At 32.5% G+C, this 55,862-nt stretch overlaps 2 protein-coding genes across 7 annotated transcripts; both read right to left on the bottom strand.

Annotated features, from left to right (window-relative positions):
• Positions 1-5,342: 5,342 nt before the first annotated feature.
• On the bottom strand, positions 5,343-28,352 carry LOC100250601 (homeobox-DDT domain protein RLT2). 6 transcript variants are annotated; one of them, XM_010658706.3, is made up of 19 exons: positions 27,376-28,352; positions 26,802-27,278; positions 22,681-22,763; positions 17,256-17,423; positions 17,001-17,195; positions 16,833-16,922; positions 16,590-16,754; positions 16,275-16,497; positions 14,881-14,981; positions 14,209-14,295; positions 13,922-14,074; positions 13,648-13,803; positions 11,835-12,044; positions 11,062-11,763; positions 10,408-10,968; positions 9,118-9,747; positions 8,881-8,985; positions 7,586-7,849; positions 5,343-6,318 (listed from the first exon to the last, which is right to left on the bottom strand). In XM_010658706.3, the coding sequence occupies exons 1-19, from the start codon at positions 27,485-27,487 to the stop codon at positions 5,539-5,541; spliced, it is 5,262 nt and encodes a 1,753-aa protein (XP_010657008.1). In that variant the 5' UTR covers positions 27,488-28,352; the 3' UTR covers positions 5,343-5,538. The 6 variants fall into 6 exon arrangements, with proteins under 6 accessions (XP_010657008.1, XP_010657009.1, XP_059597297.1 ...); XM_010658707.3 differs by having other exon boundaries at positions 17,349-17,423; XM_059741314.1 differs by having other exon boundaries at positions 22,681-22,760.
• A 2,585-nt stretch (positions 28,353-30,937) lies between these two features.
• LOC100245474 (protein DMP7) lies at positions 30,938-31,582 on the bottom strand. Its single transcript, XM_002275263.3, has one exon. The coding sequence runs from the start codon at positions 31,580-31,582 to the stop codon at positions 30,938-30,940; it is 645 nt and encodes a 214-aa protein (XP_002275299.1).
• Positions 31,583-55,862: the final 24,280 nt, after the last annotated feature.

Raw genomic sequence — 55,862 nt, 5'->3', positions numbered from 1 at the left:
TAGGGAGAAAGGGTTGACGTCAACTGAAGAAGGGGAAACGGAGTGGCCGACAGCAACGTCGCCAGCGATGGATGGGTCCATGGTGATGGGTGTGCGAGTGGAAGAGAAGAAAGAAATGCATTTTTAATTTAAGAAAAAAAAGAAGAAGAAGGCTAGTTTGAACAATTGTTTCAACATAGGCCTAAAGTTGATTTTTTGTTTCATTCAAAAGCTACTTTGACCCAAAATTCCTTTTTTTTTTAGGGTGCTAACAAAGAAATGAAATGATTGTAGCACTGTTTTATACATATATTTTTATTCAAGTTTATATTAACTTTTTATTTATGCCAAGAAGAAAACAATTTTATGTTTTTAAAAAAAAATAACAAAATATATTTAATACTAAAAAAAAGGAAAATAGATTTTTATTTTTAAAACTAGGAAACATAAGACTTATTTGATAACTGTTTTCGAAAATAATTTCGAAAAATAAGTTTTAAGAATAATTTTTGAATATTATTATCTGATTTTTATGAAATAAAAGTTTGTTTGGAAACTTAAAATATTTTTATTATTTTATAATACATTTTAAAAATAATTTTTATATTTAGTATTTTATTTTTAATTTTTCTACATATTTCTTAAAACAACCTCTAGAAAACACTGAAAAATTATAAATAAATAAATAAAAATATTTTCTAAACATACCTTACTTTCTATTATTAAGAATAGAAAATAGAAAATAGTTTTTAGTTGTCAAACAGTTCCATAGTGATTTTAAAGAATATTTTTTTAGTTATTTCAACTATTTTCTAAAAATTGTTTTAAAAAATAATTATATAAATATGAAAATTGATTAAAAATAAAACGCTATAAAATTTGTTTTTAAAATATATTTAAAGAAATAAAAAATAGGTTTAAAATATTTTAAATTTTTAATCAGATATTTATTCTACAAAATATTAAAAAATTATTTTCAAAAAATCATTTTCCAAAACTGTTTTGGAAAAATAAGTACCATACAAGATTGACGGCAATTGAAGTGATGCCAACCTTGAAAACCACAAAACCTAGATATGGGACCAAGCGACAAAACAAAAATATACGTTATATCTGCCTGAAGTTGAAGCCCAAGCTAGAAATCCTTTCAAAGGCCACACTGTACGTTCAACTGTTCCTGCCACTCTCAACATCCTGTGTTACAGTCATCATCTTCTCAAATTCACAGCACTTCTCTCTTTTATCATTAATGTCCATAATTCAACTTAATTGGTAGAGAAGCATGCCACGCACTGAGGCTGGCCAGATCCAGTAATGAAGGAAGCTGTCTCTAACTTTCAGGCATGGAATCAAAGAATTGAGAGCAAGTGTAGCTTTCATGGGTTTCTTAAGGGTAAGGTAATTAAAGACTATAAATTTCCATGTAAAAAGGTGGAGTCTAGGGCATACTGGTCTGTAAATGGACCTGCACATAGGCATAATAGCGACTGAAATTAAGCAATGCGTTTGTTAGTGCCTTCAAAAAGGACATAGATGTGGTCATGGAGGATAGGGACAGAGACATAATTAAGGGCTGGGGTCCTCAAATTATCAATAATGGTTGCTGCTGGTGCTTAAACCATGAACAGGAATCTATCTTTCTCTGTCACTTGGGTCTCTTCACAAGAGGTCCCCCCACTCCTTCCCAAAAACAATCCAAAATCCAAAACCCAAAACCCTACACGCTCCCTCTTCCCTTGTCCACCCCAATAATTCAAACCAAATAGGGTAAATTTTCAAAGGACCATGTCTTACCTTTTTTACACCCTGACCTTTTTTTCTTCTTCTGTCATGATGATGAAACAAATAATGGAGGTGTACTGTCCAGCAGGACTGATTATGCCATTGATCATTACGGATCTCATTGGAATCCATCTGTCCGACATGGGGAGCTTGTTTGAACCCACATATCTACATGGTTAATTATTCAAGAAAGAAAAAAGTTTAGGGTTTTTCAGTTGATAATGTTCTTGGTATAGATATGTGGGTCTGCAATGTATCGTTATGAAGGGGTAGGTGGTGTGCAAATTTGCAGAACTGACTTATCCATTGACTTGCATTGCATGCAATGATAAACCCCATAATTAATCTTAAATCATTTTATTTCCCATTGAACATCGGCTTTGATACCAATTCTGGGATCGGACTTTAAACATCTCATCTAAAAACCAATTTTGATTAGAGAGGGCAAGTCAAACCTTTTATAACATTCATAATCACACCCCCGGGCCTATTCTAAGAGCCATCGTTTGGATGACCCATCCCAAGACTAACAGCGGCATTGTATATATATAAAAGTTATCTACCATAACAAAGCCCTAAGACTCCATTAACATTGACTGCATCAGATACTGTTCCATTGGCATATTTATATATATATATATATATACTGCTTTCCGACAATATGGTCCCCAGGCTGATTCCAAAACCATGTGCCAGACCTTCAATCCCATGGCCACAAGGCATATATGTTTAGAGATTGATACATCAAAGAACCCTAAGGAGATGACCCAATATTCAACCACCAGTCTCCTTAGCAACTACAAAGACAGATGATTATTAACCCTCATATGCAATTCCTATCTTGGACAGCGACACATGTACAAAGGGGCCTGTCCATATGGGAAAGGGAAATGATATTTTAAAGAATATGACAAACTACTGTGACTCGAAGCAAATTGTGTGGAGAATAGAATTTTGTCTTTCCAAACAAGTATGACAATTAGAAAGCTTGTGGTGAGGAGTTCTTTGAAGGTGTGTATGATAAGGATGTATGGGGATGACAGAAGAGGATTAATGGATGAATAAAGTATTGTAGGGCATGTGTCCTAAGTCATGTACTGAGCAATGAATTAATTGAAGCAGTAGCGAAGATATAGGGGAAAAGAAAGGGAAAGAAGAGATGATAAGCTCACAATCGTTGACTTGGAGCTGGTCCTGAATCATCATTGTTCTCAGCACCCATGCAGTGATATATTGCCTGTATCAGCTTCAAGGAATGGCCTAGCAATCTAGGAGCCTTGGGTACTTGCAAAGCTTGAGAGCTACAAGTACTAAAAAGAGTAATGGGTCCTCAGAACCTACTTCATCATTGAAAGTAGTGGTTTTGATCATTGATTGGGTCCTCACAGCGTTTACTAATATATGCATACATAGAGTGACATCCAAGATTTTCAAGTTGTTTCTAGATTGACACTTATCTATGGTACTTAAATATATTCCTGTGAATACTGAAAAAATAGACCATATATCTTTGGTATATTTTAGCATTAAGTAATTAAAACTTTTTTTTTCTTAATTTGTATTGCTAGATTAATATATATGTGAATGTAACACATATATTATGATATCTTATATCAGTTAAGAGAAAGATATTTCCAACACTATATTTATATAGTGATTTTCTCTTTAAGTAATGAATTTTAAGATCTTGATGACTTATTGATCCTAAAATAGTCAATATTTACATAGTAGAAAGTAGAGAGAATGATATTAGAGCCGATCCTTAATCTCGATTGGGACTCTCTCTCTCTCTCTCTCTCTCTCTATATATATATATATATATATATATATATATATATATGTAATGATTTTTTCTTAAAATAGTCAATATTTACATAGTAGAAAGTAGAGAGAGTGATATTAGAGCCAATCCTTAATCTCGATTGGGACTCTCTCTCTCTTTATATATATATATAATGATTTTTTCTTAACTAATGCATTTTAATTAAAATCATGATGACTTATTGATCCTAAAATAGATAATATCTATATAAGAGGGAGTAGAGAGAATGATATCACAAACAATCCTTAACCTCGATGTGACACTCTATTTTTCCACCCCTTATATTGTCTTGTGTTTGCATATGGGGTGAATGTGAAAAAGTTTTCGATACTATCTATATCTACTCGGTTTCTTTTAACTATGTAGATGTATTTCAAAATCATGAAAACCCATTGACACATTGGTTAATAGACCCCTTCTAATTATATTTTCATGTATTAATGTTATGAGGGTATATTGGGCCCAAAGGCGGATATGAAAGGGTGCATACATTGGACTTAAAATGGATAATATATCTATACTAGGGAAAGTGACTCTTTACATATATTGCTTCAAATTAATACTCTTAAATATTTGTCTAAACAATCAGTTGCTTTTTTCTTCTAAAATTGCAAGCGGGATATTTGCTCGCTACTAATCCCTATTAGTATTTCGAATGTGTGCTGATTTGTAAACAAGTAAAGTTATGCTAACAATATGTTTCAACTTTGATGTCTATTAAAAGGTCATTATTGTATATAGGGATAACCGATTAAAAGGGATGAAATCTTTTCCACTTTGGAAAACTAACCCTTCACCTTTTTTTTCAACCTAAAAAATACTCATTTTTGATAAAAATGCCATCATTTTTTTCTTGTAAAACTAACCATTTCTTTTAAAACACATGTAAATAATGAAAATGTTGAAGGGTATTTATGTAAAAAATGGGTTACTCTTCAAGTTCAAAAATGGGGAAGGTTAGTTTTACAAATTTAGGATGTTTTCATCCTTTTTAATCAATTAATCCTTATATATATTTTTCCAGGGGTAGGATGAGGAATTCTAAATAAATGGGCTGGACTGATGTTTGGATTTTTTTTTTCTGAGATGGGAGGATTGAAGTTGGGCTTTCAAAGGCCACTGGCTACAATAACCATTTATATACTCGGAATCCATTGGGTTTGAGAAGCCTTTAGGAAAAAAAAAAAGTAAAAAAAGAAAAAAGAAAAATGAAAAATAAGTATACTTATGTCATATTTATATTTTCAAAAAGATGAAAATATAATAAAAGAGATTATAATTAGAGAAAAAATAAATTTAAATTAATCATTTTTTATTTTACCATTTTTTTTTCTTATTTTCTTTTGTCACAACTTTTTTTTTCTTAATTATTGGATCTTAAAAGTCCATCACCTCTAATTTATTTTTCAAATTTACATTCTTTTTCAATTTTAGATTGAGTTTTGGTCTTTTTACTTTGCACAAAAAGAAAAAAAAATGGAAAGTGAAAAATCAAATGGTTTACCTTTTAAAAGAAAAGAAAAATATAGCTACTAATTAGTAATTTGTTTGGATATTTTAAAAGAAAAAGAATCCATCTTTTGAAGACATTCTTCTCTTTGTCATGTTTGGATCCACTCTCCAACATACTCTTCTTGACTTAGAGAGCTATGTTGTTTTACAAGCTTAAAACAAACAGGCCTCAAGACAAGTTAAAAGCAATTTTAGGAAGACGTTCCTTTTTGGGCTTGTAAGATGCCACATATGCTTACATTGAATATCATCTGAAGAACCCATTCATTTGAATTAATTCCCAGTACAGTAAAGGCAGCCCTCGTATAAAATACACATGGTTCCCCTCGGAGAGGCAGACGCACCTTTTGAAAGTGGGGCAAAAAAAAGAAAAAGAAAAACCCTCTTCTTAACTTGAAAACAAATATTTGTTACACTAAGTGATTGTGAACATATCTTTTTTACTACTCACTGTAATCTGAAGATGCATATCCTCCACCTTCATCTCCTACCCCAGTATGCCCTCCATCTTCATAACCGTTTCTCTCTTCATCCGAATCCCCAATTATATATCCTCCCACATCTACGTCTCCCTCATCATCTTCCTCCTCCTCTCCCTCCTCCTCTTCATCTTCATCACCATCTCCTATCTCATCACTCTCCTCTATTACATCTTCTGACTTGCCATTAAAAGGCCCCGAATACTCATCTACGCCTAAATCATCACATTCATCACCTGTTCCCTGACCGTTATCATCGTCATACTCCTCTGAACTTTCCGAACTGCTAACATTTTCAGCTTCCTCCACTGGCTCCCTCGTGGGGGTTTCTACATTCCACTCCCTATCCAAGTTTCTTGGGGGTGGCTTGAATATGATCTCTTCAGGGATGTCTTCAACCACCTGTTTCACAGGTTTCTGCCTACTTCTGACAGTGCGCCGACCCCTCCTACGCCCTCCTCGTCCCCGTGTTCGGCCTTTCCATCCCAGTAGCCCTAGTTTTTCATTGTTTGCTGCACTACTTCTTTTGCTCGATTCAGATCTGGAACCAATGACCCTTCTCTGAGATCTCCCCCCACGAGTGCGACCACGACCTCGTCGACCCCCTCGCCCACGGCCTGAGCTGGTATGCCCGCTTCCCATTTCAACCCAATTCTCATCTCGAAGATGTACAGCTTCAATCGGAGCTTCTGCAGATTCATCATCTTGCATGTTCTTCATAACAGAAAATTTAGCCGGAACTCTCTGCAAAACAAGGAACTGAATCATGAACTATTCCTTCAAACCACCACTGTCAATCTTGGAAACATATATACAGGTTAGTATAACCTAACAACTCTTCAGGTCAAAGCAAATACAAAAGCATCAAATAGCTGATAAATTAGCAGTTTAAGCATGTCTCAACCCCTGTTTGTTCTATTTTTCTTTTGGATAGACTATCCTGTTTGTTCTAATGACCCTCCAATGCTTTTAACCAAAGGCTAAATTGTATAGCCATCCTTTCTATTAAAAATGAAAAAATTGAAACAAAAAATAATTCCACAACCTACATCTATGGATCTGTTTGGTATACTGCAAGGAACTCCACAGGCTCAAACCATCATATTTACTCACACCTCAAATATTGAGGCACTCAGTAATCAAAAGTTTCACCACTCATGCTACAGCTATAAATTTGCAATAATCGGTACAAAAGGAAAAAAAATAATTGCCCTCAAACAACACAAAAGGCCTAAAGCACCTAATTTATTTATTTATTAAAATTAATATGATAATTGGAATGGACAACATATCTAAAACATCTCTTTTGGGACTTCATTTCACATTGAGAGATTTTTTTTTAAATCAGATTTTCACATTAAGAATTGCAACCATGGTTATTTGAGGGAAGCCACTAGCCTAAAATGTATGTTAACTTCAAAAATTCTCCATTAACTTATATTGCCTTATGGACTAAATGCATCACTGATGTTCCTGATTGTAAAAGATTCTTATGGTCATACCACTAAATTAGCTATTAACATTAGGCTGGTTTATGAATCAGATAAATAGTTAGCAGTATAGATAAATTCGGTGATGAGTTCATTTGATATCTTTTGTGACGAGATGCTTGGAAATGAAGCCCTTGAGCCCTGTCTCTAGAAGGCAAGAAGGCAAGAAGTTCAGGAGGAGATGTAGGAGGTTCCAGGTTTGGTACCAAGGAGGAGGGGAGAGAGAGAGATGCTTGGAATCTTTCTCCTCTTTTCCAGTTAATTTTGAATGAATTCATAAACACCTACATCACAAGCTTCATCTCCACCTCTTGCCTTTGAAAACTATGGCTGGAATATTTAGAGTATTCCTTCATAAAATGCATCAGTTTCTAAAGGTAAAAAATAAAAAAATCTGCATATCCATTGTTTTGAGGGAGAGCTCAAAATAAAAATTTGCCTGCTGTAGCCACACCCCTTCTATTTCTCTTTATTTTCAGTATTGGCACATTTAATTTATAGAGAAGGAAAATGATACTCACTATGAAGTCATTAGCCCCTTTATCTTTGTGAGATTCCAACTTCTGATGAAGCATGTAAGAAATGGATGCATCAAGTTCAATGAGCCTTATTGCCACAGCAGCTGTTGTTTGTGGTATCCATGGAAGTACAGGAACTGATCCAGCTGCCAAAGAATCATCAACAGCACATCCTGATGCATTAGACAAACCCAACAGTTCATTGGTGGTCTCAAAGTCTGAGGATAAGTAGTCCCTCCTTATGTTACTCTCCAACAATGTCAGAATCTGAAAAAGAATAAAATAAAAACTTAATGTGCTCTCCAAGAAATGGTTAACAGTGAAGGTGGAAAAGCCTAAACAATCTAGCATAAGAAACTTTCCATAATGAGCAGACATTGAGTTAGTAGAGAGAAGAAACAGTAGTATAAGGAAAGAGACTGAAATAGATGCAATCAAACAAAAAGCAATGGGCAGGCAACTCAAAGAGGAAAAGAAGGCTTAGAAAGTGACCAGATGCATGGGAAAAGAGGTGGTGGTGGTAATAAGTGTCACGGGAATTTCTTCATAGAATTTGGCCTTCATTTTGCATAGAATAAGCTAAAAAATTAACTGACTAATGCACCCATGAGAGGGTGATGCAGCATAACAGATCATGCCAGCAAAACAAAATATAGTCATACTATTATTAGCACTAAAATGCTAGCCGGGAAAGAGAGGTAAATACCAAACATGACAAGGATATATTCATAATAGAATCACTTTCTTACCAAATATGGAGCCTTAATGCAGCTATTTGGGGCCAAAATGCAGGGAGAATTTGGGACATCACTTGCAAATGGGACTATTCTTGTTTTATTTCCTATAGTTTATAAGGCCCAGATAGCATTCCCTAGAATTGATTCATCAGTCAATATTAAATCACTGCCAAAATGACATGGCAAAAGTGGCATTCCTTACCATCCCAAGAAGAGTTTTCTATACATACAAGAAAAAGATTACTTTCAAACGCTATGGAAAACAAAATGGATCTAATGCACCAAAAACAAAAGGAAATGAGAGAGGGGAGACCTAGTGCTCCTTATGGTTATACAATTTATTTTGTTCGTTATCTACATTGTCTTCCCTAAGGTCCAGTAAGCTGTCCAAATGTAAAGATTTTCATTCTACAAGCTTAGCACAAAGGTGTAGCAAAGTTATAAAACAGTCCATCTCTTAATGAAAGAGCAGGAAAGAAGTAAAAATTTGAAGGTATTAAGTGATCAGATGCATATAGAACTTCAATGCATGTATGGAAGAGCAGGGTGAAAAATAAAAACCTGAATAAGGTCTTCAGCTGATGAAGAGGCATGCAGCTTCATACCCCAAGACTTCCTGTAGGTGTCTGTCCAGTCAGGTTGAAGAGCTTCAGGTAGAACAGAGACCTACCAGAATAAAACATAAACACAATGGCACTGAATAATAACTAACTGATACTGGAGGCAATACAAAATTTATAATAAGAATATGATATTATCTGCAAATCTAATCTAAGCAAAAAATTTGAAAGTACCAACCTCAATTAGAGCTAAATGGGCTTTGAGTAATTTGATCCTCAGGGGAGAAGAGTCTGAACTCGATGAAAAGCCCCATTCAAGGTCTACTTTGTGCTTTTCTTCACATTGAGCCACATGTTCAGAATAGTTGCTGTCCAAAGGGCTATAGGTCCTATGGCAAGAAGGACAGTGGTTGTCTTCAAAAAAGTGTAAATCATGGCAGTGATCACAAATTCCCAAAAGTTGTGTGCACCTTTTCTTCCCATACTTCAGGGCACATAGTGTTGAAGGATTAATGCATTCTTTCCACATCCACTTCTCAAAATCTTGATATCTATTCAATGCATCAAATTTCTCAGCATCATTCCTTCCAAGCTCAATTGAAAACGATGCTGAGGGCTCCGTTGCATCAGAATTTGAAACACACACAGTGCTACTAGGGCTATCTATATCAACACTGCAACCAGTGGGGCGAGCCATTTCAGAATCTTCTGTTTTTACAGCACCTCCACTTTGCCTTCCAATGCTTGAAAGCTGCAAGTTCCTCCTAACTGTTTCCTTGAAGGATATTTCAATCCTTTGCAGCATTGATTGCAAATGGGCTTCCCTAACCCCTCTTGCGTCCAAAGATGCCACAAGAGCATCAAACCCCTGCACAGAGATTGGATAAAATGAAGAAAAGAACAAACATGGCCAGACTGTAAGTGCAAATACATCATGCGAGAAGAATTTGAACCTAAAATACTGATCTAGCCAGAGTTTCAAGAAAAATAAGAACCTAGAAACTATAACACATTTCTCAAGGACCACTAGATCAAATAGCTTTTCTAGCTGCATCAGATATACAACTGCATCGAGAAGATAGGTATATGTGCCAAAAGATGTTGCAGCACAAGGGGAGGCCACTGACTCTGCCAATCTCTCCAAGCGAGAGGAAAATGGTGGCAGAAAGGCATTCATTTTCTTGTTTCCACCTTAATCAGAAAATATTGCAAAGGAACATATATAAAGTAGCTGCTGTGCAAGCAAATTGAAATTGAAAAATAGACACACATGATACATATACACACATGTGGCATCAGCACTAGCAATACAGTATAATAAGAGCACCTAGATGGATATCTAAACTATAATAAGGTTTACCAAAGAGGATGTTACCTCAGTGTCAATAAGCCTTCAACAACCATTCATATATTTAAGTTAAAATAATAGGTGCATATAACTACCCACATACACCCTAGCAACACAAGACACAAAAACTGTCTAGATGGACTGCTAAGCAATATAAAAGTTTATTAGAGAAAATGTTACCTCCTCGGAGTCAATAAGCCTCCAACAACCATTCCGTAACTCAACGAAGATCCGGCCAGAGTTAGGATCATTTCTAGAAGCAGAGGTAATAAACTGCCAATATCGATTTCGCCTACGGTCCTGACCAAGAGGCAATGACCTATATACATACATCTCTTCTGCCTTGTGGCCAATATAAGATTTTAACTGTGAGCGTGACTTTTCTGCAGCATATCCAGGTAGCTGAAGTGGGATATTTTCTGGCCCAGCAGAGAAATCTTGCATTGGCAGGTTCCTCTCAGGGGGCAAATTATTAAGAAAACTTTGGTCGTTCTGTGGATCACTAAAAGGTTCGGGATGGACTACAGGGTTCATTGACAGCTCATTATTTTTTTCATCAACAGCTACCATTGGACTTTGCCTGCCCTCTGTCGTGGACATTGTAACATTCTGTTCAGTCTTATTGCCCATAAAAGACGGGTAATGCATCTTCATGACATACTCTTCTTTCATGCGCCGTTTATCAAGTTGAGCCTCTGCCCACATTTGCTTCTTCAGAGCATTTGCCGCTTCCAAACGTTCCTGGAAAAGCCTCTTGTTTCAGATTACAGCCAAAAGAAATGCAATTTACTAAATTATTTTATAGATCAACAAGAAGAGGAAAAAAGATGCAACCTCGAGAACAATGCGAATTGAGTTTCCTTCAATTGCCACACCAATTAAAGCTACAAGGGCATTAAGGCGCTCCTCAACACTCAGATCAGAATACTCGCCTTCCATAAGTCCTTGAACCCATGGTTCCCCAGAGTTACTTTCATCAATATCAGTGTCTTCTTGATCAGGATTAGTTGGCTTATTGCTTATGCCAGCAACATCGATGGATTGATCAGCAGAAGCACCAGTACTTATTACCTCCTTGAAACCCTCAGAATGTGTTGAAGACAAACCCTCACCAGCATTCTCAAGGCCACCTTTTGTTTCCATAGCCTCAGCAAAGAGAGTCTCCTTTTCATTTTCTGAGACAGACTTGCTTTGAAATCCATCTGCTTCATAAGAATTTTGAGCCTCTTTCTTCAAATTTGGATCAGCACCTAAATCATCAACCTCAGGATCCTCAACTACATCACTTTCGGAATCTTCATCTCTTTCTACATCATCAGCCTCTTCTCCATCGGAACACCCACTTTTAAAGATCTGGATTTTTTCCCTGGCTGCAGAAAGTATTGCATCAGCATCAGCGGGGTCCTTCCTATATGCCGGGCGTACACAATATGTTGATGGTGCAGTCCTTTCAAAAAGCTTTCCATCCCTTGACAGGGCAGCAGCAATAGATGCCTCTGGTGTCTTGCTTGTTGTAAGGTCCCGAAGTCCAGATTTCTTACATAAAATATAAACCAAATGAGTTTAAGAGGCTGCATTAGATGCAAAGGTTACACAATTATCAATACCTGGATCTTGTCAGCAACTTCTAATATTGTTAGGCCCTTGCTTCCCTCAAGAGAAAGAACATGAAATGCTGCAAATTTGACCGTCCCAGGAGTCAAGCGATGCCTAGATCTACGTGGATTAGAGAAACCCCTTTCTTGCATTATCGCAACAGCATTTTCTGCTGCTGCTCCACTGCGCAAATTAGTAATAATATCTTCACAATCATTTCCCTGCACTTGCACCCAAAAATGATAGTGTAAAACAAACTATAAAGAAAATTTCAGAGCAAACATATTGCTAATGTTTTGGTGCATGTTAGTTTTAATGCATCATACAATGTGTTGATAAAAGAGTGTGCCACATTATTGTCTAACTGATAATTGACATAAGAAAACTAAGGCATGCAAATTTTGTCAGTTGCTAATGATCTCTGAGCTTTACTGCAAAACGACAGTGTTTCCCAAAGAGTATAGCAACTAAAAAGAAACACAGTTCTTAATGTTCTTCATATATCCTCGACATTAAAAAAAGTTGTAACATGAAAGTGAACAGCACATATATACTACACTTTGCATTTGACTAACCATGTCCAAACCACATTAATGCAGCATCACCGAAACCATATCTGCAGACAATGTTATTTACATAGACTGCTAGTGGTCAGACTCTGAAACATGAACAAACGGAAGAATAACAATTCATGGAGATAGAACCAACCACAGACAGAAATCATGACTGTCTATCTTCATGTTGGACAAAAAGGCACTAAAGAAAAGGCACAAATGCACCAAGAGACTGCAAATCTTAACAAATTTTGAACAGGAGATGCTTATGTGACAACACTGATAAATATCCTTATTGGTCAATACCCAAACCAACCAGAGAGCCTATTTCTGTATTCCATTCTGTGTACCACATTAAATATATGGATACAGCGAATCCAGACCAATCATAAAGCTGTTTTGGCAGTTTGGTCATGGATTAACTGATCTGACTGCTTTAATCAATCAAACCTGTGTTGTTGAATTAATGTTTCACTAGTTCAATCGGCAGGTTTAATTTTTATCTAATACCAGTATAATGATATTGCACTTGTACACAGACAAATTTAATTTTGAAATTGAAATTAATGTTATACAGATTACACATGTTTATGTAGAAATCTGATTTGAACTTTATGCTGTGGCCCATCAACAACAAACAAAATAAAAAAGTTACTTGTGCAAAAAGGATTTTTTGGCTGGCAATTAAATTTTACAACTGACCCAACCCCCACCAATGCTAACATAGGTAGCTCCCTCCATTCTATATATACTCAGTTCAGTTATAGATTGATAAGAACTGATGTTTGGTCAATTCGCTGAGTGCTCAAGGCTTGCTGGCCTAGCTCAACATAACCTGAACAACGATGCACCACTTGAATTAATGTAATGCAGGACAGCATTTAAAACCTAGAGATTAGGTCAATCCTAGAAAGAAGGCGATAGGATCTTTACAGAAACAAGGAAAATTTTAATGAGTTGAGAAATGCATACTTGAAGAACAAGAGTAATAAAGAAGAAATGGACATGAAGCAAACAAGAGAGAATGCATTCGTTTAGGCAAATCACACCTCAGAAGAAATGTTTAAGCTGCAAAACCATCCACTAAATTGAAAGAGATAATTAGGACATTCCGTAGACTAAATTTAATAGGAATCAGAACCATCAGACACTGTTGAACGAACCAATCAAATAGGCACAACACTAGGGAGCAAGCAGGTCGAAATAACATTAAGATAATACAACATAATAAGATTTTAAGGAATGGAGAAAAAAACCTTATGGTCCTTACCTCATTGTCATCTCGGAGATATGTCTCTTCCACATTCCTTTTCTTCAGCTTTGGCCCGAACCCTGCAGATAAGGCAAACTGCCGCAATATTTCAGGCCATGTCAATGGGTTTAAGTGTCGCTGCCAGCTGCGAATATCAAAGCCCCAAGCATATGCCTGATACAGGATACCAACATCAAATACAAGCAGGGATGAGAACAAGCAACCTGGGTCCTGACCAAAAACAATACCAAAATAGCAGCAGCAGCAATGACAACCAGGGAATACAACCTACCCCTTCAACAATCTGAGGATGCCCACCCCCAGGATTAGCAGCACTATTTTGATTTGCGCCCAGCCCAATGGAGGGTGTTCGGGCAACATCTTCAATATCCTTAATGATGGATCTCAGGAGAGCAACATGTATCTCGCCCAACAACCTTGGATCCTGAAATGGTCAGGAGCAGAAATGCAATATGAAAAATACATAATAATAAATTTATAATAATATCAATAGATTAAAAAAAAAAAAAGAAGAAGCAAGTCCTTGCAAAATTCAGCACAAAGGTCTAAGGGACTTACATAGTCATGAAAAGCTTGAACAAACTCATCCATAGTAAATGGCCAAAGCCCAAGAACGTCAGAAAAGGTAATTAAAAATCTCCAAACCTGAAATTTCAAACTGCAATTCAATACCAGAAAGGATGGAAAAAACTGCAAACTGTGCATATACATTCAACTAGCCAGCAGTGTTACTTATAATATTCTCATTTACATTATCTAGCAAAAGACATCACCATATGAATAAATTCAAAATGCTTTACACCCAATATGGATAAACTTTCAAAGAAGATTATATGAATACATTTGCATTACAAATCACAATTGTGACGATTTAACTATTACTGAGATTGAGTATTGATAAGTGAAACTTCATTTTACATGTTCCAATGATGACTTTTAGGTAGACAGAAAGAACTTTCATCCTTGGGGAAATTTTTATTAATGATAAAGTCAGCTTTCTTCAAGATATAAATATTATGACTTCAAAAATACATATGAAAGAAAACCTAGCCTGCAGAAGTGATATACTATGTCAGCCATGATTGTAAAATATACCATAACATAACATAACAGAACCACTTTGAGAAAACTTATGGACATTTGATATTTAGGAGATACCACTCTCCTGTAAAATGCCTGCCTCAGTACTTACATAAGGAATGCATTAAGAAAAGATTTAGCCAATCTCACCATAAGAAGATTTCCTATATTCTCCTCAGAATCAGTCCAGGGTTGAATTGTGAAAGGCCTTCTCAATTGCACAGACTTGGGTGGGAATGCAGTCAACATATCTGAAAACAAAGTTTGTTAGGTGCTATAAGATGAAATAAAATCATAAAATCAGGCTTATAAACAAAATTGAAATGATTACTATTAGAATGAGATGATAGTATGAAAGATGACTAAGAAATTTCTGAAATTGCTGAAATTGCTGAAATTGCAAAAGTAATCCACAAGATAAAACAACCAAAAGAACAACCACCAGGAAATATGAAAAAAAAAAAAATGTAATAAGATCAGTAAATATGTAAACTTAATTTGACAAACTGTTGCAAAATATCTGCAGAACTTTCACATTTTTCAAGTATGGAAACATATTTCCAACTATAATGAAATATTTACAAAATTTTCAACAAGCAAATTACAAAAAATGTTACTAGAATTTTAACCAATGCTTCAAACTGATTTTTGTAATAAATTTTGCAGCACATCCAACATAAAATCAATGTTTCCTTTTTCTTTTAAAAAATAAAATAAATCAACTCCATAATTCAATTCAAAACCTTGAGCACTTCCTAAATTACTTAAATTTACTATTTGGTGATAAAACTATGTTTGGGTTCACAACTGCCAAAAGAATAACTTATTACAGAACCAAACTTAAGTTAATTGAGGATAAGTTTATAAAATATGATGATAAAACAGTTAATTTACAAAAACTGACTTCTCTCCACAAAACCCATTTCTCAACAAGTTTCACCTCCCTTCTCCCTACTGATTTTTGCTCCAAAGATAAGATGTCCAACCCAAAACAAATAGGCAGGTGAGATGTACAAGTCCACCATACAATGCACAGCACCACTATATTTATAAATACAAATATATTTGTCAATCTTAAAATATCATATACTATTATGTTAAAACAATGGAACTTTGTTTCAGTTTCATATATATGATCAACATGAGATGACACATAAGTTGAATTTGTGGATCCCCTTCCAAAAAATAATAGCTTATCTTAAAATTTTATGGTTGAAAATATTGCAAAACAAAAATATGATAACAAAAACTATATGGTGTTAAAACATAGGTACCTTGCTCTAAATGATAGACATGATTGACTTAGGAATAATCTAAAAGATTCATATGTTTTTCTTAGATTTAAATATTTTAGCATCTGTAAATGCAACTAAAGATAATAAAGAAGAGATTCTTACTATTAAATAGATTTTCTTTTGACATAAATGAAGTTTTGTAACTATGTCCCATTCAATCAGAATTTTTTTTTTTTCAAACCACATGTATACTTGATGGATAAAACTAGAAAATAAAGACAGGAAGTATGTCAAACATAAATACCCTACCCCTAAATGACTCAAGATTTTGAAGAGTTTCACTGTCAAGAGACAGTATTGAAGGCAACCCCTTGCTTAAAGCCACCAATTCCATGAGTTCCAATCGTTCATCCTCAATTAATTCCATTGATTCTTTAGCAATTCTTCGAGCAATAGCTCGGTCATTAGCAGCTTTAACCCTTGCAGCCTCCTTTTCCCTGCGGAGTTCTTCTTTTTGTCTCATTTTCTCAGCCTGAATGTACATGTACAATCAGATAATGATCAATTGTCTGACATGACTACATATGGACAAACAGACATGCCAGTAAGGACCACCAGACTTACTCTGATAGATTCCTTTTGCAAAAACTTCTCCCTCCGTTCAAGTTCACGCCTTTGTTCCCTCTGGTATCTCTCCTCTTCTCTCTGCTTTTCACGCAAAAGCCTTTCTTCTTCCTTCCGCCTTTCACGGTCATGCCTCTCCATTTCTTTCCTCATTTGTTCTTCTCTCTTGAGATAATACATCATAATATTAGATTAAAAGTGATAAGCTTCATAAAAGAGATTATGAATGATAAGATGAAAAACCTTTCGCCTCAAAATATCTTGTTTCTCAAGCTCTTTTCGAATTCTTTTTTCATGAGCTTCAACTTCCTTTGCTATCCTTGCCTCTTCACTCTGCAAGACAAATAAAAGCACATGAAAACCCAATATTTCATTAGGAAATGCAGAATAATTTGTAGTGCATTAAGATACCTTGCGTTTCCTCTCCATCCGCAAAACATCCTCATCATTGGTAACCCTCCGATCAGATGATATAAATGGATTGTCCAGCGCAGTAATTGGATGAGAACCAAAATGAGCATCCATACCAATGCTTCCAAGGGAATTCTTTCGTGGAACAGTGTCATAATCTCCCGAAGTGGATGACAAGCCATGGTTCTGCCTACCCTGTTGGGAAAGAAGATTTAAGTTTGGCATCTGCCCTTGAAAACCATATCCAGAGGCTACCTGTTCATTCCCATGCATGAATGAGCGTCCAGTGGACAATGAAGCCCTGGCACTTGGACCATCAGCAGGTGAACCATAGTAGTGAGAACCAACCCTTTCATATGTGTCAGTTCTGACACTTGGCTGCTCCGGAAGAAATTGATATTCATGAACAGCCCTTCCAGCACCCTGCAGGTAAAGCATTCCCAAATCCACTATTACATTTCTCTCATTAAGGGAGAAAATTTCAAGAAACAGTTGTAACCTAGCGCATGTCTCATTTTCTAAGCCTATAGGAAGGGTTGACCGGTATAACCTAGGTGACTGCGTGCTGACTCAAACCCACATTACCCAACAGAATCAAAAGATTAAACTAAAAAATTTCCAAATGATATTTAATATAAATCAGTAAGAGAAACGTAAAGTTAATTTTTATAAACTGATTACATGACTGCATTTTTTCTTTAAGTAAGAAAAAATGAGCAGAAAAGAAGCTAGCACTTAAGACCCCCTAAAACTTTCTATGCTAAATTCCACATTGTAAGGTCTTTCATTTCTCTTCCTATATTATAAACTACCCATATAGATAAAAAATATTTGAGTTTCTTGATAACCCAAAGTTGTCTTCAAGTATCCTTCTAACAGGAACATGATAGAAATTTAGAGGTCCCATGCCCCTTTAAGAACCGTTTTATTTTTTTTGCAGGGGAAGCAGTTTTGGGGGAGATCCTAACTATAGATGTCCTCATGAGAAGAGGGTGGATGATGGTAAATAGATGTAGCCTTTGCAAAGACAGTGAAGAAACAAGAAGTCATATTCTAATTCACTATAACATGACTAAAAATTGTGGAAACTTACTTTAGCAATCTTTGCATTGAAATGAGTGTTTGTAGACATAGTGAAAAACCTTCTCCCAGGGTGGAAGGCCAAAGAGACGGAGAAAAGGCAAAGGAAGGTTTTGCTCATGGTTCCCTTATGTTCATTTTGGTGCATTTGAAAAGAGCGTAATCAAGGGATATTTTGTGAGGAAGAGACGCCAGATCAAAGACTGAATAAGACTTTTGCAATCCTTATTGGACTGGTCTCTGGATGAAATCAGGATGGAGATTGCCACAATGTTGAAATTTTTAGATGGCCAAAATTGTGAATAGATAGGTCATTTTGTGGGCTATCTTGTTCAGTAGTTTTTGTCTTTTTTTAGCCTTTTGTACACTACCAGTCTTCATTGGGGGTGCCTATCTTGTTAGGCACTATTCTATTTATATATTTTCTATTTGCCTATAAAAATAAAAAAAAAGGTGCAATTATCCTTTAGGGCTTCCAATAACATATAATGGCCTAAAGGATATAGAAGATGTCTAATTAGTTGCAAAACTTCAAAGTTCATATATAATTCATGTAAAGGATATTTGTCCAATAATACCCAAAATATCTTTAATGGATTGCAACATAAGAAAGGAGATAGACTTTTAAAGAGAAACATATCGAAAAATAAAATAACACATAAGAAAGAAACCTACAATTCCCAAATTCCTTCTAGTCAACCATAACCCTAAAAATTACCATTAATAAGCTTCCCCTTCTAATTTATTGTTAACGGATGAAATTAATGTTTTCCAAACTCAACCTTGCAACTGATAGTGCAAGGAATTGAGTTGTTTTCAAAAAACTGGTTTTTCATTTTTGGTTTTTTGATTTTTTTTTTCTTTGGGATTATAGGAGAAGAGAGAGAGACGGAGACAAAGACAAAGACATCGACATCGACAACAAGAGAACTTTTGTTCTAATTTTTTTTATTAAAAATTAGAATATTCAAGAAGTGGGTCTGTTTTTTCTCTAATAATTATTCAGTGAGTTATTTTATATTCTTAACCAATTGGTTCAATCACCGAAGAAAATACCAATATGAAAGAAAAGAAGAAGACAAGAAGAAGAAAAAGAAGGGATATATATATTCTAATAGAATATTCAGGTCAGCAAAGCGTGAGCAGGCGCAGAGAATCCGTTGCAATTGGACTTGGCAAGTATGCCCAAAAGGAAGAAGTCGTAGCTGCTACCTTCTTCTTCTTAGTCTGCTCGAAAGGAAAGCCAGTAACTCAAGATTTTTTTTTTTTTTTTTTTGGTTTTTTGATTTTTTTTTTTTCAGTTTCTTTTCTTTGGGATTATAGGAGAAGAGAGAGACAGACATTGACAACAAGAGAACTTTTGTTCTATTTTTTTTTTTAAAAAAAATAGAATATTCAAGAAGTGGGTCTGTTTTTTTCTCTAATAATTATTCTGTGAGCTATTTTATATTCTTAACTAATTAGTTCAATCACCGAAGAAAATACCAATATGAAAGAAAAGAAAAAGAAAAAAGAAGAAAAAAAGGGGATATATATATATATTCTAATAGAATATTTGTCCTTTTTTAAACATATTTAATGCAATTTTTCTTTTTAATGTAACCATGTTATCAAACTAGTCAAAGGGTATTTTTGTCCATGAATATTTCATGAATGTTAGTGGAAGCCTAAAGGACAATTGTCCCAAAAAGAAATGCCAAATAGAAATCATGTATTCATTTGGAACCAAAAAACCCTGGAAATTGTTTTTTTCTTTTGATTCACCACATACTATTGTCCTAAAACATGTATGAGGATAACCTCCTTATCATATGAAACTGATAATGTTTCTCATAAATTGTTACTGAAGTGAATGGAGAATGCATTATATTCCATTTAATCAGTGCATAAAGAATCAAGAATGCACAACTTGGGCAGGTTAGTCACTTTAAAAGCCAACCCAAGCTCACATCAGGTTAGAAATTTTCAGACCAAGTTCTACAAGTCTGGATCAGGCAGGTTATTTAAGTTGCATGAATTGGACAAGTAATTATGCTCATTATAACATCAATTACATAGTCAATTGAATAAGAATGACTGAAAATGAGTCTATAAATATAAATTAAAATACATTATAAACATATCCACTTGCAATATATATGAAAATCATGATTTAATGTAACAAAAAATTGATATAAATATGAATTAAGCTTTCCTATATGTTTATAATTACTATAAATGTTGATCCATTTTTCACTCATATAATATTTCATCTCTGTTATTCTTTTGATTCATATTATCTATGCAGTAAAAGTTATGATGACATAGACCTACAATTAATAAAAATATTAAATATTGTATGAAATTTATCACAACTTCAAATTTGTTTATCATACTTCAAAAAAATATATAATGTTTGACATCTAAAACAATGATCGTGCTAACTAAAATATATGTAAAATGACAATATATGTGCAAGTCGGGTTTTGAGTTGAGCTCGAGTTAGTGAAGCTTCAATCTAAAGCCCAACTTAACCTTAGGTTGTGAGGAGATTTCTCAACCAAGCTCACATTTTTTTAGGGTCAGGTTAGGCAAAACCCACCCATGTTATGGCCCTTCTTACATGGTATATGCTTCAAACACACTTGACAAATTTTCATTAAATGTTATATAATTTTACAGAAACCCAAAGAATTAAATTCCCTTACACTTCCAACACAAAGTCCACAATTCAGAATGGCTTTTCTTCTATAGAATCAAGACTCCCTTCTTTGATAATAAATTACAGAATTGGCTCCCTTCTTTCACCATTTTCTTCTATGTCATATACAATAAATTTTTTTTTTTTTTTGATAGGAAACGACAAAGGCATATATTAATATAAGGGAAAATACAAGAGAAGGATGAGGAATCCTCCCACCCAAGAAAACAAAACTACAATGAAACAAATACGAGAAAATACAAAGTAGATACAAACAACTTCTATAAGTTAGGCCAACCCAATGGAGTTGCACGCCGCTAACCAATCAAGGTGTATCACATTAAGGGGAATCCCCTTAAAAACCTTAGAACAAGAAACCCAAAGAGAAACAAGGAAATGAATCATGTCCCAAAGGTTCTTTGAATTCCTTGATTTATCCTCAAAAATCCTTGCATTTCTTTCCCGCCATACCACCCATAATAAAGCAATGCACGCAGCTTGCCATAATATAATCCCTCTCTTAGAAGATCCAAAACCATTAAAATTGGTAGAAAGCATGTCACATATGCTCCTAGGAGGGACCCAATCTATCTTTGTTAGCTGAAATAATCTGTGTCACAACCCCATTGTCAGAGAGCAATGAAGAAAAAGATGGTCTACTGTTTCTTCCTGCTCCATGCACAACATACATATGTCGGGACTAAGTGCTTTGTAGGGTCTTCTCAACTGTAACATGTCGTTAGTATTTACCTTCTTGTGCGCCACCAACCAAACAAAGGACTTGATTTTGAAAGGGACTTGAGAATTCCAGACTAACTTGGTAGGGAAAACTGAAGGCAAACCAGATATTTGGGATAAGGCAAGAAAGAAAGATTTGACTGTGAAAAGTCCTGAAGAAGATAAAGACCAAGATCTCTTATCTGGAACCGAAGGTGATAAATGTATATGATCAAGAGACTGCATGAGACTTTCTACTTCTTCTATCTCGGAATCGGAAAGGTTACGACGGAAGTTAAAGTTCCAAGAGAAGGGGCGAGTGGATCCGAGAATTGAAGAAATAGGAATGTTTTTATCCATGACTACTCTAAGTAGTCTTGGAAAACGGACCCCCAGAGATTGATCCCCCCACCACAAGTCTTCCCAGAACCGAATTCTATCCCCATCTCCAATAAATGGGCATTTGAAAAAATGCAATACTTAATGCTTAATGACTTACAATAACTTTAAGTTAAATTATACTTAAGTTGTTCACTTAGAACTTATTACTTAACTCTTACATTATGTATTTGGTATTTAAAAATTAATTATTTTTCCGTATTATTTTAAGTTGTAATATTAAGTTATTTTACTAAACATATTTAATGTATTTAATGACTTAAATTAGGTTATTACGTCATTAAGTTGATTTATCAAACATCCTCTAAACGTATGCTTCTCCATAACTGTTACAAGCACCTACACCCATTTTGCAATTATTTTCTCATGATGTCTTCATAACACACAACCCAAATATGTTTAAGACCTATTCCAGTGTCATATTACATAGATCATAAATATGTCTAAGCATATTACAAAACTGCAGGGTGCAAATATCTTATATTCCTCTGTAGCCCAACATCTTCATAGCACACATACACAACTATATTATATATTCTTATTCATTAAATAGGAAATCAATTTGGAAGTAGATGTCAAGTCATAGTACATGCATATCTAGACTTTCATTCATAAATCCCTCATCACTGACTATAAAGCTTCAAAGCCTAGAGCACCTGTATGTGATGCCAAAAAATTTCAAAGCACAAGCAAGATGCAATCATATATAGAAGTAGATGAGAAGGCATACATCAATTACATGTGGAAATTGTGATAAATAATGCATTGAAAAATTAAAAACAAGGCCAAAGAATATAGACTAACCTTGATTGGTTTAGCGTCAGGTCGCTCGTAAAGTTTGGTCTCATAAGGCCGCACACCTTGCTTCTGCTGCCCAACTGTCGCTGCTCCATGTACATAATAAGAAAGCCATCAGGGCCCATCCACTTCACAGAACTTTTCACAGATTAAGTAATAGGAAATCACAAAAGAACAATGCAACAATTCAAAAGGACTGTTTAATTTCAGCCAAAGACAAGGAAGAAAATTGAAGCTCAGCCATGGGGCAGGGTTTGGGGGACAAAGAAATTTTTAATCTTCAGTAAAAGAAAACCAATCAATCAGGTCTAATATATAGCTATTTGACCTAGAAAAAAATTAAAATTTTCTGTTTACAGAAATCAAAGCAACAGAAAATACGAACATCCATCATAATGAGTCTTATAAGACAACATTTGTCACTAAAGAATCAAGACTCCTAAAAAGTTCTAGGTAGGAACTGCAGAATCATGATTTCACAAAGTGAAGTTCACCTAATACAGGAGGCTAAAACAATTAAGCTAAAGCTATCATATTCCAAACACACTAACCATTCTCTAAAGGACCCCTTGTAAAGTGGTTCTGCTCTAAGTACTAGATTGAGGCTGTGGTTGTAGGTTGTAGGTTGTTTCTTCTTGTTTTCTCACATTTATACTTCTTGTGTATTGTGTTCACCCTCTTTTTAATTGAATATACATACATACAAACATACATACATACATAAATATATATATATAAACACAACTCATCCAGTGATAGAGATTAGTTTAAATTTATGACTTACATTTTACCAACATATGGTTTGATAATGTGATATATCATACCAATCAAGCAAGGCAGTGAGAGTCATATTTCACAGCCCAAACCTTTGCCATCCACACTCATACATGTTGAGGTTATGTCTATGTTTATTGGGATTCTTTCTTGAAAGCAACCAAATCAAATCTAGGTACAATCCTGCAGTTTTTTTTATATGCCAAAGATGAGCAGGGTAAGCGATCTACCAAAGCTGTGGGATGTAAAAAGTAAAAATGCATCGGTAGGAGAACATTCCACCTTAGAGGGAAGCACTCATGAGAGCAAGGGTGTGGACAAAGTAGAAGCAAGAATGTTGGCTTGAGTAGTCCAATGCCCCAAAAACCTAAGGGTTCCTCCGTAAGGTTTGTCCATGGAGGGTGAGTCAGGGCTGAAGATCAAGCTGAAAGACATAGTTGATGTGCAACGGGTGAATATTCTTGTACTACCCCTTGTTGGTCTCAAGGAGGAGAGGAGGCTAGGTTAGTTGAAAGACCGTTATCAGTTCATTTATCAATGAATAAGAAACTTTAATCTTTCATCTAACCTAGATCATCTATAAGGTGTGAGACACTTTTAATAAGAAAGCAAACAGGTTCTAAGAAATCATTTTTTTTCTTTTAATCCTAGATCCATTCTCTTTGATCTTTAATTTTTTTTTTAAGGCAAACATGAGGATATATTAAAAGTGCCAAAAGAATTTGCGAACAAGAGTACACAGGATGGATACAACAGATGCCTAGAGACAAAGCAAAAAAAAGGGGAAGGCAAAAAAACTACTCTCTCCCTCAATAGAAACCCGACTAATCTACAAAATCCAATAAAGGCATAGGGCCTTCATCTATGTAAACCTTGAGCAACAAATAGAGATTATCAAGGAAAATGTTTTTAAGTCTTTAATCTGACGTTCCTCATTTTCAAATGATCTTTAGTTTCTTTCCTTTCAAATAGTCAAAAAATTGCACAAGGAATCAGCTCTCCACGTCTCCTTTCGCCTTCTTCCACAATGGAGTCATGCCACCCTAAAAGAGTTTCCCTAATAAAGACAAAAATAACCTAAGAAATACCAAATAATAAGAACAACAATTGTCATAGAAACCTAGTCATACCACAATGAAGAAGAATATGATCAATGGATTCTGCTTTCTCTCTACGGAGAGCAAACCTATTGATTAATGACCAACCTCTTCTTTGAAGCTACTTTACTCCATCAAACCTCCCAAACAAAAAAGTTCACCTTAGGTGGAATCTAAAGGTTCCAAATTATCCTTAATGGAAAAGGAATGACACAATCTAACTTTAGAACGTAATAAAGAGCTCTCAGAAAAGCTACCATTGCTATCGCCCTTCCATACGACTTGATCCTCCACCTCCTTGTTCATTGACTTTCCTTGGAGTCTCAACAGAAAACACTCCAAAATATAAAACTCTCAATCATTCAAATTCTTTACTAAATGCAAATTCCAATGTCCTCCTTCCCCACTCTAAGGCAAACAGGATGAAAAGGTAATCCATAAAGGTTCCTCATCACATCACTTGTCCTTCCTAAATTTCACCTTTCTCCCATTACCCATAGAAAACGAGACTTTGCTATTGAAGAGATCCCATTGCTTTCTAATAACCTTTCATAAGCCAACCCCACAAGAGTCTCTTACCTCACAAGAACACCACTTCATTAAGCTCTAGTATTTTTTTTTTTTATAGATAAAAAGGTAGATATATTAGAAAGGGCTGCCAAAAAAGCAGCCCAAGGTATACAGCTACCACCAGCCTCCACCACAAAAACACCAAGATACAAAATAAAAGGAATACAACCAACCTGCCCTCACCAATGGCCCAACCAATCTAGAAAGCTAAAAAGAGTTAGAGGAACATCATCTAAGTACCCCTTCGCTTCCGACCAAAGATAAGAAACAAACAAACTTTTTAGCCTTTGGACAGAGAGTTCTTCCTCCTCAAAGGCAATTCTATTTTTCACCTTCCACACTATCCAAAACAAACATAAAGGTCCGGCTTTCCACACCTTCCTACGCTTCTTGTCCTCAAACGGCCCATGCCACCCTAGAAGAGTTTCTCTAACTGACACAGGTAACACCCAAGACACCCTAAAAAGGGCAAACATCAACTCCCACAAGACTCTTGTCTTTACACAATGGACAAGGAGATGGCTTATAGATTCTTCCTTAGCATGATAGAAAAAACATCTATTCGCCAAATACCACCCATTTTCTGAACTTGATCCAAAGTTAAGGTTTTTCCTCAAGTCGCCTCCCAAGAGAAAAAGCTAACTCTAGGATGCACCCACGCCTTCCATATATTGCTCCAAGAAAAAGAAATCGAAGTCCCCGTTCCAAAGCCATATAGAGCGACTTCACAGTAAGCTTCCTATTCTTAGTCTTTGTCCAACATACCTTATCTTCCTCGTCCCTGTTCACCATCATCCCATCCAATCAAGAAAGAAAACCCTCCGCACCCCACTTCCCAATCATTAAGGGGTCTAGAGAAAGACAGGCTCCAATCCTCCTCCTCAGGGATAGAAAAATCTCAAACATCCTCCACCCATGCATCCTTAGAACACGCTAAGGAAAATAAAGACGAAAAAGAGTCCCACAATGGATCAATCCCACACCGCTTGTCCTTCCAAAATTTGACCATTTGTCCATTGCCTACCTCGAAGGAGATTTTACTACTCACAAGCCCTCACTCCTTCCTTGTAGCTATCCAAACACCTACACCAAACCCCTCCCGAACCTCCCTAGAACACCGCTCCCCTTCATTAGGCACTAGTATTATCATATGGATGTCAAAATTGAGTTCCGTTTTTTAATCTCTCTTATTCATGTAAATAGCGTATTGAACATACGACTAGTTCAATCATACTAAACAACATAATCAATCTAACAAGTAATTTTCCAGCAGATTAGAATACCACCTAGACAAGAGTTAATTGTTATATATTATTCCACCACAGTTTCCTTTATCCTATGAAATTAAAGTGTCCTCAGTTCATGCGATATTCCAGTTTCTTGTTATAGCCATCCCATCAACCTTCAGTTAATTTCATTTTAAACATATATTCTCAATCATTTCTTACTCTCCCATCCTCATAAGTGCTTTATTGCTTGTTTGACACCAAATCCCACAGTGGAAGCATTGAAGAGTGCATTTTGATCTAACTAGGAGAGAATTAATCATTATACTCACCCTACGACCCAGCATTATCAATTTAACGCCATCCTCATTCTTCATGCAGAGCTAGTAAATTCAATAACAGAAAAACCAGAAAGGAAAAAAAAAGAAGAAAAAAACAGAAAAACAGAAATCAAATTTACCAATGGGAGCGCCAAATGCGTCCGGTGGCAAGGGATCAAACTCCATTCCGAGAATTGGCCCATCCTCCCTCAATGGCTCCCCTAACTGTGCCTCCACAAATGCTATGGCGCGAAGCTCTGATATGGGCTGAGGTGGCTCATAGTACCTCTTCATTGGCGGCATATCAGCTCCAATCCTTGCAACAGCAGTTCCAGGCCGAGGGACAACTCTTCGTGACTCCAATACATGACCAAATGGGCTTGACCCCGAACCCGACCCTGAGGGATGCTCATTGCCCACTTCCATTTCTTCCCGAACCGGAGTTCCGGCTGCAGAAGATGTCACCTTCACAGGAGAATCCTTTCGTGGTCTCTTCACCGGAGGTGTCTTCCTATCTTTCAACCTCCGGTGACAGAACCACATCTGTAATTGCCGATCAGAAAGACCTAATTTCGCAGAAAGCTCTGCTCTCAAGGTCTCCGATGGATACGTCTCCACTGAACCAAAACCAAATTCAACCCGAATTCAAATTAAATTAAACCAAAATCTCCTCTATACTCATTCAAAATAATCAACAAAACACGAATTACTTACCAGCATAAGTCTTCTCCAGAATCTCTAACTGCGAAGCAGTCTTCATCTTCCGCTTCGACTTGTTCTCTCCTTCTGGAGCCTTCTTCTTCTCCTCTTCCGCACCACCCTCCATTGTCGATGATCCAACACGACCCACAAAAAAACCCTAGCAAAAATCCAACTTCACCTCACTTTTCCCCCTTCAAACTCAAAAGCCATGAATCAAACCTAAATCGGAATCCAACTTTCTCTCTCGAAACACAAACCCTAGAAATCAGAACCTCAAGAGCAGAAGAACAAATCCCCAGTTTCTCTCTTTAGAATTAGGGCTTGGATCTGATAATTATTGCTTGATGTTTTGGTTTTGACGGAAAGGGCAATGAATGAATACAAATGCGAGAATTCACACTTTCTCTCTCTAAAAAAATCATCTCAACTTTCTCTCTCTTTCTCTCTCTCTCGACATCCATGTATCTATGATAAAGATGTGCGGTGAGATTTGGAGAATATAAGGACAATAAAATAAATGAATAAATAAAAAATATGAGTGTTATTATGAGAGATTGGTTTGTGTTTGTTTCGTGGGAAAAAAAGGCGAAGAAATAAAATTAAAAGGGATTGGAATTTTGGGTTTAAACAACGAAGAAACGAACGAACAGTCTTTCTCTCTCTAATTCCTCCCATTTTCTCTCTCTTTCTCACACTTTCTTTTTCTTTTTTTTTCTTTTCTTTTTTCAATGTTGAAAAAGAATTTCGCCAAAATCAATTTTTTTTTTCAAAAAGGGTTAGTATTGTCAGATGCTTTGAACACGGATTGATTCACGAATAGGGTTTGTGTGATTGTCTGCGGTGAGTTTCTCCCTCCTCTTTCTCTCTCCTCTTTTTCTCTATCTACAATTTTTTTTTTCGGAAAATCTATTCCCTCCCCTCCTCTCCCTCTTTAGGAAATGGAAAATTTATTTTCCCATGTCTCTCTCTCTCTCTACAAAATTGGGAATTTCCTCTCTCTCTTGATTTTGGGTTCTCTCCTCTTTAGGGCGTTGTGTTCATTCGGTACGAAGAACAGGACCAAGCAATTCTCCACGCGCTAGTAAAGCACGTGGGTGTCACCTTAGCTCCATCCCTGAATAGCTAATTCACGCGCTGAAATGGCGCGTGAACAGTACTGGGGCCCATTTTAATTCTATTTTATTTTTTTCTGAAGAGTTTTTGATGCATTAAAAGGATAGGTTATATATGATATTAATTCTTGACTAAGAGTCATGTTGCATGTTTGGTTTAGTTTGGGATTGAATTCTTCTCTCACCCCAAATTCTTATGGGTCAACTTTATTCCTAATCACCTAACATTAGCCCCTAATTTCTTTGGGATTTCTTCATTCATTGGACCAACTTTGCTTTCATACATATCATTTTTCATCTCTTTATTTCACCGATATTTTTTTATTCTCCAACAAACACGTACATGAATAAATAATAAAAAATAAAATTAAAGTTCAGACAAAAACCAAACACCACCTAACATCATATCGACAGAAAAACAATTTTAAACTCATAACATAGTAAATATCAAATAACATAACTGTAACCCTCGATATTTTTCAATGCAGCAAATAAAACTAAATGGATGTAACGATATTTTTGGTAGTGCCCCGATATGCTTATTTATTTATTACTATTAAAAGGAAGAAAAATAAATGTGGATAGTTGATAACTTCGACCATATATTATATAATTCATAAAATCAAAAGACCATGAAGATCTCCACAACTTCACTTATTATTTCATGACATGCCTACATTGGCCTTTTACCCTAGAATCTCATGAGTGAAGTATAGAAGAATTCCATTCAAAAAAATTTCTTTAATAGCCATGATTGAAGGAAAACATCAAAAGGTCAATTGGGCCCTTTGGAAATTGGGAATGTGACATCTATTTTTTTGTTCAATGTGAAGGGGTTGAGGTTGAAGCAAGAGAGCTAAATGTAATTTCCCACACACCATAGCTGACATGTTGTAGTTTGTCAACTACCTTCAAATAAGACAGCATTAGCCCAAATGCTCATATGATATATGGGTCTTTTTTTATTTATTTATTTATTTATTATTATTTTTCTTTTGTTGGTTGGGGCCCCTTGACGAAGACTTGCTTGAAGTAAAATTTGCATGGTGGATGTGAAATAATGGAATTCATTTTGTCCGATCAATATAACCTCATATTCAAACACAATTATAATTTTTTTAAAAATAATAACAAAATAAAGGGGGAAAATATAATAAAATAAAATAAACAATTTAAAGATAAAAACCAATGACTTTTCAAAAGGTACTTCTCTAGTGAGCTTCAACTTGATGGGCCTAGCACATAGGTTTTCTTTATCTTTTTTGAAAAATTTTGTTTCTCACACTAAATTTATAGATATTTATTAAAAAGACCTTTTTAAGATTGCATGAAAAATTGTAGCATGCCCCTAATTTTATTGGAGAGTCAGCATCAATGGTAAAAGAGAATCAATCTGCAAGTATGGTCTCTCTTTAATGGAGTGCTGCAGGTTGGTTAGGGTGGGCTGGTCCTAGGTTGGGGCCCAATCTAAAACCCAATAATAAAAGGCTAGTGGGTTGGAGCTGAAGTTGGGCTGGTTCAATGTTTGTATTCCTTTGTATAATTGTACATGATCAATGGGAAACAGAAGATTAAGGCTACAAACAAATTCTTCATCCCCAGTTGGAAGTTATGATCTTTTGTACTGCTTCCCAATCCAATTTCTTTATTAATTTGTTAATGAAATAAGTAATTTTAATTCATCAATTTCTTAAGGCTATGTTTGGTCTCATACAGTACTAAGAAAGGGAAAAAAAAATAATTTTTTTTATATTTGATTATACACGAAAAATATGAAAAAAAAAAAAACCAAATACAATTAAAATTAATAAAAAATTTACGTATTTCTAAATTCGAAAAGATAAAATACATCAAATGACTTTGACACAGCATATTAAAATCACTTATTGACTTTATTTTCATTTTACTTTTTCTTTTCTTTTGCTTTTCCTTTCTATTTTCTTATTTATCAATTAAAAACATAAAGATCTAGCGTCCGAAAACCAAAATTTATCTAAAACCAAAACTCATAGATCATGTATTTTGAAAAAATTAAGATTCTGATTGACAACTGTTTTTTTAAAATAGTTTTCTATTCTATTCTTCAAGGTTATTTACCAAGACTTGAATGCATATCTCGTGGAATAACAACGACCACAATAATGTTACAAAACAATGGACACAACTAATGGAGTCAAATTTGGCTTCCTACATTTTTCTATTCAAAGTCTTAATAGATTTAAAATGTTGTAGTATATTTGGTTATGATTTTAAATAAAATCTTATTTCAAGAAGTCAAAAGTTCCAACTTTCATCTAGAATTGAATGACACATTAGCATCCATTTCCATTCAAATGGAGCCAATGAAGTCTCGTAGTCTTCTTCATATACCATCAAAATCCAAAAAAGATTTTCCAAGATGAATGAATCTTTTGAAGTACTATTATAAACGAATGAAGTATACATGTACAGAAGAACTAGACCTAACCACGAGAAAGAGGGAAGCCAATTCCATGGCGTTTGCTTGGGAATACAACAAAGAACAGACAACATACCACACCAGTCCAGAGAGGCACTGCCACTAGGAGCTTCTTGGTTTCCTCAGATGGCATTGGGCAGAAGCATTTCACAATGTTCTGATCAAACAATGCAACCGCCGCGAAAACTACAATCGACATGAAGGCATGGACGAAATCGATGAACTTAAGCCGATAACCAGCTGCAACATCCGGTGCAAGGGTGACTGAACCATCAATCACCCACAAACCGCGAGAAGTGGCCAGTCCGTATCGAACCTTGCCCTTTGCATCGCGGAAACTGTCTGTGAAAGATAGGATAAAGCACGAGGCGCAGCATGCAGCTAGCAGGCCTAATGTGAGGGAGTGGGTGGCAGAGGTGAGACAATGGCCTTTGTTTGTGAGAATAGGTGAAAACATTTGGAACCCTAGCACTGTACCAGTGGGAAGAAGATTAGACAAATGGGCTGTCCCCTTAAAAGTCTTCCTAATGAACCTCTGCAATGGTGTTTTCATTAGTTTTTCAGGTATGGGTGAATGCTCCAAAAGGGGCTGTAGTTGCTGCTCTATCACTCTCTGAACTTCTTCATCAGTTTGGACCTTAACCTCCATGATTGTCTGTCTCTTCTTAGCTCTTCCTCTTCACAGCTTCTTTTTTCTCTAGGGTTTGAAGGGTCTATTCAAAGAGAGACAGATATATATGTTTTGGGAAGAACCCTAAAAGAGAAATTTGAAGTGGGGTTTGTGGCATGGATTGTCGGCAAGGGTTAAGAAGAAATGGTTGGCATTTTGTTTGTAAAAGCCGTCCTTTTAAATGTGCATTAAGGGTTTTGTAACAGTTGGAAGCAAGTTACTATATGGTTTTAATAGGGTGATAGGGAGTTTCATTAGGGACGGATTTGGTGAGATTGAGAGAAAATTTAGGTGGTGTTTAAATTTTGTTCTATTTTTACGGTGTCGATGCCTAGTTGTTGATAGGTTGGTAGGTTATAACATTCAAGGAGCTCAATTGGGTTGGTTTCTTTTTTTCCATTTTCTTATAGTGACTTGGCTTAATTCTCATACAAATAAGTAAAATTTATTTTCACATTGAATCACAATTAGTACATTCAGAAACTTAAAAATATAATTGTCACGTATGTTAAGAAAATTGATAGTTTCAACATGGTGTCAAGTTTTAGTTTAGTCGGAGGTTATGGGTTCGAGTCGAGTCATTGCCTCTCTGAGATTTTTCTTATAGATTAAGGCAACGACGAAAAAGAGTTTGACGTAATGAGTTTGATCATTCTAATATTCCGAATGTGGGAATAGTAATTCCTTTTAAGTACAATAAACAAAATAAACTACAATTTTTTTTTTCATTTCAATTTTTTTATTTAATTTTTTTTTCTTTTGGAATTTGGTTTAAAAGTTAATAATTTAGAGTGTGTTTGGTAGTGATTTTAAGAAACGTTTCTAGTCCTTATAACACTCCAAATATAAAAAAACTGTAAGTGTTAAAAATATTAAAAACGTTTTCTAAAATCACTACTAAAATGGACTCTTAATATTGTGGAAATTATATGAGATATTATTATAGGACGTCGGCAAGTCAATTCTGAGAGGTGAGAGGGTTGGAAATACTTCTCTTTCCATATTATTTGGATTTCAATGTATGATTTTTTCCTTTTATTATTGTCTTTGTTTTTTGCTTCATTCATGGTTCCTTTGGTGCAATGGACTCCCGGCCAAAGGCCCAAATAAGGCCTTAAAATCTCTTACTGGGCCCTTCCTGGTCTAGTGGGCTGGACTGGCCTTGCTACCATTATAGCTGAAGCCATAATTTTAAAGGTCCAATAAAATTTAATTTGAGGATGATTGTGGTAAAAAAATTTCAGCCTAAACATTTTTAGATATTAAAAAAAAATAAAAAAAATCTCCATAGTGGTTTTTTACTTGTGATATATTGCATAAAAAAGTAATATTTAGAAAACATAGCGGCTAAGTACAAAATAGTAGAAAATACTTCCTAACTTTTACTTAATCATGCTCTAAGGAATGGGTATATGAAAAAGTTAAAAAATGAATTTTATTAGAAAGTTTATTATTCTTAATTTCATATTAAGCTATGTATTAAGTCGTAAGCTCTTTTGATAATAATACAACTCCATTTGAGATATATTTTTGTTTTTGATTTAGATTTAAAAAAAAACAAAATCATAATTTTTAAAGGACGTCATTGGTGTTGTGAAAGTTTTATAAAAATACAAATAATTTTCCGCATAAGCCAATATAGAATTCCTACTAAAAAAAATGTTGTTTGGATTCACTTTTAAGAAGTCGAAAGCTCTTTTAGCTCAATAAAGCCTTATTGGGATTGGCTTTTGAAAAGCCAAATTTTTTTTTTTAAATAATAATAATAATAATAAGAGTTTCTATTTATGTTTAACTATTTGTTAAGTTTATGTGCTAATCAACTTAAGGAAATCATCCAAGAATGGGGGTAGGTGATCAAATATAAAAAAAGAGAATGGATAGAGAAATTACAAGTACAATATTTTATAGTTGTTCGACGTCATCCAACCTACGTCTACTCTTTCTAAGCTTCAAATGAGATGAAAATTCCACTATTTTGATGTTTTCAACCCAAATCTTTAAACTTTATACTTGGATCATAGTTCCAAATGATGTTTACAACAAGAAGATTTTTAAAGGCAAAGTTTTCATACCATCTCCCTTAGATTATGATTTCAATGAACTTCCAAAGATACCCCACTCCTAAGCTTCCTCGTGCGATTTCACACTTGGTAATAACTCACAAAAATTACAATTGATGAGAACAAGATACTCGTAGAAGTTTAGGTTTCAATGGATATAAGATAATACAAGGATTAAGGTGCACTAAGATGACATGTAAGTTTTAAAGTAAGGTGCACTCAAACACACTCCTTAATACTAAAATAATATTCAATAATGATTTTGAACTATTTTCTTATGACATCTATGAAGAATGGAGACTTTAAAGAGTTGGAGACCGATGTTTGTTTGTTTTGCTTAATTTTAAATAAAACTTCAAATTAAATAGTACTTAATAGTATTAAATATTAAGTTATTTTTTTAATATTTTATTTTTATTAAGTATTAAAAAAGTAAAAAAAAAACCAACATATTATTTTTAACATTTATTAAGTTAAAATTTTTAAAATAAGTTAATAAAAGGTTTAAAAAAAACGATCTAAAAAGTTAATTTTAGCAAAAAATAAAATAAAAAAAAACAAAAACAAAAGTTAATGTGTTAGTCTATTGATATTGTTTAACTATCGTTTTGAAAAATTTCTTCCTAACCGGTTGCCCACTTAGGCTAACCAATTGACTTCTTTGGTCAACCCTTAGTCAAACATATAAAAAATATAAAAAAATTAAAACATAATTGACCTTTAAAAGGCTCAAATTGTTTCAATATGAAAAATTAACATTTAAAAACCATTTTAATGATAAAATACATGTCACAACATATGTTTTTATCATTGAAATGATCAATCTTATTTTTTATTAAAATCATTAAAAAGGCATTAATAAACTCTATAGTTTTTGAAACTTTTGCATCTTTAATGCAAAATCCTCTTGAAAACTCACCTAAATAAACTTTTCAACATTTTAAAAATCTTTTTAATCATGTAAAAATATTCTTCATTCAATTTTGAAAAGATTTAAGATCAATTTGAATTCAATTGGATAAATTTTGAAATGTTAGGTGTTTTAACAATAATCTTATGTACTGATAGAATCTTATTTTATTGGAATTAAGTGTCTATCTTTTTATTATTATTAACTAATCTCTTAAATATTCGAATATGCTCTCTGTTGGAACATTTCTGTGAATGTTATACCGATCTAAGTAGTCATGTTCCATGTCAAGCATTACTCATCTTTTCATTCCAAAGTCAAGAATATAACCGATATGATTGATTGGTTTGTGCTCATCTCTTATTACTTATTTGTATCCCCATGTTCCTAGGGCACAATTCAATCCTAATATAGCCTTCCACGGCTTCTTTATGAAAACATCAATCTTTATTTGGGTATAGATGCTATCTCTTTATTCTTCATGATCTCTTTTTGCATTTCTTAGTGCAACCGCCATCTTATAACAAATCAACCCAATATGGTTCTTGATTTTTTTTCTCTTTTATCACATGTATCTTTTTTTAGTTCCAAGGAAATCTTCTATCTACCACACTGTAGGATAAAATGATAAATCCAATCCTTATTTTTCTATCATCGAACCATGAGATTAACTAAACATTGGTTTGACATGAGTTTTATTCAAAATTTATGACTTCAAAAAAAGTTTAATATGCAAATTAAAAAATATTGTTTTTTCTAGAATTTTTATTTTGACTTACATGAAAAATTCTTTCATATTTAATAAAAATTTTATAATACCATTATTGTCCTATAAATTGTGACTTTGACTTTATCTTCAACTTTTAGTTAAATAAATTAATTTAACAAAATTATTCCACCATACATAAAAAAAAAAAAGTTTGTTAAACTCCATTGATCTATTATTTTGCTAAACTTTTTGAATGAAGATGCATCTATTTTTATTTATTTATTTTATACTTCATAACACATAAGGATTCTATAAAATATCTAAAAATACTATAAAAAAAAAAATCGAAAGTAATTTAGTCTCTTCAAAGAACATAAACTTGGACAAGGATGAATGAAATTTTTTCCACTTGAATCCTATTTTCATATTTCCCTTTCCCTTTCCCTTTCATTCTTTCATTGTTGAAAGATACCCAACAACCAACATTATTGAATTATTTGGAGAAAGGACACTTGTCAATTTATCCATTTTTGGGTCAAATTTTTCATATTTGTTTTTCTAATCTTCACAAAAATTAATTTACTAAAAATGAAATAAAATTTAAGTGTGTCGGTGTGGTAAATTCCTGCCATTTTTTTCCAACATCACCATCTATCATCTAAATTGACAAGATTCTTTTTTTCTATTGTTTTGTTTGTTTGTTTTTTTGGATGTAAATAGTGAACATTTTGGAATACCCAAAAGACAAGAAGAAAAGGGCAGGTTTTACATGAGAACAAACTCCATTTCCAGCCAGCAATGGCTCCTAATGGTGTGACCAGGTCTTGTTTGGCCACTGAGAAAACAAAGTTTCCCACTTCTAGAAGGAAAAGACCTTCACACATAGTGCTGAATCCAAGAGATTGATATCTAGATTCTAGACCAACAACTTCTTCATCGTGATGGCCCATTTACTATTACTTGGGCTCACTTGATTTAGACATACCATCTCTTTTGTTGAGGTTTGTCTTTTACAAACAATGATGAAATATAAAAATTCATAAATATCCGGTAATTAGATTTTACTAAAATTTTAAAAATATAAAAGAATCAAATAAAATTTCAAAAATAAATAAAATAAAAATTATGAAAAAGACTCTAAAATTTTTTTAGATCAACAATAATACATGTATTAAAATTATTTTTTTTAGAAATTTTTTTATTTTATTGAACATAGTTTCAATAAACACCATAATCATGACACTCGAGGTTGAAGGAAAAATATTTGCATGTTGACAATATTAGTACTCTGAAACGATATTTTAAAAAATTAATATATATTAATAATGATGGATTAATAATTAAATAACATGTGATAAATTAAATTTAATAATTGTGAACATATTAATATATGTTTAATATCAAAAAAGATCTATGAGGTTTAAGGACACTAAAAAATATTTCAAAAAATAAATTCATAAATAGTAGTAAAAATAAATTCCTTTTTGCCTTTTTTTATATAGTAGTTTTTAAAAACATATTTGTAACTATGTTTACAAGTTTATACTTGAATTCAAAACATAAATGGTAACTTTGTAAGCTTGTATTTACAATATATAATTAGATAAAATTTGAATAATAAAAAAATTATAAAAATACTTCTCGAGCATAATTTGAACAAACCCTAAAATTAGGAACCGTGTTTTTTTTTTTTTAACCTACAAATTCAATTGAAAGATAAGCCCCAATGATTTTCGAAATCAAACTTTACAATATCTTTAAGTTGACAATCAAATGATCAACTCTATCTTTAAAATAATTTATTATATTTTGATACCCATTAATATTGCCTTGGTTAGTTGGGTCTAGAGTAAGGTATTGTGTCCAAATTGTCGGACCAAACTGTGTTGGACCACATAGACATTTTGATTATAGACTTGTTGACAGCAGAGGGATGACTCAAAGAGATGAATACAAAGGACTAGAATTTTTGAAAGAGATTACAAAAGCAAGAGAGAAGTTTTTGTAGGGAATTAAACCAAATTCCCAACCCGTGAGAAACAAAAAATTAGAGAAAACACACGCCAAAGAAAAACAATCACACGCACAAGACAGTATTTACGTGGTTCGGCAATTTGCCTACGTCCACGGAGTTGCAGGGATATCACTATTATCAGGGAAGAATACAGAGTACAACTTGGCGGCTACAATATTCTCTATATATATATAGCACGGCAACCCTACCATACTAAAAAACCCTAATTACAAAAGGTGGTTCCACAATGGGCTAAACGGGCCCAACAGGCCTCAATAAATCTCCCATTAAAAAGGCCATGCAATATTATTCGGGTCGGGTCGTCAAACCGGATCAAACAAAACTAGGCTCCACAAAGCCCAACAAATCTCCCACTTGGAGACTAGTCCAATCACCAACATCAAACCGCTATCCTCCAAGAAACGATCCCTCATCCCTACAACTCATCCTCCTGTCCTCAAGCTAGAAGACCAATTGAAGCTGCGCACAGCTTCAACTTCTCAATAGTGACACCCTTAGTCAACATGTCTGCAGGGTTCTTAGATCCACAAATCTTCTCAAGTATTACCAGTTTATCCTCAACAAGATAACGGATAAAGTGGTATTTTGTTTGTATATGTTTTGACTTTGAATGAAAAGCCGAATTTTTGGCAAGAAAAATTGCACTCTGACTGTCACTGTGTAGAATGCCCATCTCTTGCTTCTTACCCAATTCATCTAAGAAACCATGTAGCCAAATCATCTCCTTTCCAGCTTCAGTTGCTGCAACATACTCAGCTTCTGTAATAGACAAAGTAACAATCTTCTGTAGATTTGAAGTCCATGATATAGCTGTACCACCTAGAGTAAAAACAAACCCAGTAGTACTCTTTCTACTATCAATATCACCAGCAAAATCAGCATCTACATAACCCTGCAGTTTCAAACTTGCACCTGTGAAGCAAAGACATGTATCTAATGAACCCTTCAAATATCTTAAAATCCACTTGACTGCCTCCCAATGCTGCTTTCCAGGCCTACTCATGAATCTGCTCACAACTCCCACTGCATGTGCAATGTCTGGCCTTGTACACACCATAGCATACATCAAGCTGCCAATAGCTGAGGCATAGGGCACCGTGCTCATATGGTCCCTTTCTTCTTCTGTCTTCGGTGACTGTTCTTTGCTTAGTTTGAAATGACTACCCAAGGGTGTGCTCACTGGTTTAGCTTCATTCATGTTGAACCTGCTGAGAACTTTCTTCACATACTCTGACTGTGAAAGTTTCAATGTACCATTAGCCTTGTCTCTAATGATTCTCATACCAAGGATTTGCTTTGCAGCTCCCAAATCCTTCATTGCAAACTGTTTGGACAATTGCTTCTTCAGATTATTAATCTTCTCAATGTCAGACCCTGCAATAAGCATATCATCCACATACAACAGTAATATGATGTAAGAATTGTCAAAGGACTTAACATAGCAACAATGATCAGCTTCACATCTCTTGAACCCAATTCTATGCATAAAATTGTCAAACTTCTTGTACCACTGTCTAGGAGCTTGTTTAAGGCCATACAAGCTCTTTCTCAGTTTGCAGACTAGATTCTCTTGTCCCTGAACAATGAACCCTTCTGGCTGAATCATGTAAAGGTTTTCCTCCAAGTCACCATGAAGGAATGCTGTCTTCACATCTAACTGCTCAAGATGTAAGTTTTCTACAACCACCATTCCAAGTACAAGTCTAATTGTTGACATCTTCACAATTGGAGAAAATATCTCTGTGTAGTCAATGCCCTCCTTCTGTTGGAACCCTTTAACCACTAATCTGGCCTTGTAACGTTTGCTACCATCATGCTCATTCTTTATTCTGTATACCCACTTGTTGTGCAAAGCCTTCTTTCCTACTGGCAATTCAGTCAGTTCCCATGTCTGATTCCCCAGCAGGGAATCCATCTCATCCTTCATGGCTAACTCCCACTTGCTTGAATTCTCATCTTGCAAGGCTTCATTATAACACTCTGGCTCACCACCATCAGTCAACAGGAGATAATTTAAAACAGGTGAATAACACTGTGGAGGTCTAATGTTCCTGGAAGATCTGCGAACTTCAACTACAGGTGTCCTCAAATCTACCTTTGAATTTACATTCTCCTTATCTTCTTCACCCCTTTTTTGGACAGTACTTTCAGTCAATTCATCTAAGTTAACAAACTCAAATTTCTTTTGATCTATCTCTATAACATCTGACGTTACAGTTAACCTGTCCTTGTACATAACCTGTTCATTAAATATCACATTTCTACTTCTGATAATTTTCCTGTTTTGTTCATCCCAAAACCTATAGCCAAATTTCTCATCACCATAGCCGATGAAAAAACATATTTTTGACTTTGCATCAAGTTTACTACGAGCATCAGAATCAATATGAACATAAGAAACACAACCAAAAACTTTTAAATGTGAAAACTTCACCTCTTTACCGCTCCAAACCTCATCAGGAAGTCTGAACTCCATGGGAACTGATGGTCCTTGGTTTATCAGGTAAGCAGCAGTGCTAACAGCATCAGCCCAAAAAGTTTTTGGTAGTCCAGCATGCAACCTCATACTTCTAGCACGCTCATTGAGAGTTCTGTTCATGCGCTCAGCCACACCATTCTGCTGTGGTGTCCCAGGAATGGTCTTCTCCATCCTAATTCCCTGTGCAACACAATACTCACTGAATCTTCCATCTATGTACTCTCCTCCATTATCTGACCTCAAACATTTTACTTTCAAACCTGTTTCTGTCTCAACCATGGCCTTCCACTTCTTAAAAGTTACAAATACATCAGATTTATTTTTCAGAAAATAAACCCATACCTTTCTACTTGAGTCATCAATAAAGGTGATGTAGTACCTTGAACCTCCTAGGGATGCAACCGGAGAAGGCCCCCACAAATCAGTGTGTACTAGTTCCAATTTTTCAGCCTTCGGTGTCCTACCAGTTTTCAAGAAGCTCATCTTTTTTTGCTTTCCTAAGATGCAACTTTCACACATGTCAAAATCAATGGACTTCAATTCTGGTAGTTTTCCTTTTGACAACAACATCTTCATCCCTTTCTCACTCATGTGACCAAGTCTACGGTGCCATAGGCTTGTATCAGTACTTGCATCAGCAACTGCAATTGTGTCTCTTGGACATGAGGTCATATACAGAGTGCCAGTCTTCTTTCCACGAGCCAATACCCTAACTCCCTTTGTAACCTTCCAAGTACCACCAACAAATAGTATTGCATGTCCTTCATCATCAAGTTGTCCAACAGAAATCAGATTCCTCCTCAGGTTAGGAATATGTCGAACCTTCTCCAGTAACCAAACAGACCCATTGGGCAACGATATCCGGACATCTCCCAGACCCACAACATCCAAGGCTGAACCATCAGCCAAATACACCTTACCAAAATCACCTGCAACATAATTCTGTATGATTTCTCGGTGTGGAGTGGTATGAAACGAAGCTCCTGAATCTAAAACCCAATCATCAAGTGGACTGTCTACTGCAAGAAGTAATGCATCCTGTACCTCTTCTGTTACAGCATTAGCAGAATCATCTTCATTCTTCTTCTTAGGGCTTTTGCATTGCCTTTTAAAGTGACCTGTTTTCCCACAATTCCAGCATTGTACTTGTTGGTCTGATCTAGATTTGCTTTTGTTCCGATTAGAATTTTTGGAATTTGATCTACCCTGATTTGAATTTCTGTTATTACCTCTACCTCTTGTCTCAAGGTTTAGGGCAGAACCAGATCTTGAGGTTTCACCTGCATCTCTTCGGCGAATCTCCTCAGCCAGAATTAAATCTCGTATATCATTGTACTTGAGCTTTTCCTTTCCCGTAGAATTGCTTACTGCCATCCTCATTGCCTCCCAACTGTTTGGCAAAGAAGCCAAGACGATCAGAGCACGAATCTCATCATCAAAATCAATTTCTACAGACGACAATTGATTTGTGATTGTATTAAATTCATTCAGATGTTGTGCTACTGATGCATTCTCTGCCATCTTCAAATTGAACAATTTCTTCATCAGATGCACCTTATTGTTTGCGGACGACTTTTCATACATACTGGACAAAGCCTTCATCAAATCTGTTGTGGTCTTCTCCTTTACAACATTGTGTGCAACAGACCTAGACAGAGTTAACCTAATAACTCCTAGAACCTGTATGTCAAGAAGCGCTCATTCCTCAGCCTTCATACTCTCAGGTTTTGTCCCCAAAAGAGGCAGATGCAATTTCCTCCCATAGAGATAATCTTCAATCTGCATCCTCCAATACGCAAAGTCTATGCCATCAAACTTTTCTATTCCAGACGCCTTTCCTGCTTCCTCTGCCATTGCTCCCACTCAAACCTAACCCTAGGCTCTGATACCAGCTGTAGGGAATTAAACCAAATTCCCAACCCGTGAGAAACAAAAAATTAGAGAAAACACACGCCAAAGAAAAACAATCACACGCACAAGACAATATTTACGTGGTTCGGCAATTTGCCTACGTCCACGGAGTTGCAGGGATATCACTATTATCAGGGAAGAATACAGAGTACAACTTGGCGGCTACAATATTCTCTATATATATATAGCACGACAACCCTACCATACTAAAAAACCCTAATTACAAAATGTGGTTCCACAATGGGCTAAACGGGCCCAACAGGCCTCAATAAATCTCCCATTAAAAAGGCCATGCAATATTATTCGGGTCGGGTTGTCAAACCGGATCAAACAAAACTAGGCTCCACAAAGCCCAACAGTTTTTAGAACACTTGAGTTCTTCAGCTCTCAAGTTCTGCCTTGTGAGGAAGTTGGCTTCTCTATTTATAGACGATGAAGTCGGACTTGAGTCTTCATGCTTGAAAATTTTTTAAATCCGTCACCACGTGTAGATACAGCTAGAGCCTTGTTTATTTAAGTCTGTAGAAGGAGAAGAGTTTTCTTTTCATTGTCAGGTGGCTTCAGAAGAGAATAAATTCTCTTTATTTTCCTTTTCTTCACATTGTTTAAAAATTAATCTGGTTAACAAAAACCACTATTCACCCCTATTTACCACTATTCATGACTTTTTGATTTTTGATTTTTTTTTATTCTTCACAATTCTTTCTTTACATACTTTTTCATTTTTTTTTACTAGATAAATACAGGGAGACAATTGTACAAATGTACAGTTGTACAAAAGATTCTTGAAATCTTTTATCTGGATTGACCCATAGGTCCTCAATAAAGAATTAACTCAGGGTCTATGTATGAATCATCCGATAAACCGTGTCTTCAGTTTCTTCATTTTCTTGATGATCTCCAATCTATTTGAGGGTTTGAATGAGTCCTTGATGATATTGCTCTAAATTAGTAACGGTTGCTAATGAAGCTTGACATTTGCTTTTCAAAGTTAGGAATTCTTCTTGAGTTGGCCCTTGAGAAGAACTTGTTGAATCTTTTGAATTTGATGATCCTGACCTTGAAATTATTTGCAAAATCTTTTGTTGACATACAAAATCATGATTGAATTTGTCCCACCATTTGATGTTGAATTCTTTAGAGAGAGATAATGGAAAATGATGAGGTTGCTCTTGCTTCTTGATAATGTTCCATGTGAGAATCTATGGAATTCTTAATCTAGAACAGAACATCAAGAGTATTGGCTGAATGATAAACTAAGATGAAGTCTTACTCTTGTAGAAGTTGAATTTTTCTTGAATTTCAGGAGGAAATATGGAGTCTAGTAAACCAAATAAAGTCCACCATTTTTTAAACCATGTAGGAAATTTGGTATTACAGTTTTTTGAAAATTGGATGAACCAAGAATGTTGATAGCTTTGCAAATAAAACATATTGTACCAGACATCCATATAATCTATGTAATTGTAGCTCATGGGATGGAAATGTTGACTAAATGCTTTGCAAGTGAAGGGTTTTTTTATTTCAATCAGCAATGGTCATGACTCTGAGAATTTGATATTTGGAAAAAGCAATCCTTTGAGGATTGTTTTTATCAGTATTATGAGTAATTTCAACTGAATCGGTGTCCACCAGGATGAACTCATAAAATTGATGAGTTTTCAAAGGATCATTGGAATTAAAGGTGACTCCTTGAGGAAAGATGTAAGGAATAATTTTAGGAATTTCTTCATAATTGTACTCTGGCTCAATGAAAGCAATTTCTAAGGTTTTGGGGTTTTTGACATATTGACTAATTGAAAAAGAAGGAGAATGAGAAGGTAATGTTGAAATAGTGCTAGGGCTGGATTGACTCTAAATAGGAATATTTTTAGAGTTTGATTTAGAAGCTTGAATAAAACTTTTTGAAGGTTGAAGAAGAGGAAAATTTGGACTCAGAACTAGAAAGGAATTTGATGTTTGTAATGGAAATGTAGGACGAATATTTGAAAAGTTTGAAATCATTGCATATGAAGCTTTTGTTTTCTTGGATGATGAAGGAAGTTGGGGCCTAACGAGAGAACCCATTAGGATGGAGGAGGATCCTGACCCTACAAAAACTCCCGAGTGAGGAAGTCAAGAAGGAAATTCAACTCTCCTTTGATAAATTCAATTTCGAAATCAAAATTTGAAAGTAAAGTTTGTCATCTTGCAAAAATTTGTTTTAAAACTAAATTTTTAACATCCTTTTGTAAAATATCCTTTACGACTTTGCAATCAATTTTTAAAAGAAATTTTTTGTTTATCAAATCACTTTGAAATTTTGAAATACATAAAACTATAGATAAAACTTCTTTTTTGACAGTTGCATAATTTATTTGAGCACCCAACCAGATCCCTGAATGATATTTAACTATATGCACTTGATTGTTATATTCTTGCTTTAATATGCCTCCATATCCTAAATTTGATGCATCTGATTCTACAATGAGCAATGCATTTGGATGAGGGATGCAAATGCATGGTAAATGTTTGACTCTTTGTTTAATTTCTTTGACCAAATTAGTATGATGTTCAGTCCATGCATGTGTATTTTTCCTAAGTCTTTTGTATAAAGGTTCACAAATGATTCTCAAAATTTTGAAGTAATCAGAAACATAATTTAAACAACCTAGAAATCTTTACAATTGTTTTTTATCTTTTATTTCATCAGGAAATTTGTTAGCAAATTCTATTGACCTTTGAATCGGTTTTGTTTTTCCTTGAAAAAATTCATGTCCTAAAAATCTAATCTTTGTTTGAAATAATTTCATTTTTGGAGCATAACAAGCCATTCCATTTGCTTTAATGACATTGAAAAACTTTTTAAAATGAACAAAATGTTTTTCTAATGAATTAGAAAATACTAAAATATCATTAATGTATACAATTATGAACTGAAAATGAGGGTTAAAAATATCATTTATAATATTTTGAAATTTAGAAGGGACATTTTTTAGACCAAAAGGCATGACATTCCATTCATAATGACCAAAAGGGACAATAAAGGTAGTTTTGTATCTATATTCTTCTTTGATTTGAACCTGCCAAAATCCTGATTTCATATCAAATTTTGAATAAATTACAAAATTATGAAGTCTTTTGAGTAAATCTTGCTTATTAGGAATAGGGTATCTTATCTACTATAATACTTTATTTAAAGGTTTATAATTAATGACTAATCTAGGTGCACCTCTTTTTATTTTAGAAGCATTTTGAACATAAAAAGTGACACATGCAGCTCCAAGGAGATTTTGAGGGTCTGATTAATTTCTTCTTTATTAATGAATCAATTTCTTGTTTACAATATTCTAAAAGTTTTTCATTCATTTAAATAGGTCTAACTTTAGTGGGAATTTTAGACTCATCAAAATTTTGAATGTAAGACAAACTTATCTCATGTTTCTTTCTAAACCAAAAAGCATTTGGAAGATCAGAACAAATTTCTTTTTGAAACGATCTTGAATCTTTTTTATTTTCTTTTGAACTTTATCTTCTGGAAGTTGTTCTTCTACATTTTTATATTGAATTTCTTTTGATAGAAAATTTATATGAGCTTGTTTTCTTTGAATTAAATTTATCATTTTATTTATTGAATCACATTGGACTTGATGTATTTCTTGTTTAGTTAATGGATATATAAAAGGAAAAAATATGGTGTTTCCTAATATTGTAGTTTTGACACCTTCATCATTTATTTGAAAAGGGTAAAGTAATGTAATAAAAGGAGTTCCTAAGATTAAAAGTTCAGTCATATTTTGTACTAATATAAATTGAGTTGTAAAACAATAATTATTTTGACACATATGAACATTTTGAAGTTTAAACTCTATTTCTAATTTTCCTTTATTTGCAGCAAAAAGTTTTTGTTCTATTTTTTCATAATATTTAATAGGAATTAATCCTTCTTGAATACAATTCATATCGACTCCTAAGTCTATTAATGCTACTAATTCCATTTCAAAATCTTCAACTATGAGTTTTACATTTGTATACCATCTTTGAAAATTTATTTTTGATATTGTATTTATAAATGATTCTATAGGGGTTTGTTTATTAGGTATTATTATTCCTAAATCTTGATTATCAAATGTTTCAACAAAATATTGTTTATATTGTATTACATTTCTAATTTGTTCATTTTCTAGTTTTATTTGTTCATTTTCTTGTTTTAATTGATCTATTTACTTTTTTATTTTTTGTATATCTTCTTTCAAATCTTCAATAGTTATAGGCTTTTGAATCTTTTTGAATCTATTAAAAATTTCATTTATTGAGTATTGAGTATTCTGTAGGTTTAATTTCTTGAGTTTTATTTGAATTTCCTGTGAGAATTAAATTTTTTAAGTTTTGTAAATAATTTTTTTGTGTTTCCTCATCTTGTATTTTGTCTATAACATCAAAAAATACTTGTTTATCTACTTTTGAAGATATTACATTTATTGTTTTAATAATTTTTGTTTTTTCTTTATTTTCTTCTTTTAGTGTTTCATTAATTTCTCTTGTTGCTTTTTCTATCTTTGATGTTGTTGATTTTGTTAATGTTTCCGCCACCTCTCTCAGGGTAGAAGAAAACAAAATTTGATTAAATTTTGTTTTACTTGACTCTTCTTTTGAATTTTTTCTTCAAATTTGATTAAATTTTGTTTCACTTGACTTTTTTTTTGAATTTTTTCTTGATTCTTCTTGATTTAAGTTTTGATGATCTAATAATTTTTTATTATGTGGAGAATTTGCTATTGCTTTTCTTGAGGTTAATGTTGCAATTCTTTTAAGGGGTTTCTTAAATTTGAAAAACCAAAGGAAAAAATTAATAGTGATCTTAACTTGTTGCATATATTTTTCATATTGTTTTCTTAAAACGTTACTAACTTGATGAGAAAGTTGTTGAAAATAACTTATTTTTGCATTATTTTGAGGAGAAAAATAATTTGATTTAATCAATTATACATAAGGAATAGAAGGATTTCTTTTAATATCTCTTCTTCTAATGATATTTATGTTTAGAGGAGGTTTATCATGATTAAAGAAAATATTTGACTCAAACTCTTTTTCAAAACGAGGAATTTATGAAACAAAGTTTGACATATTTTTTAGTTAATTTTCTATTTGATTCAATTCTTCATCTAACTTTGAATTATTAAATTTTATATAATGACTATATGATGATGCAGATGATGAATTTGTAAATCTGTTTATCTCATATGAAGAACTTTCTAAATTATATGCAGAATTATTTGATGCAAATGCAGAACTATCATGGGACCTAAGAGATCTGGAAGAACTAGCTCTACTTAATTCTCTTATAATATTATAATCACAACCTTGTCCTTAATCAATTCAAATAATTTCCTGAACAGGGACTACCACAAACGGATCAACATGGGACTTACGCTCCTTCTGTCCTTCAAACACCGCAATTTAGGTTGACCAAGCCGTTCACAAGAAATTCAATTCGAAGTAAGTTAGGACTAAATCAGTGATTAATTACTATTCCAACTCGTAACATTTGCACCCATGATATATAACAGTTCATGCACGCAACAAATTAATTCTATCTAATGAACTCCAAGCATAAAAACAAAAATAATTACTGTCTCTAGTGGTAGAATAGTAATGAGATGTTGAGCAGGGTAAACTCCTCTATCATTGATTCTTGATATCTCTTAATTGAGCATTTCTAATAAATATTTTTCAAAACTTTGTCGAAATAGTCATCAATGAAAGTGACAAAATACTGAAATCTTAAAGTAGATGCAGTCCGACAAGGACCCCAAACATCAGTGTGGACAAGCTCAAAAGGAGACTTTGCCCGATTATTCAAACGCTTTGGGAACGAGACACGAGTATGTTTCCCAAGCTGGCATGACTCACACGGAAGCGACGATAAAGTGGAAAAATGAGGGACCATCTTCTGGAACTTGGAGAGACTAGGGTGGCCCAGACGATTGTGAATGAGGAGAGGAGCATCAGTGAAAATGCAAACTGCAGGAGATGAATCTGACGTGAGGTGATAGCTTCTTTTTCAATGACATACTCCTTTTTGTACTTATCAACAAGATAAGTAAATTGAGTTTGGAACAAAAGATGGACTTATGGAACAACTTCTAATTAAATAAATTAATTTAACAAAATTATTCCACCATACATAAAAAATAAAAATAATAAGAATAATAATAATAATAAACTTGTTGAACTACACTGATCTATTATTTTGCTAAACTTTTTGAATGAAGATGCATCTATTTTTATTTATTTATTTTATACTTCATAACACATAAGGATTCTATAAAATATCTAAAAATACTATATAAAAAAAATATCAAAAGTAATTGGGTCATTTCAAAGAACATAAACTTGGACAAGGACTAATGAAATTTTTTCCACTTGAATCCTATTTTCATATTTCTCTTTCCCCCTTCCCTCTCATTCTTTCATTGTTGATAGATACCCAACAACCAACAACATTATTGAATTATTTGGAGAAAGAACACTTGTCAATTTATCCATTTTCTGGGTCAAAATTTTTAATTTTTTTTTTTTAATCTCCACAAAAATTAATTTACTAAATTGACATGATTCTTTTTTTTTCTATTGTTTTGTTTGTTTTTTTTTTGGATGTAAATAGTGAGCATTTTGGAATACCCAAAAGACGAGAAGAAAAGGGCAGGTTTTACATGAGAACAAACTCCATTTCCAGCCAGCAATGGCTCCTAATGGTGTGACCAGTCTTGTTTGGCCACTGAGAAAACAAACTTTCCCACTTGTATGACTGATTTTGATTTACTTCTAGAAGGAAAAGACCTTCACACATAGTGCTTAATCTAAGAGATCGATATCTAGATTCTAGACCAACAACTTCTTCATCATGATGGCCCATTTACTATTACTTGGGCTCACTTGATTTAGACATACCATCCCTTTTGTTAGGTTTGTCTTTTACAAACAATGACCTACTATAAAAATTCATGAAATATCAATAATTAGATTTTACGAAAATTTCAAAATATAAAAAAATCAAATAAAATTTTTAAAAAATAAAATAAAATAAAAATTATGAAAAGACTCTAGAAAATTTTAAAATCAACAATAATATGTTTATTAAAATTATTTTTTTAGAAAATTTTTTATTTTATTGAACATGGTTTCAATAAATACCATAATCATGACACTCGAGGATGAAGAAAGAACATTTATATGTTGACAATATTAGCACTCTGAAATTATATTTTAAAAAATTAATATATATTAATGACGATGGATTAATAATCAAATACGCATGATAAATTAAATTTAATAATTATGAATATATTAATTTATATTTAATATAAAAAGGACACTTAAAAATATTTAAAAAATAAATTCATAAATAGTAATAAAAATAAATTTATTTTTGCCTTTTTTTATATAGTAGTTTTTAAAACATATTTGTAAATATGTTTACAAGTTTATACTTGAATTCAAAACATAAATGGTAACTTTGTAAGCTTGTATTTACAATATATAATTAGATAAATTTTGAATAATAAAAAAATTATAAAAATACTTCTCGGGCATAATTTGAACAAACCCTAAAATTAGGTACCAGTGTTTTTTTTTTTTTTACTTACAAATTCAATTGAAAGATGAGCTCCGGTGATTTTCGAAATCAAACTTTCCAATATCTTTAAGAATATTTGATCATCAAATAATCAACTTTATCTTTAAATAATTTATTATAATTTTATACCCATTAATCATGCCTTAATTAGCTGGGTCAAGAGTAAGGTATCGTGTCCAAATTGTTGGACTAAACTATGGTGGACGACATAGACATTAACCAATATCATTAAAAATGTTCAAAAAATTATTAATACTGTCGGAGACAAGAAGCTTAGGGTTGGTATGAGTCCAACCCTTTGATGTCCTAATGGGTCCAATTCATTGGGCCACTATCTAATTGGCATTCAATTTTAAAAGACCTTGTATGAAAAGAACCCAAGTCTAAGATAGTAAACGATGTTGGGAGACTAATAATTCAACTTGATGGCTTAATCAAAATTCAGAAATATTAGGCCTATTTATAATAGATTAAATAAATTTTTAATTTATTAAGAATTAATTAGATTAAAGCCAGCAAGTCATTATTCATCACATCAAAATATTTGTAAAGATTGATCTTCATTAGATTGAAATTAAAATCCATTTGAAAGTGATTTTAAAATTAATTAAGAGTTCATTTCACAGTGTTTTTAAAAAACATTTCTAATATAAAAAGCGTTTTTGAAAAAGAAATCAAACATTTAATAAAAAATATAAAACATTTTTAAAAGATTAAAAAAATCATTTTCAATACTTCTTGAAAAAATACTTAAAATGTGTTTGACAGTGATTTTAAAAAATATTTCTAATGTTTGAAAAATAAAAATTTTCAAGTATTAGAAATACTAAAAATACTTTTTAAAAACATTTTCTTATAGAGAATGAGTATTTAATAAACTATTGAAAATTACTTTTAAAAACATGAAAAATCACTTGAAATGATTAATGGACAATTGTTCGATAAATATTTATTCCAAAAATTACTTTTTTTGTATATTACTTAAAATATTACCGAAATTAAACATTATAAATAAAAGCATTTTAATAAGAATCACTCTGAAAGACCGTAAAATTCATAATATCACATCCTTGCTCCATCTTTTGACCTTATATTTTTTATATTTATTATTTATTTTTCTCAAATTTTAGAGTTAAATGTAGTGAGATGGAAATTGGTAGAATAGCAATGAAGAAATGAGCTAACTTGCTAGAGGAAAATAAATGAATGCAACTAATTGAATAATTGATTGTTATGAGAGGACCAAACTACTCCTACAATGTAGCAATTCAGAAATTGAATGATTCCACCACCCTTCCATTTGATTGCGTTTTTACTCATTTGTAGCAATTGAGAAATTGAATGATTCCACCAGCTTTCTGATTCCATTTGATTGTGAACTTATTCATGTGTAGCAATTGGGAAATTGAATGATTCCACCAGCATTCTGATTGCATTTTAATTTTATTTGATTGGGATTTTTATTCTTGTGTAGCAATTAAGAAATTGAATGATTCCAACAAATTTCTGATTCCATTTTAGTGCCTCTTGATTGTGATTTAATTCATGTGCGGCATTTGAGAAATTGAATGATTCTAACGGCTACCTGGTTCTTATTTACTTTTGATTTCTTTGTGCTTTCATTTTTAAGGCTTTGTACGATTGGAATCCTAAGCATTTATGTCAGGGATTTTTCACTTTTGAGTCAGAAAGTGGATGGAAAAATAATGGGGAAAATGGATTTTGATTGAAAAAAAAATGAATATAAATTTATATTTGGTGAATTATTTCTCATCAACCTTAATTTTTTATTTAAATATTAAAATTCCCGATATTCATTTTTATTATTAGAAAATTTGAGGAAAAATATAAAAAGAAATAAAGTAAAGAAAAAAAACCGAAAGAAGGAAAAAATGAAAGTTAATAAATTATTTTATATATAATTTTAAACTTATTTTTACTTATTTTAACCCTTCTATATAAATATTAAATAATTTTAAAATATATAAATTTTTAACTAATTTTAATTATATTTTATTTTTATGATAAAACTAAATATAAAAAAATTTATTTTGTTCATACCTCCATAAAATTAAGAAAAATATGAAAGAGAAAAAATTAAAAGAAAAAATAAGTAAAAAAAAATACATTTAAAATGAATAAATTATTTTTATATACTATTTCAAATTTATTTTTCATATTTTATATAAAAATTAAATAATTTAAAAATACATAATTTCTTTCTTCATTTTATTTATTTTTCCTCCTGATTTTTTTTTTCATATTTTTCATAATAAAATAAAATATAAAAAAATCATTTTTATTAATATTTTTTCTCTAGTACTTTCCAAACTAAAAATAAGTAAAATATTTTAGCTTGATATTCATTTAGAAATGATTTTCTAACATTATAAATAAATTTTTAGATTTTTAAAAATATTTCTTAAATTTTATCAAACAACTAATAACTTTTTTTCAAAAACATTATTTAGACTAAAAATGTTTTTTAAAATTGTTGAAACAAACCTTAAATATTAGTCTTCAGGAAAAAAAAATTATTTTCAAAAAATATTTAAAATTAATAATGAAATTTTAATGTGAATTTATGTAATTTTGTAGCTCATGTTATTGATTTTTATAATATTATCATTAGTTAATGATGAAACCTTAAAGTCTTAAACATTGAAAACTCTTGGCTTTAATTTATTTTGCATTTATTTTGAATTCCAAATTTTAAAGATGGTCAAGAAATGGATCTTTCCATAAACCTATAATAAAATGTGGGCCCCACACGTCTTGGGCGGTGCTGATGGGTCTAAGTAGGTCCAGTCCATTAAAGGATGAATTTTGGGCAACTCAAAGAAGTCAACAACGGGTTAGTAGATACAATAATATAAATATAAATGTGTCACTCCATGTCATCATCAATAATTAATTAATAAATAAATCAGTAATGACGTGTAATGTAACAATAAAGAGTTTTTATATTAATGAGTCTTTCTAAAGCGTTTGACTAAAAAGTTTTTTGGATTTTTATAAAAATAAAATTTTCTCATGCCACTTTAGAAGAATAAAATTTTATTCTTCGTTATTATTTTCCTTTATTTTTATTTTTCTCTTATTTTTTTTATAAAAAAAATTATTTAAAAATAAAATAAAAATAAAAATCAAATTTAAAATCAATAAATTATTTTTATATATTTCTTTAAACTCACTTTTTATATATACATATATATATATATCTTCGATGTAAACTTAAATAATTTAAATATATATAAAATTTTAATTATATTTTATTTTTTTCATATTTTTTTTACGGGGAAACCAAATATAAAAAATCATTTTAATTAGTTTTATTTTTCCAAAATCTAAATCAATCATTTTAAATTTGATATTTTAATGGATTGATGAATTTATCAATTTTTCGATCATACATTATAGGATGTAACTTAAAGCTTTTAGAAAAATTTATGATCCAACTCCTAACAATCATTTGTTGTATTCATTTACCTTATCAAGTGGTTGACAGAAAATTTAACTTAAATTAACTTAATATTAAATTAGTAATTAAAATCTGTTTTAAATTGTAATATCACTTTTATATATATATATATAATTTTTTTATATAAAAATTAAATAATTTAAACATATATATAAAATTTTAACTAATTTATCAATTTTTTGGATCATACCTTATAGGAGGTAACTTAAAGCTTTTAGGAAAAGTTATGAGCCGACCCGTTACATTCATTTACCATAGTTAAAACCTTAATAACCTAAACTTCTAGAAAAATCTATCATATGATTTAAAGCATATATTTAATTTTGTCTTTATATACTTTATCAAGTCATTTATTATAATTATTTTTTGATGACGGGTCTTCATTGTTATAATCAAGTGTGACTTTTCAAGTGAGTAGGGCTGGCATTAGTAAGTACTGACTAGTGTGGGAGAAAAAGATGATGGGAGTAGCTAAGAGTGGGAGCCCCAAAATACAAAAGGGGTCAAAAGAAGCAGCTGGGGGAGAAATTGATAGCAGTGAATAATTGGAAACATCAATTCTCAGTAACTTTTTGAAAATGGAGGAGCACATCGCCTATCTGTCTCAAAAGTAGTGCATGGTTCATGATTTTCCACAACTATGCCACGATTTTTCAAACCCACGTGTTCTTAATTGGTTTTCCCCACCTTTCAAAAGTTGGATTAGTGTCCCAGATTTTATTATTTTTTTAATTAATCCTTAGATTGCCCTGTCTTGTCGGTCTTTCGGCGTGTTTTTAGGAAGATTGTCTATTAAATATTATAAATATATATTTTTAAAAATAATTTATTAAAAAAGATAAAAATATCTCATATTTGTAAATCTAATTTGATTTATTTTTAATATTGAAAAGTAATATGTTTTTTTTGACATATCCCTCGATATATTAATTATTTATATGTGTAATTGTATTTGGTTCTGAAAAATACTAAGAAAAAAAAATACAAAAGAAAATAATTTTTTTCATATTGTCTTATAAAAAGAAAATTCAAATATAATTAAAAATTTCATATATGTTTAAATTATTTAATCTTTATATCGATGAGTTAAAATAAATAATATGAGTTTGAAGTAACAAATATAAAACTTTTAATTTTTTTTTAATTTTTTTTTCATTTTTTCTTTCCTTCCTTTGTATTTTCTTTCCCTTGTATTTTTCCTCAGCTTTTTCGAAAACCAAATATAAAAGAAAATGTTGTTTTTATAAGAAAAAACTGAGGGCATTTTTGTCCAAATCATAAATTTTTTAGGGTTAAAAAAAGTTGAAGGTTTGATTTACTAAATGGGATGATTTCATCAATTTTAATATTAGTAACCTTTTTTTTAAAATCATAACTAATTTTTTCAAACTTTAAAATTATTTCCTAAATTTTACTGAATATTTAATTTTTTTTTAAATTTGTTTATTAATTAAAAGATGTTTTTTAAAAAGAGTGTCTCATCGATTCTTACTATTTTATACTTATCTAGTAAAAGTATTATGTGATGGATGCACATGGGTGATGTGTGAGTGACGATAAACTTTTGATAATTTTAGAGATGATAATCTAATGTTTAAAAATAATTTTTTAATAATAACGCGTTATTATTAGGTTAAATAAAATTAAAAGGAGGTATACATTTGTTTTTTATAATCATTTAAACCTTTACATTTTCAAACCCACGTTCTCCTTAATTGGTTTTCCCACCTTTAAAAAGTTGGCTTAGTGTCCCATTATGTAATTTGATTTTATTATTTTTTAATTAATCCATTTCTAGATTGCCCTGTCTTGTCCGTCTTTCGGCGTGTTTTTAGGAAAATTAACTATTAAATTTTTTTTTAAATATTATAAATATAGTTTTTTTAAAATAATTTATTAAAAGAGATAAAAATATCTCATATTTGTAAATCTAATTTGATTCATTTTTTATATTAAAAAGTAATATATTTTTTTTGCATAAATGTCCCTCAATATATTAATTATTTATATATGTACTTTAAAAGAAAGTGTTATTTTTATAAGAAAAAAGTGAGGGTATTTTTATCCAAAACATAAATTTTTTAAAGTTAAAAAAAGTTGAAGGTTAGATTTACAAAATTGGATAATTTCATAAATTTTAATTAAGTAATCATTTTTTAAAATTTTAAAAGCATTTCCTAAATTTTATTAAATTCTTAATTTTTAAAATTTTTTTTATTAATTAAAAAGTGCTTTTTAAAAAGAGTGTCAAATCGATTCTTGCTATTTTATATTTAACTAATAAAAGCATTATGTGATTGATGCACATGGATGATATGTGAGTGTCGTCAAACTTTTAATAATTTTAGAGATGATAATTTAATGTTTAAAAATAATTTTTTAATAATAAATGCGTTGTTATTAGGTTAAATAAAATTAAAAGGAGGTATATATTTGTTTTTTATAATCATTTAAACCTTTACATTTTCTATTGAAATTTTAAAGAATTATAAAATAAATTTATTATGGTAATTTTATATATTAGACTCCTAAAATATCAATAATTTAATTTTTGATCAAAATATATCAACTTTCAGGGTGGAGCCAAAAATAGGAACTTTGTATGCTATAAACGGTGTAGGTACTCTTAGGTCTAATGTTGTTGAAGCTAGTATGAAAAACTCTTAGGTCTAGAGTTACGTTATTAAAGAAAAATTAAAAACTGGTCAGAGTCAACAGAAAAACTACGCAGAAAAATATATACATATATGAATTTTTCTTTACTATATTCAATAAGATAATTTAAATTAAATTATAGAGTTTTCTATATATATATTTTTTATTATAAATTTTCTCGTCTAAATAATTAAAAACTTAAATTTTTAGTATGAAAAACTTATATTGAAATGAACTATATATAAATTAAAGAAAATTTCCGTTTAAAATTTGGATGAAAAAAACAAATTAATTTGGATCATTTTTTTTTGTATTTATTTGGTTTTAATTTTAATTTAATTTTTATTGAATAAATTAAGAATGAAAAATTCAATTACCATAAATTTTTAGAATTAATT

The sequence above is a fragment of the Vitis vinifera genome, chromosome 12, assembly GCF_030704535.1.
Source record: "Vitis vinifera cultivar Pinot Noir 40024 chromosome 12, ASM3070453v1".
NCBI classification, from domain to species: domain Eukaryota; kingdom Viridiplantae; phylum Streptophyta; class Magnoliopsida; order Vitales; family Vitaceae; genus Vitis; species Vitis vinifera.
The sequence above is the reverse complement of the archived record's forward strand: the minus strand, read 5'-3'. Positions and strand labels throughout refer to the sequence as shown.

Excerpts from the sequence above, each read along its gene's own strand:
- LOC100245474 (XM_002275263.3), bottom strand. The coding sequence starts at position 31,582 with ATGGAGGTTAAGGTCCAAACTGATGAAGAAGTTCAGAGAGTGATAGAG.
- LOC100250601 (XM_010658705.3), bottom strand. The coding sequence starts at position 27,487 with ATGGAGGGTGGTGCGGAAGAGGAGAAGAAGAAGGCTCCAGAAGGAGAG. Across the intron at positions 14,075-14,208 it reads TTCAAGCTTTTCATGACTAT|GATCCAAGGTTGTTGGGCGA; the intron begins GTAAGTCCCTTA and ends TGACCATTTCAG. Across the intron at positions 7,850-8,880 it reads CAGCTGAAGACCTTATTCAG|ATTCTGACATTGTTGGAGAG; the intron begins GTTTTTATTTTT and ends ATTCTTTTTCAG.